This window comes from Trifolium pratense, linkage group LG5 (assembly GCF_020283565.1).
Source record: "Trifolium pratense cultivar HEN17-A07 linkage group LG5, ARS_RC_1.1, whole genome shotgun sequence".
Lineage (NCBI taxonomy): Eukaryota > Viridiplantae > Streptophyta > Magnoliopsida > Fabales > Fabaceae > Trifolium > Trifolium pratense.
This window is the reverse complement of record NC_060063.1, coordinates 17,562,445-17,634,533: the sequence shown is the minus strand read 5'-3', so window position 1 is coordinate 17,634,533 and position 72,089 is coordinate 17,562,445. Positions and strand designations below refer to the sequence as shown.

Sequence of the window (72,089 nt, the reverse complement as noted above, 5' to 3'; positions counted from 1 at the left end):
TTCCATGCGAATAGATCAGCGTTATCCTTCAAGATTTTGATGATTCGTCTCCTCTCTTCGCTGGGCAATGCTGTTCCCAAGCTGGTTGTCTGGTGTGGGTCATTGCCAATTTGAACCTGCTCCAAGTCTTCTATAGGACTTACCCTTCGATCCTGAAATTCCTCTCTCGGATCCATATCTGCGCTCTCTATGATGTTTATGCCGCCTGGAATTGCGGCTTGTTTTCTTCCGAATTTTCCGCTTGCGCTGGAAGTTCGGTGTCGTATCTTTAAGCTGGATTCGTAGCATTTCTTGGCGAGAATCTGATCGCCCCTTACTGTTCCTACTCCCCCATTCTCAAGGGGGTATTTTATTGCTAGGTATAGAGTGGACATGGCCGCCCCTAATGTGTTAAAGGCGGGCCTTCCTATAAAAATATTATAGGAGGTAAAAGGAGTTTTAACTACCAGGTATCGCACCTTGATAGTTTTGGCGTTGCTGCCTTCTCCAAACGTGGTAAGAAGAGAGGCATAGCCCATTACATCCACCTGTTCGCCAGAGAACCCAACCAGGGTTCCGGAGTATGGCTGCAGTTGCTCTTCTGCCAATTGCATGGCCTTGAAAGCTTCCCAGTACATAATGTCCGCTGAACTCCCTGAGTCTATCAATACCCTTTTCACGTCACAGTTCAAAATTTGGACTTGTATCACTAATGGATCATCGTCATGGGGTGCTACCTCCAAACCATCCTTTGCCGTGAATGCCAAATCTGGTACGTCTAATGGCTGAGGCTGACTTACGAGGTATATTTCCGAGATAGCTCGGCGTACATACCTTTTCCTTGCTGAGCTTGATTCGCCCCCGCCTGAGAATCCTCCTGCTATTGTGTTCACGGAGATTCTCCCCTTGGGAGGCTCTCTGTTTGGCCCAGGAGGGTCTCGTGGCTCCTGCCGGGGGACTTTTGGCACGACAACCCGCCCTTGGGCGGCGTCGTCAACAAATTTGCGAAGGTGTCCGCTTTTTATTAGTTCTTCGATTAAATCTCTTAAGCGGAAGCATTTTTCTGTGGAGTGACCTCTACACCTGTGATATGCGCACCAGGCGTTATCGTCCAGCCCCATGGGGATGTTACTGGTTCTCCTTGGGGGGAGGTTTGCCAAACCAGTGGCCAGAATCTCATTTAAGACGTAAACTTTTGAGGCGTTTAATGGCGTGAGGTCTTCATTGGCGGGATGATTCCTGAATTCTCTTCTGGGCGGTTGGCGGTAGGGCTTCCCATGATGCCTCTGCCATGGGTCTCCTTGGTGGCCTCCCGATTTTGGTCGTGGATGTTCGGGCGCTCTAGTGGCACGGCCCACGTATTCCTTCTCCTTAACGTCTCTTTGCCTTTTCTCGGCGTTACTTTCTTCGCCCTTTATATAACACTCCGCCCTCTTGTTCACCTCTTGCATTGATGAGGCTGGCTTTTGGGCTAAGGACTCATTGAAATGTCCCGCTCTTAGCCCATTGTGGAAGGCTGCCACGAACATCTCCTGATTTGGATTTGAGACTTTGATGGTGGCTTCGCTAAATCTGGCGAGGAAGTTACGCAATGACTCGCCATGGTTTTGGCGGATGGAGAAAAGACTGGTTGATGTGACTTTCACGTGTTTCGATCCAGCGAACTGGTGAATAAATTTTTTATGAAAGTCAGCATAACTCTCAATTGAGTTTCTTGGAAGGTTCATGTACCAACGCAGGGCGACATCCTTGAAGGTGCCGGCTAGTAATTTACACTTTAGATGTTCCGGAGCATTGATTATGGCGGTTTGTGTCCCAATTGCCATCAGGTGCTCCCTTGGATCCGTCTTTCCGTCGAAGGTAGGAAGGTGAGGAACCTTGATTGTTTCCACTACTTGGGCATCCCACAAGTGTTGTGCTAAGGGTTGTACGTCCATGACGCCCTCTCCCTCCTCCTCCTCTAAAATCAATTTCGCTTTCTCTTTCTCATTAGTTCTTTCGGCTTCGATGGCCGCAATCTGAGTTTGTAAGCGCCGTATTTCTACAACGGCGGCTTGCAAGGTGTTAACGCTAGAGCTATCGTTGTTTTCATGTTCTCCAGCCATGTGAAGATGTTTGATTTTTCGTCTAGTTGCTGTGATAGGCTGGGATCAAATGATTTTACCGCAGCCCCACGGTGGGCGCCAAAATGTTCTGGTAAAAAACAAGGGGGTTTGTATTATTGATCAAATAGTGTGATTACACTCAGTTCAATCCCAACAACCCTGGGAGTTTTATATATGTCAGAATTCGATCTCCTTACAAATGAGAGTATGGAGCTATTTATAGAGCTTCTAGTCTTCTTCTCCAAGCAAGGGTTCCTAAAAATCCGGCCCTTAGCATCTTCTCCGGTGGTATAGCGTGAAAATAGGGATGAGAACCTTGGTCTCCAAGCTATGGCAGTTGCGAGCAGTTTATTTCTTCCTTCTTAAGTCAGCGGTTGATACGAGGAAGGAGAAGATATTTACAGTTACACAGAATCCACCCTTTTTGGCGTTGCCTTAGAATGGCAGGTCACGCCCTAGCTTCTAATCGCCTATTGGGTATTTTTAGGGTTTACTTGATTTGGGCTTATCATCCTTTCTAGTCTAATTGGGCTTACTGGATATTTTCTTAAGCCCATTGCCCAGTCCAAATACCCCTGTATTTTAATATTTTGTTTGGTACATATCACTATGTATTTTTTTTTATTAGAAAAATCACGTTAAGGTAAACCATAATTAATAAAATAATAAAATGAAATAGAAAAATAATCTATGAAGTCAATTACTTCATTCCTTTTATATTTCAGACAATGACACATTTTTCTCTACGTGATAAGTATGAAGTTTAAGAATAATTTTTTTTTAAGCATATCAATTTCTCAATTCCACATTTTTCCAATTCATTCTATAGTATAGTCATTCGAGGAGTTTCTATTATTTTATCAGTATATTTTTTAAATATCACATGAAAAATTAGACAAATAAAAAAATAATGAGTAAAAAAATAGAGTACAACATTTATTTATAAATAATAGTAAAAAAACATTTATAAGCATGATTTAAATCCAATAAAAAATAATACGAACAACAATTTTTTTTTAATAAGTAAACATATGATTAAAAAAAATGACAATAAAATATAAAAAATATAAATAAATACTTAAAACTCTAACATCAATTGATAATACTTAATCCTAATTTGAATAACAAACAATGTTGTTCTTCCGTATATGGACCTGCAAATAAAGAATTATAACTCAAAATTAGTACAATTTTCTGATTATAGAATTAAACTTGAATATTTTATCCACTCATCTGTTCCTAATCCACATGTCATCTCTCTCCTTTAGACATTTGTTTTCTTCAGGAGTATTTTATCTCATATCCCTGTGTGAAAAAATTTCACATTTGAGAAGCAAAATGGGGCGATTTTAATTTTAATATTATTTATTTAAAAGTAATGAATAGTATAATTGTTTGTCATTTGCTTGACATAAAAAAAAATTTATATAATTTTTTTAAGCATATCTCATTTGTTAATGTTCAAATTTTAAAAAATGTATCTATTTGTTTTTATTATTATTTGTTTATTTTACAGTGATGTATGGAGAATAAAAATAAAGTAATACATGATATTATTGCTTTTAATTCTTTTTTTTTATATATAAAATCATTGTTACTTTCCCCGCTTTCAATTGATATCATATTTTTTATATAATAAAATCTACAAATGTATGTCTCACCCCGTGTAAGTTATTTTTTGCTTAATACCTCCATGTAGGTTTTTTTTTATCAATACCCCTGTATTTTAATATTTTGTTTGGTACATATCACTATGTATTTTTTTTTATTAGAAAAACCACGTTAAGGTAAACCATAATTAATAAAATAATAAAATGAAATAGAAAAATAATCTATGAAGTCAATTACTTCATTCCTTTTATATTTCAGACAATGACACCTTTTTCTCTACGTGATAAGTATGAAGTTTAAGAATAATTTTTTTTTAAGCATATCAATTTCTCAATTCCACATTTTTCCAATTCATTCTATAGTATAGTCATTCGAGGAGTTTCTATTATTTTATCAGTATATTTGTTAAATATCACATGAAAAATTAGACAAATAAAAAAATAATGAGTAAAAAAATAGAGTACAACATTTATTTATAAATAATAGTAAAAAAACATTTATAAGCATGATTTAAATCCAATAAAAAATAATACGAACAACAATTATTTTTTAATAAGTAAACATATGATTAAAAAAAATGACAATAAAATATAAAAAATATAAATAAATACTTAAAACTCTAACATCAATTGATAATACTTAATCCTAATTTGAATAACAAAAAATGTTGTTCTTCCGTATATGGACCTGCAAATAAAGAATTATAACTCAAAATTAGTACAATTTTCTGATTATAGAATTGAACTTGAATATTTTATCAACTCCACTGTTCCCAATCCACATGTCATCTCTCTCTCCTTTAGACATTTGTTTTCTTCAGGAGTATTTTATCTCATGTCCCTGTGTGAAAAAATTTCACATTTGAGAAGCAAAATGGGGCGATTTTAATTTTAATATTATTTATTTAAAAGTAATGAACAGTATAATTGTTTGTCATTTGCTTGACACAAAAAAAAATTTATATAATTTTGTTAAGCATATCTCATTTGTTAATGTTCAAATTTTAAAAAATGTAACTATTTGTTTTTATTATTATTTGTTTATTTTACAGTGATGTATGGAGAATAAAAATAAAGTAATACATGATATTATTGCTTTTAATTCTTTTTTTTTTTATATATAAAATCATTGTTACTTTCCCTGCTTTCAATTGATATCATATTTTTTATATAATAAAATCTACAAATGTATGTCTCACCCCGAGTAAGTTATTTTTTGCTTAATACCTCCATGTAGGTTTTTTTTTTTATCAATACCCCTGTATTTTAATATTTTGTTTGGTACATATCACTATGTATTTTTTTTTATTAGAAAAATCACGTTAAGGTAAACCATAATTAATAAAATAATAAAATGAAATAGAAAAATAATCTATGAAGTCAATTACTTCATTCCTTTTATATTTCAGACAATGACACCTTTTTCTCTACGTGATAAGTATGAAGTTCAAGAATAATTTTTTTTTAAGCATATCAATTTCTCAATTCCACATTTTTCCAATTCATTCTATAGTATAGTCATTCGAGGAGTTTCTATTATTTTATCAGTATATTTGTTAAATATCACATGAAAAATTAGACAAATAAAAAAATAATGAGTAAAAAAATAGAGTACAACATTTATTTATAAATAATAGTAAAAAAACATTTATAAGCATGATTTAAATCCAATAAAAAATAATACGAACAACAATTATTTTTTAATAAGTAAACATATGATTAAAAAAAATGACAATAAAATATAAAAAATATAAATAAATACTTAAAACTCTAACATCAATTGATAATACTTAATCCTAATTTGAATAACAAACAATGTTGTTCTTCCGTATATGGACCTGCAAATAAAGAATTATAACTCAAAATTAGTACAATTTTCTGATTATAGAATTAAATTTGAATATTTTATCCACTCCTCTCTTCCCAATCCACATGTCATCTCTCTCCTTTAGACATTTGTTTTCTTCAGGAGTATTTTATCTCATGTCCTTGTGTGAAAAAATTTCACATATGAGAAGAAAAATGGGGCGATTTTAATTTTAATATTATTTATTTAAAAGTAATGAACAGTATAATTTTTTGTCATTTGCTTGACACAAAAAAAATTTATATAATTTTTTTAAGCATATCTCATTTGTTAATGTTCAAATTTTAAAAAATGTATCTATTTGTTTTTATTATTATTTGTTTATTTTACAGTGATGTATGGAGAATAAAAATAAAGTAATACATGATATTATTGCTTTTAATTCTTTTTTTTATATATAAAATCATTGTTACTTTCCCTGCTTTCAATTGATATCATATTTTTTATATAATAAAATCTATAAATGTATGTCTCACCCCGTGTAAGTTATTTTTTGCTTAATACCTCCATGTATGTTTTTTTTTATCAATACCCCTGTATTTTAATATTTTGTTTGGTACATATCACTATGTATTTTTTTTATTAGAAAAACCACGTTAAGGTAAACCATAATTAATAAAATAATAAAATGAAATAGAAAAATAATCTATGAAGTCAATTACTTCATTCCTTTTATATTTCAGACAATGACACCTTTTTCTCTACGGGATAAGTATGAAGTTTAAGAATAATTTTTTTTTAAGCATATCAATTTCTCAATTCCACATTTTTCCAATTCATTCTATAGTATAGTCATTCGAGGAGTTTCTATTATTTTATCAGTATATTTGTTAAATATCACATGAAAAATTAGACAAATAAAAAAATAATGAGTAAAAAAATAGAGTACAACATTTATTTATAAATAATAGTAAAAAAACATTTATAAGCATGATTTAAATCCAATAAAAAATAATACGAACGACAATTATTTTTTAATAAGTAAACATATGATTAAAAAAAATGACAATAAAATATAAAAAATATAAATAAATACTTAAAACTCTAACATCAATTGATAATACTTAATCCTAATTTGAATAACAAACAATGTTGTTCTTCCGTATATGGACCTGCAAATAAAGAATTATAACTCAAAATTAGTACAATTTTCTGATTATAGAATTAAACTTGAATATTTTATCAACTCCTCTGTTCCGAATCCACATGTCATCTCTCTCTCCTTTAGACATTTGTTTTCTTCAGGAGTATTTTATCTCATGTCCCTGTGTGAAAAAATTTCACATTTGAGAAGCAAAATGGGGCGATTTTAATTTTAATATTATTTATTTAAAAGTAATGAACAGTATAATTGTTTGTCATTTGCTTGACACAAAAAAAAATTTATATAATTGATTAAATGGTGTGATTACACTTGGTTCAATCCCAACAACCCTGGGAGTTTTATAAGTCAGAAGATCTCTCCCTTTACAAATGAAAGTATGAAGCTATTTATAGACTGCTTAGTCTTCTTCTCCAAGCTAGGATTCCTAGAAATCCGGTCCTCAAGGTCTTCTTCGGTGATGCAGCGTGAAAGTAGGGATGACAAACTTGGTCTTCAAGCTATGGCGGTTATGAGAAGTTGATTTCTTCCTTCTCAAGTCAATCAGTTAACACTGGGAAGAAGAAGATATTTATACGATACGGGATTACCCTTCTGGGCGTTGCCACGCTGTTGTTAGCCACGCCTTGGCCACTTGTCGCCTAATGGATATTTAGGGTTTTGCTTGATTTGGGCCTATCCTATGTTTTTATATTAATTGGGCTTACTGGATATGTCCTTAAGCCCATTGCCCAGTCCACAGCCCCCCAAGCACGAAGTCCAAAGGAGTAAAGTGCTTGAATATGATTCAAATTTTCCCTCTCAGAGTCGTGGCGCGAAATAATTTTTTGTCACGTCTTCTCCCACTTTCTGGCGCACGTTCCTATGTTCATACGCAATATCTATCAACCGTTTCCCCACTTACTGCTACCACGATGAGATTTTTTACCTATAAATGAAGCGTCCGGTGACATGATCAATTCATCCTCTCTCGCTTGCTCAATTTTAAGACCTCTGTTCAAAAACATGTCTCCCAAAAATCCTCCTTTGAATGTGGTCAATCTCCCGCTTCTCCCGTCATCAAGCGGCTCCGGCGTATGCTGACCATAAGTACGGAGGAGCTAATGGATGATTTTGGTGAATTTTCGGAATTCGTCAAAGAGCTTAATGACTATTACTGGAGATTAACCAAGGAGGAGAAACGCTTTCTTGATAGTGTATTGCGTCTGGAGAAGGAGTTAAAGGATAGTGCCTCTTTTGTGATTGCTGTGGAGAATGTCAAGGAGTGCCATTCCGAAGTTACTGAAGCTGTTGATAGCCAGATAGAGATCACGAAGGAAACCATGGGCGTGCAGGAGGAGATCCTGGGTATATGCTTTAATGAGGAACGAAGAGTGGACGACCGTTTGGCGATGCTGAACAAAGAAATGAAGCTGCTTTTGAAGAGAAAGAGGGCTCTTCAAGGCGAAATTAGGGATGATGTTACTAAGCTGATTTCCAGGGGTCACTCTCTGATGGACCTTTTGGATAAACAGGGCGAGCTGCGAGAAGATTTGAAGCCTATTAAAGAAAATATGGTGAAGGCGAAGAGGGTGAAACGGGCATTGGAGGAAATGCACCGTATCGCCGTCGCCGATGCTGGTGAATTGGGGGGCTCTACCATGCCATGAAGTCTTTGCTTGTTCGCCTTTCCATTTATGCCTTTCTTTTTATGTTTGTAGTTTGCTTCTGTATTTCAGGACTTTTGTAGTTTTTTCTTTGTATTTTTGCTTCCATTGTATTTCCCTTTCGGTAATTTGAATTTCAAACATTTCCTTCCCATTATGTGTTGTTCTTTTATTTCTGCCAGTATCGCTTTCCTTTTTGCAGTTTCCAATAACTTAAATGGGTCAAATCTCGACTCCTTGGAAATATAAAGATGACGCTTTTCGAGACAGTCAAACCAAAGTGGTTATGAGCGTCTAAGCATTAATTATGACCGTTAATAACGATGCTAGGGTTAAATGCAATTGGCTATAAATATTAACCGCTGAACTCACATTTTCATCAACTTGTTCTGAGTCCTCACGATGGAAAGGAAAAATGCCAAAACAACCATTGTTGAGAAGTCTCAATCTCAGCGAAGGAAGAAAAAGGTGGAGGTAACCACTTCAAACTCCACTCGTTCCCGAAGAGCTAAAGAAGTCAAAAAGGTGGAGGTTATCATTCTTTCTTCTGATACCTCTGATTCTGATAGCGCTGACAGGGATTATGTTTCATTTCTGGAGACGTACGTTCCTCCCGAGCTTTCTTCTCGTGCTTCTTCGTCGGGTGAAGAAGATGGATCCCGGATTACCGTGGAATCCAAGATGACGCTTCCTGAGCCTGTGCAGAAGGATTCGGAATCTGAGTGATAGGATTTTAGGACTAGTTTTTCTTTGTAACTTTGCTTTCTATCGTTGTACCTTTATTTTTCTCAATTAATAAAGATTTCTTTTTCAGTCTAAGGTTGAATTTGTTGCTCCTGTGTTTTGCTTTCTCCTTAATCTTGAATCTCTTCCTTTCGGGCGTTTTCCCTTTTAACTTCTATTACGCCTTAAAAAAAAGGGGAAGGTTCGTATTTTTGGCGTGATCATTCTTGAGGCGCGGTGTGCTTCGAGGCCGACTTCGCCCCTAGGCGTTGTTGTCAACTATCTGACGATAAATCTTCTAAAACTTACTCTCGAGATACGCGCTTTTGACACGTATACGATCCGACGATGCGTATGATATTACCCGTTCCAACTTTAAAACTTCGATTCAGACGAAAGGGTTTAAAACTTTATAAGTAGGACTTCCATTCATTCCTTTTACTTTACTTCTTCTAACGGATTTTCATCTTCAGTCGCGCTCTCTTCTCCACATTTTCGACGATTCTTCTCAACGATTTTTGTTTAGGACGACTCCAATCCCTCGCTCGAAGTTTTCATCAGTTTCTTAAGGTATTTCATTTCATACCTTTCCTCTTTTCGCTAATTAGGCCTGTCCTGAGTAGGAACCCTAATAATTTTTCTGATTAGATTTAGAAAAAAAATGGTTATTTTGAGGGAGTTAGATGATAATGAGGGGAGAGTTCTTGTTTCTTCTCCTGGTTATCTCGAGTGGGCGCAACAAGTTCGCGCCCACTATACTAGGGCTAACGGCGTTCTTAATAGCCGAGGATTTTACTCGGAATTGTGGGGTTTTGATGTTGGGAGTAGTAGTAGTAGTGATAATGATAGCAGTAGTGATAGCGGTAATGACAGTGATTGCGTCATAATCTCCCCTTCCTCTTTCACAGGAAAGCGGAAGAACCCTTGTCGAGATCTGGTTGTTGCTGGTTGTACTCCCGTCACCATGGAAGTCTCTTCGAAGTATACCAATACGGAAATGGTGAGAAGCTTTAGGAAAGCCGTCAAGCTTTCTGACCACTCTCATGAAGATTCTATTATAACCGAGCCTGTCAGAGAGGACGAGTTCGTATTTGCTAAAAGTGACACCCCGCCAGATTATTTCTACCTTTATACCAACGTGATCCAACCCCTCAACATTTGGCTGCCTTTTACTTCCTTTGAGGCGGAGATGTTGAAAGTTCTTAATGTCGCCCCCACCCAACTCCATCCTAACAGTTGGGCCTTCATCAAAGCCTTTGAGGTAATGTGTTTAGGTTTTGACCTAAAACCCTCAATTGGCGTTTTCTTCTCCTTCTACCAAATAAAAAACTTAAAACCTCAATCTCTGGTTTCCCTTAGCAGTCAACCTAACCGTCGTCTCCTCAGTTTGTACGCCTATAACTTCAAAAACTTTAAGGATTCCTTCCTACGGGTTCGCTGTGGCGAGCAACTCCCGGACTTGATGTATGACGAGGTTGACGATCCTCTGTTTCCCTTCTACTGGACCGATAACCCTAGACTTATCAAGGGAACCATCTTTGATGCCTTGAGTGACTTTGAGAAAGACACGATCAATTTTCTTGATTCATATGCCCTCATGGATTCTGCTGAGATTCTTAGGTATGAGGGTAATAGTGGAGCCTTGGAGGAGTATTTACGTAAGTAATAAATTTGTATTTCCTCCTTTTGTTTAATATTGGTCTCGCCTTATTGCTAATTCATTTTTTCTTGCTTTTCTTGTTTTTGTAGAGAGAATGAGGACTATTTCCAATGAGGAGAGGCTAGCATTTTTGGCTAAAGCTCGCCAGCAGAAAGCCAAACCCGATGCTGCTATTGACGACCCCTTGAAACAGCTGCAAGTGGAGGAAGCTGTTTCGAAAGAGGGGCGAAGTAAGAAAAAGCATGATGGCCGAATCAGTATCGCCATCCCACGGAAAGAAGACGCTGCTGCTGGGGTAGTGGAGACTGAGGCTGTCGCCCCGCCTCCTGCCAAAAAGCAAAAAATCAAGGGTACTTCTCAGACTGCCGGTGGTGTCACCAAAGATAAGGGCGTGGCTTCTAGCTCTTCTCAGCTTCCCAGTGATGACGCCGCTACTGCTGCTTCCCTCTCCTGGAGCTCCTTTGATCCTTTGGAATTTATCGAGAGGGGAGTGACAATGGTAGGCGATATGACTCGCTTCACCAATACTTCGACAGAGGATTTGAGGAAGAAAGCTCTGGAGTACGAAGTTAAGGGTACTCTTCTCAACTATCTGCTGACAAATCGCCAGGAGCAGGAAGTTCAGGAAGCGAGGCGAAAGGTGAAGACAGTTGATGATAACCTTGCTGATATTGAGAAGAGATACTCTGAGACCAAGACGAGGCTGGAGGAGGATATTCAAAAGCTGAAGAAAGATCAGGAAGGCGAGGCGGAGAGGCTGAAGAAAGAGTATGAAGAGAAGCTGGCCAAGGTTAAGGAAAGCTATGCCGCCTCCGAGACTAAGCTTAAAGAGAACGCTGCTGCTCAAGATGAAAAAATTTCAAAGCTTTCAAAGGAGCGGGATGAGGCGATATTTTCTGCGGGAACCTTGGGCGAGGAGAAGGCCAGGTTGGAGAAGGATGTCTCAGAGCTTCAACTCTATGCCGCCAACCAGTATGATGAAGGCTTCTCTTTTGCTATTGAGCAAGTCAAGTTGCTTTTTCCAGATCTTGATGCCAAGCGCCTAGGCGAAGCGGATGCGATGAATCAGATTGTTGATGGGAAGCTCGTTCCTTATATCCCTCCTCCATGAGTGCTTTTCTCTTTTGCTGTAATGGATTTATCTTGCCCTTCTGTGGCTTTTGTAATAATTTTTGTATGCCCTTTAGTGGCTTGAACATTTTTCCCTTCACGGGGTCTTTATTAATTTCTTGACTTCTTTGATTTGCTGTCTTCATATTGCGTTGTGAGGTAACGCCTTCTATCATTTTTAATCTTGCGCCTGCGATGTCTTTGATACTTTAAATATAATTATATATGAATAAATTTATACCTGATGCCTTTTTTGGTGGTTGCAATTGTTTTGGCGTTGTGATGAATCGCCTTGCTTTGGTTATGTATAAGCTTTTTCTGGCGGTGTTGATAATCTCGCCTTTCTTCGCTGTGTCTTTTTCTGACGCCCCCTACTCGTAAGATTTACAGGTAGCGCCAAAGCATTTCAACTTGTCTTTTTCTGACGCCCCCTACTCGTAAGATTTACAGGTAGCGCCAAAGCATTTCAACTTTACACTTGGTTCAGCGCTCACATCTGAGTTGATCTTTAAAGATTCAGAGCTCAAGTTTGAGATAACCATTTTTTTTTGTTGGTTCAACGCTCACATCTGAGTTGACCTTTAATAAAGATTCAGAGCTCAAGTTTGAGATAACCATTTTTTTTGTTCTTGGTTCAGCGCTCACATCTGAGTTGATCTTTAATAAAGATTCAGAGCTCAAGTTTGAAATAACCATTTTTTTTTTGTTCTTGGTTCAGCGCTCACATCTGAGTTGATCTTTAATAAAGATTCAGAGCTCAAGTTTGAGATAACCATTTTTTTTGTTGGTTCAGCGCTCACATCTGAGTTGATCTTTAATAAAGATTCAGAGCTCAAGTTTGAGATAACCATTTTTTGTTCTTGGTTCAGCGCTCACATCTGAGTTGATCTTTAATAAAGATTCAGAGCTCAAGTTTGAGATAACCAATTTTTTTGTTGGTTCAGCGCTCACATCTGAGTTGATCTTTAATAAAGATTCAGAGCTCAAGTTTGAGATAACCATTTTTTTTTGTTGGTTCAACGCTCACATCTGAGTTGATCTTTAATAAAGATTCAGAGCTCAAGTTTGAGATAACCATTTTTTTTTGTTGGTTCAGCGCTCACATCTGAGTTGATCTCTAATAAAGATTCAGAGCTCAAGTTTGAGATAACCATTTTTTGTTGTTGGTTCAGCGCTCACATCTGAGTTGATCTTTAATAAAGATTCAGAGCTCAAGTTTGAGATAACCATTTTTTTTTTGTTGGTTCAAAGCCCGTAACTTAATCAGGTTGACCTTTATTGGCGTAGATATTTTGACTGTGAAAATAGACATGCATAAAATAAAAACTGAAATTTTGAAATTCAATGAGCCTCAATAAAAACTCCTGTTTGCACAGGAGAAAAGAGTGTCTCATTGTTTTTATTTATCGATGAAAATGGTTCTTGTACATCATTATTTTAAATAGTGCTGAAAAGAAATAGATTTTACTTATTCTTCCATCAGTGGTGTGACGCTCCATGGCTAACTGTAGTAGAACTTCAAGTTTGCTATATTCCAAGTTCTGGGCAGAGTCCTTCCTTCCATTGTTTCTAAGCGGTATGCTCCTCCTTCAAAAGCTTCTTGCACACGAAAAGGGCCTTCCCAGTTTGCAGCGAATTTTCCTCCTTTGTCTTTTCCCATGGGTCTTTTCAACACTAAATCGCCTTCTTGAAACTTTCTTTGTCTGACTATGGTATTATAACGCCTAGCGGCTCTTTGCTTTATGGCGAATTCTCTGAAATGTGATCTTTCCCTTTTCTCTTCAATCATGTCTAGATTCTCTTCCAGGGCTCTATTGTTTTCTTCTTGCGTTATGGTTTCTCTGCGCCAACTAGGAGGATCTATCTCTACAGGGATCATTGCATCTGAACCATAGACCATTGTGAATGGTGCTTCTCCTGTTGATGATTGGGGGGTAGTGTGATACGACCAAAGAATAGGCGAGATGTGGGCTACCCAGGCCTCACCTTTGCTAGCTAGCCTCCTTTTCAATGCCCTTAGTATAACCTTATTTACTGATTCCGCTTGTCCGTTAGCCTGTGGGAGCTCCACCGATATGAAGGTATTTTGGATTCCCTTGCTTCGACAGAACTCTACGACTCTTTCACTGGCGAACTGGGTGCCGTTATCTGATACAATATACTTGGGCAAACCAAACCTGCAAATGATTTTCTTCCAATAAAAGATTTTAACCTGTTCCGCCGAAATACTAGATACTGGCTCTGCTTCTATCCATTTTGTAAAATAATCCACGGCGACGATGATCCATCGCGCTTGTTTGTAACCAACCGGAAATGGACCAACGATATCCACGCCCCACATGAAAAATGGCCATGGGGATAATACTGACTTCAATGGCTCTCCTGGTACGTGATGCAAATTAGCGTGTCGTTGGCATTTATCGTAGTTTCTTACGTACATGGCGGTATCATCATGTATATCCGGCCAGTAAAAACCTGCTCTTAATATCTTTCCTGCTAAAGCTCTTGAACCAATATGGCTGCCGCACGAACCCTCATGCACTTCAGACATAATGTGTTTTGCTTCTTCATTGCTAACACACAGAAGGAGGGGGGGATGCGAATCCTCTTTTGTAGAGCTTATCTCCGACCATGGAGTACCATGCCGCCATCTTTTTTAATTTGAACGCCTTTTCCTTCTCTTTTGGGAGTTCATCCTTTTGGAGGTACCGGATTATGGGTGACCTCCAGTCTTCCTCCTCTATCACCATCATCAGATCCTCTCCGCTAATGCTGGGAGTTTTGATAGTTTCTTGGATAACGGTTCTATGACTCCCTGGTTTTTTCGTGCTCGCCAATTTTGACAATAAATCTGCTCTCATGTTTTGCTCGCGGGGAACATAAACTAATTCGAACGAGTTAAAGCATTTAGCTAGACTTTGTACCCCCTCCACGTACTTGATTAATTGTGGCTCTTTCGTTTGAAATTTTCCTGATACTTGGTTGGTGACCAGTTGGGAATCACTCATGGCTTTCAAATCCTTCACTTCCATATCTTTCGCTAGCTTCATTCCTGCTATCAAAGCTTCGTATTCGGCTTGGTTGTTGCTAGCTTTAAAGGCAAAGCGTAATGATTGTTCTATCATAACGCCATCTGGTCCGTCCAATACTATTCCAGCTCCACTTCCCCGTACGTTGGAGGCTCCGTCAACTGATAGGGTCCAAGGCGAAGCTTTTTCAGTTGTTGGTGGGGTAGACATTTCTAATACAAAGTCGGCCAGCCTTTGAGATTTGATGGCCCCTCTAGGTGAGAAGATGATGTCAAATTCTTGCAACTCAACGGACCATGCTACCATCCTTCCCGCTAAGTCTGGCTTTCTGAGGACGTTCTTAATAGGGTAATCTGTCCTAACAACTATTTTGTGGCTTTGAAAGTATTGTCTTAACTTCCTAGCCGTGACAACTACCGCGAGAGATAACCTCTCGATCCTCTGATTGAAGGTGTGAAAACACAAGAAGGGGGGGTTGAATTGTGTTTTAGCTAAGTTAAAACTTTTTCAAGTTCTTAACTCAACTAAGTTAGTAGCGGATAAATAACACAAATAATAACAAGATAGAAAGAGAAAGTACACAGGCAATTTATACTGGTTCCTCTCACAAAACGAGAGTAGTCCAGTCCCCTTGCACTTCCAAGGGATTTCACTATAATCACACAAGATTACACCTGCTCAAGCACACAAGCAAGAGACTTCACAACAATGCTCAAGCACACAAGCTTAAGACTTCACACTTAAGCACACAAGCTTAAGTTTCCTCAAGTAATAGTAAAGTATATGAAAGTATACAGATGCTCTTAGAAGAACCTAAAGAGAGCAAATACAAAGATTATAGAGTATTTGACTAAAGTGCAAAAACACTTGATAAGAGGTTCAGAGCTTGTATACACAGAATTCAGAGTTTGTTCAGCGCACGTTCAATCCTTAATAATTGTTATATTTTAATGCAACTGATCCTTCTAGTATATATACCACCAGAAAAGAGTCATTGCAAAAAGATCCGTTGGAGTTGATAATCTTTTGTCTTCAAGCAGTCTGTCTTGATGCAGTTTGTTTGTATCTAAACTGAGTAAGAATTTCAGATACTTTGACTACTGCAGAGTAGACTTTCCTTATTCAGCTAACAAGTCTGAAGACCCACGTTCTCAAGTGAGGACAGACAAAACGAGAGTAGCTGAACTGATCAGGCTTGAAAGGTCCTTTTCTTCATTGGTAGAAGAGTTGACTTGCAAAGGGAATCTTCACAGCTTTCAAAAATATCTTCAGAGGTTGATGAAGCTTTAGTCACTCAAGAAGTTCTGAAGACTTCATCATCTGAAGGTTGTAACTTCTGAAGTCCAACATCTTCTGAGCGCTTGTGATCTTCTGAATTCACATCCTCTGAGCTTCACTCAGAGCTTATCTGATGCTTATATCTGCGCACTTAAAATAAATTTTTAGTCCTTCCAATTGTTTATTAATACTTTGTTATCATCAAAACCTTTATAGATTTAGGGGCTAACATTTTTAAATCAATTTTGTTCCAACAATCTCCCCCTTTTTGATGATGACAAACATAAGTATTAATTGACAATTGTTGTTAAATTAACTTATCATGTTTCTCTTAGGTTTGTGAGGTTTGCAAGCTCCCCCTAAGATTGATACTTCTTAAAGCCAAAGCTTTAAGTTATATCCATGATATTTTAATTTAGTATAAGATTAAGATAATTTGAAATAAAACAAATTTCATATCTTTCTTCAGAGTGAGAGGTTTGCAAGATCTCCCCCTAAGTCTCATAAGGTTAAGTTAAAATTGCACTCTTAACTTATCCTTACTTATGAAATTTATTTCAGTTTCAACTAACTTAGTCTCCTCATTGAAATACGTAAAACAACTTAAAAGTAACAATTTAAAAGTAACAACTTTTAACTTAATGGATAAAGGCGTGAGCGTGGTTTCAGCTTTGAAACTTATCACATATCAATTAATGCGTAACTACTCCCCCTTTTGTCATTATCAAAAAGTAAAAAAAATTTATATAACCAAGACAGTGAAAGAAGAAGAGTGGTTGTTACAAAGGTGAATTTATTTCAAAAACAAAAAACAACGCGCTCAAAGGTTTATAAAAAGGTGAACGAGTTAACATGCATTCTTCACAGAAAAACAAGAATAAACGAGTACATCAAGAAAGATCAAGAAGAATGAGAAGGTTTAGTCCACGTATCGCAGAGTTTCGGAGAAAGAAAGAAGAAGAAAAACGCGAAAACGATGAGAAAAATAAAGAAAACGACAAGAAACCACAAGATGCTGAGATTATAATTATCTCATCAGATTCTGAAGCTGAAGAGAATGAAGATGATGCTGACTATGTTGAGTTTTTGGCTAGCTATGTTCCAGAAGAAGAACAAGAAGAAGAAGAAGAAGAGCAAAACCCAGATCCCATAGAAATTTCATCAGAGGATGCTGAGGAGAAATCTGAGATTTCTTCTGAGTATTATCCATCTGATTAGGATTAGGTTGTCTTTTTCTTTTTCTTTTTACCAATGTACTCAACATTGTTAGATCATTAATAAAAAATTTTCGATTAAAAGCATCTTGTGTTCTTATGATCTTAAAAAAATAGCACACACACAAAAAATATAACAAACCACATAACTAAGTAAAAAATCCAAAATAAGAAATTGTTCAGACAAAATAAAGAAAATATGAATATCAAGTTCAGAAAGATAAAAACAAAAAAATAATCAAGCAAAACATAAACAAAACAACTTGAAATATATAAACCAGACAAATAAAATTGTTCAGAAGATAACAAGAAAACAAAACAGCTTAAAACAAGTGCATAGAATCCTAGGGTTTCTTAAGGAAAGCTAAGAGTTGATCAAATTTGTCATTCAGCGATCCCACATTGGAAACTAAACCATCCACCTTGGTTTCCAATGTTTGTTGAGCAGCTCTTTGCCTTTCCAAACCTTCCTGCTGTTCCCTCAGGGCTTCTTGAAAGATCTGCAACTGATCAACAACCATAGGAGCTTGATCTTCAACCAAAGGTACTTGATCTTCAACAAAGGGTTCCTTGCCTTTATCAGAGGAGGGTTCACCTTCCTCTGGATAATCAATCATCAGAATATCATCATCTGGAGCATCCTCTTGGTTTATCTCAGGGATTTCTTCAGCAAGCCTTGCAGCAGCTTCAGCTAGACGTTCATTCTCAATCCTTTGATCCTCAAGACTCTGCAAAAGTGTAGAATCAACCCAGCACTCCTTGAAGGCAGACATACGCCTCACAGCAGCAGATATAGCAGCAAGCTTAGCACGCTCATGCTCTTCATGATTATAAGAAGTCAATCTCTTCAAATCAGCCCTTGCCAAACTGTCCTTCATAAAGCTTATCACATCCAGATCTCTCTTACCAAAAGCAGCCTTAATGTCTTCACCTACAGCATCCAAAGCCTTGCAGATCTTGGTCTTAAGACTTGACACCTCTAAATCCACATCAGAGGGACAAGCTAAGAACCTGTCCTTTATCTTAGATAACCTAAGTAAGTCATCATGAAGCTGAGTGGATAGATTATCAAAAGGGTTAGATGAAGAGGGTGAGAGATTTGGAATGGTAGAGAAGTTTGGTGATTCATTAGCAGGGTTGTTAATAATAACAACTTCTGCTTCTGAAGGGTTATGAGCACAAGTATGAATGCGTGGATTAGGATTGGGTTCGGGAGTTGATTCAGAGGAAGAGATGTCAGATGTTGATTCAGGATAAATGTGTTCAGGAGTTTTGTGTTCAGGGGTTGGTTCAGGAGATTTATGTGGAGAGGGTTGTTTTTGTGGTTCAGCAATTGTGGGTTCAGCAGTTGGAATATCTGGTTGAGGTTCAGAAGGTGGAATGTCAGGTGATTGTTTTTGTGGTTGAGGTTGAGGTGAATTTGGTTTAGGGGGTGATGAAGATTTATGGGTAAAGGTTTGATTATTGAGGGGGTCTGGGCTAAGATGTTTTTCTAGTTCAGAAAGAGGGTTATCAGAGGTTGGAGTAAATGTGGGTTCAGGAAGTATAGTCCTAAGGGGTTTTGTATAACCTATTCCAATTTCAGCTTCATTAAAGACAAACTTAGAAGACTTACCTTTAGGAACAGGAACTTGTCTTCTACGAAGTTTGGCAGCAAGAGTCTCTTCATCTGATTCAGTTGAATCTTCAGACTCAGTTTCTTCAGATGAACTGTCTACCTCAACAACAATAGGCTCTTTGGAAGGTCCTTTAGCAGCCTTGTTTGCAACTTCTTCATGTTTCTTCTTGGTTCTCTGTTCAGCAGCAGCTTGCTCCACCTTAATCCTCTTCTGAGCCAAGAGATCTGGCTTAGGTTGATCAGCTTGAGAAACAACCTTTCTCTTGGGTCTCCTTGTAGGATTATACATGTTTGCAGGAGCAGGAGGAATCATACTCCTATCAACAGTGAATCCTTCTTTTCTGAGCACTTCCAAATAGTCCTGAATGATGTGCTCAGCATCAGCTTCTGAAATAACTGGATATCCATCCACATACAGACGATCTTCAAGACGAGCAGATAATTCTTGTGGAGGTGCAACCAGCTTTGTGGAAATAAGACGCATCTTGGTAAGGAAACTGGCATGTAGGATTTCAGGCGAGAACTTCTTCTGCACAAGTTCTGGATGGAACTTCTTCAGATTCTCAACAACATGACCTTGATACAGAAGGTCTGATAGCAGCCTAGGATAAACAATAGTTGTTTTCCTCTGAGATTTGCTAGCGAAGATTGCTTCACATATCCTTTCAAAAAAGTAGTCTCCACGATTCACCTTCTTTCCTGTCAGAAGGAAATACAGCAGATGACGATGAGTCCAGGAGATTGTATCAGTCCCACCAACCCTTGGACTGATAGCTGCTAAGATGATCTTGAAAAGAACTCTGCATTCATCAGTCAGTCCTTTGACTTTGCCTTTCAATGAAAAATCAGTGCAGATGAGATGCAGAAGATCATCTCTGTATCTGGTATCCTTCTCAAATGCATCTAACTCTATCCCAGAGTTAGGCAAACCAAGTAAAGCATTGAAGTGAATAGGCGAGAATGCCATATTCATCCCACAGATATTTGACCTAATCTGTATACCTGTGAATTCCAACAGACCCATTTCCTTCCTAGTTTTTCCTTTCAAACTAGGATCCCTTTCAATTGCAGCAAGTTCTTCCTTCTTAGCTTCATGCTTGTCAAAAACCTTAGCTTTCATCCAGAATTTCTTCAGCAAATCTGGATATATAGGACCATTAAGCATGTCGAAGTACTTATCCCAACCCTGAGTGATAAAGTACTTTTTAATGTCAAACCCATTAGCTTGTAGACCGTCGAAATCAACCATCTTCTCTGAAAGAAAAGTGAGTTCAGATTCTGGAAACTCCATCTCGTTCCCAACGATCTGAAGATTTTTGAACATAAACGGTGGAATCTTTGTTGACGAAGAAGACGAAGTACCAGCCATTGTTGGAGATTAGGGTAAGGTTTGGAACTAACGAGAGAGAAAAAAAGTTTGTTGAAGGTTTAGAGAGAAACTGAAAGTGTAGGTTGTGAGAGTGAGAAGTGTGCAAGTGTATTGTGTATGTTTTATTTAAATGCACACAGTTAACACGAAAATAGCAAATTTGGGAAGTTACGCTAATTGACAGAAAGTTGAATACCAAAAATCATCATTAACCACCCACTACCTGACACACGTAGACCACGTGCAGAAATTTACTCGGTAACTGCTATTTTAATGGACAACTGTTCAGCAGTGAATACTAAACGTTTCCCACTTAAATAGATCAGAGCCTCTGAGATATTTAAAATTCTCTATCAGAGTTAAGTACTTCAGAGCTTGTGTTTCAGATGTTCTGAGACATAAGTTCTGATATACATAACCTCTTACACTTTAATTGCCAAATAAAATTTTCATTCAGAGATTGAAAACATGTTCAGATGTTTCTTTATAAAATCAAATCTTTCAACAGGTAAGGCTTTAGTAAATATGTCAGCCCATTGATTTTCAGTATCGACAAACTTAATATCTATAATGCCTCTCTGAACATAATCTCTGATAAAATGGTGTTTTATTTCAATATGTTTGGCTCTAGAGTGTAGGATAGGATTTTTAGATAAATGAATGGCTGCAGTATTATCACAATATAAAGGAATATTGTTACTGCTTACCTGATAATCTTCTAACTGATATTTTAACCAGAGTAGTTGTGTACAACACTTAGCTGCTGAAATGTATTCTGCTTCTGCTGTAGACAAAGCTATAGTAGTTTGTCTCTTACTAGCCCAGGAGATAAGGTTTTCACCAACAAATTGACAATTGCCACTTGTGGATTTTCTTTCAATTTTATCTTCAGCATAGTCAGCATCACAGAATCCATTTAGCACATAATCATTGGATTTCTTATAGAGAAGTCCAAGATTAGTTGTTCCTTTCAGATACCTAAAGATTCTCTTTACAGCAGTAAGATGAGATTCTCTAGGATCTGACTGGAATCTTGCACATAAGCATACACTGAATAAAATATCTGGTCTAGAGGCTGTCAGATAGAGTAAGGAACCAATCATACCTCTGTAGACCTTTTGATCTACTTTTCCTTCATCATCTGACTTGCTCATGTTGGTAGTTGAATGCATAGGAGTGTTCATTATCTTGCAGTCATCTAGGTTGAATTTCTTCAGAAGTTCCTTGGTATATTTTGATTGATGAACATAAGTTCCTTCCTTCTTCTGATTGATTTGAATTCCAAGAAAGAATTTCAATTCTCCCATCATGCTCATTTCAAATTCATCCTGCATTATCTTAGAAAAATTCTTGCACAAGGAAGCATTAGTTGAACCAAAGATAATATCATCAACATAAATTTGAATGATTAAAATGTCTTCTTTGGTTGTTTTTCTAAAGAGTGTGCAGTCAACCTTCCCTTTCTCAAAACCTTTTTCAAGAAGGAAATTACTGAGTCTATCATACCAAGCTCTTGGAGCTTGTTTCAGACCATACAGTGATTTCTTCAATTTAAAAACATGTTCTGGGTTTGAGACATCTTCAAAGCCAGGAGGTTGCTTAACATACACTTCTTCAGAAATAAAACCATTTAAGAAGGCACTCTTAACATCCATTTGATACAGAGTTATTCCATGATTAACAACATAAGATAGAAGTAACCTGATTGCTTCAAGTCTAGCAACTGGTGCAAAGGTTTCAGTATAGTCAATCCCCTCTTGTTGACTATAACCTTGTGCAACCAATCTAGCCTTGTTTCTTACCACTTCACCTTGTTCATTCAGCTTGTTTCTGAATACCCATTTTGTTCCAATAATGTTCTTGTGTGAAGGTTTGGGCACTAGAGTCCATACATCATTCCTTTGAAATTGATTCAGCTCTTCTTGCATTGCTACAATCCAAGCATCATCTTTCAGAGCTTCATCAATCTTTGAAGGTTCCATCATTGAGATAAGACCAACTAAAGATTCCTCATTTCTCAGTTGAGATCTTGTCTTCATTGGACTATCTTTGTTGCCTAAGATCAGTTCCTCTGGATGTGATGATTTGTATTTGAAAGTGTTTCTTGGGGGCTCATCATCTTCAGACTCATCAACATCAGGTTCAGTAGTTGCTTCAGCTCTTTGTTGTTCAGAGTCTGTAGGAACTGTTATGTTCAGAGGTTCTTCAGAAAATGGATGTTCTGAGTAATTTGGAATATCTGAATACTGATCCTCTGATACCTGAAATCTAGACAAACCTTCCACAAGCTCTGACACTTGGTCAGGCTCTTTGTCATCAAATTTGACATGCATAGTTTCTTCCACAGTATGTGTTTCAGAAATATACAGTCTGTATGCTTTTGAGCGTTCAGAATATCCTATAAAGATACCCTTATAACCTCTAGCATCAAATTTCTTTAGATGGACTTTGTTGTTTAAGATATAACATGTACATCCAAACTGATGAAAATAAGAAATGTCAGGCTTTCTTCCTTTGAACAATTCATAAGCAGTTTTGTTCAATTTAGATCTGATATAGATTCTATTTTGAACATAACATGCTGTGTTTACAGCTTCTGCCCATAAAAATTTTGCTACATTAGTTTCATGCATCATGGTTCTGGCCATTTCTTGCAGAGTTCTATTCTTCCTTTCTATAACCCCATTTTGTTGAGGAGTTCTAGGAGAAGAGAATTCATGCAAGATGCCATATTTTTCACAAAAGTTTTCAAACGGTTCATTTTCAAATTCTCCACCATGATCACTTCTAACTTTTAAAATAGTGTAGCCTTTTTCATTTTGAATTTGTTTGCAGAAGATGCTAAACTCATCATAAGCTTCATCTTTTGTTCTTAAGAATTTTACCCAAGTCCATCTACTGTAATCATCAACAATTACTAATCCATACTTCTTTCCATTGATAGAGGCAGTGTGAACTGGCCCAAAAAGATCAATGTGAAGAAGTTCCAATGGTCTTGAGGTAGAAACAATGTTTTTAGGTTTAAAAGATGATTTTGTAATTTTTCCTTTTTGACAAGAACCACAAAGTGTGTTTGAGTGATATTTGATTTTTGGTAAACCTCTGACAAGGTCAAGCTTGCTAAGCTTAGAGATTAACCTCCAGTTAGCATGTCCTAACCTCTTATGCCAGATCCATTTTTCTTCACTCAAGGTCAAAAGACACATCACTTTTTGTTCATTCAAATCAGAAAGATTAATTTTATAAACATTGTTCTTTCTCAGACCTTTGAATATAATGGAGTTATCAGATTGTTTAGATACAGTACATGATTCCTTATTAAAGACAACTACATAACCATTGTCGCAAAATTGACTTATGCTCAATAAGTTATGTTTGAGTCCATCTACTAACCAAACATCATTAATAGATAGGGAAGAATTACCTACTGTACCTGTACCTATTATCTTTCCTTTTTGATTACCTCCAAAGCCAACAGATCCTCCTTCTTTCATAGTCAGCTTAGAAAATAGTTGTTTGTCACCAGTCATATGCCTTGAACATCCACTATCCAGATACCATGAATGATTCATGATACTTCTTTGAGTGGCAGGCTGTATGAGAAACAACTTTAATCATTGCGATAGAACTCTTCATCATAGTTAATGATAAAGTCATCCCAGTATTCTTCCTCTTCATTTTTCAAGTTCTGATTGTTAACTTGAGAACTTGTCAGCCATTTGTCTAGGACATAAGCCCTTCTTCCTTTGCATAGGACTTGTTTCCATACTCTAGGTAGGACATATCCTTTCCTAGTTGGTAAATCTGAATGATACATTATTTCAGCTTTTGGTACCCATCTTCTGGGTCCACGCTTGTTAGTCCACAAATGCTTACTATGTTGTCTAGTGTTAGAGAAGGATCTTGGTTTGGAATAATAACCTTTTTGAAACCTTTTCTTTGTTTGAAATCTGTTATTGTTCCAAGATTTGGATTGTTTATGATTCCAGGGTTTGTATTTATCATCAATCCCATGTTCTGATTGATTATATCTACTGACTCTAGAATCATAAATAATCTGAGTCTTGTACTTCATCTGAGATTTGGAGTTTGAATTTTTTCTTTTAAAAACTTCTGATCTTTTAGATTGACTAGTTTCAGGTACTGAAGTTCCTTTGGATCCAGAATTTGAAGTCTCAGATGTTGAAGCTTTCAGAGCTTCTGAACTAATGTTCTCAGGTTCTGAACAACTTCTATCTTCTGAACTTTTCTTTCCAGATCCTGAGGAACTTGGTTCCTCTGAGCTGTCAGTTTCTAAATCACTCAGATCATCATTGTCATTTTCAACCATACCAGGATTCTTTCCCTCTTCACTTGGTGGAACAACATAATAAACCCAAGATTTTCCAACCTTTTTGGCAAAGGTCTTCAGCTTTGAATATGTTCTACCATATTCATAGCCAAGTCCTTCTCCTCTATGTCTCAAAACATTATAAATTCTATTAGCAGCTTTGCTCTTCCCAAGGTTGAGATGCACAAACTGTTGAAGAGCTATTTCCTGCTCATCAATAGGTTTGTGACAAACAGCACAACCCTTTTCAAAGTCATTTACTCTATTCAGAGTTTCTTGATACAGACCTTGAAAATGTTCTGCTTGTTCAGTCAGAGTGTTAAGCTTTTCTTGTAAAACTTTTTGTTTACTTAACACTCTGAGATGTTTCTCAATGACCTTGTTAAGTGCAGTTATAAGTTGAGATTTAGAACAGTCAGAAAATACCTCATCTGTTACTTCTGAATCTGATTCTGATTCATCCTCTGAGTCTGCATCTGAGTCAGTTGAAGCCATTAGGGCTAGATTTGCCTCTTCTTCTTCCTCAACTTCTTCCTCAGACGATAGCTCTTCAAAAGTAGCCATCAGACTCTTTTTCAATTTGCTCTTGAATTGTTGCTTCTTTGAGCTGTATCTTTTGCTTTTGTCTTTTGCAGACATTTCTGGACAATCAGCAATAAAGTGTCCTGGCTTCTTACAGTTGAAGCAGTTCTTCTGATCATCCTTTTTGCTGACAAAATTTCTGGAGCTGTTACCTCTGAAATTTCTTTTGTTAAATCTGTTCCATTGCTGAAACTTAGTAAATAAAGCAAACTCATCTTCACCCATTTCCTCCTCTTGACCATCTGCAGAAGATTCCTCTTCAATGTCAAGAAGCTGAGTCTTAAGAGCTTTAGAAGGAGTCCTAGTTGACTGTAAGGCCACAGACTTGGACTTCTTCTTAGCTTCTGAATCAGCATTCAGAACCATCTCATGGCTTCTGAGATTGCTTATCAGAGCCTCAAGACTCAGAGTCTTGAGATTTTGAGCTTCCTCTATTGCAGTGACCTTAGGTCTCCAAGCAATAGGAAGACTTCTCAGAATCTTCTGAACATGGTCATAGGTGGAATAACTTCTCTTAAGAGCTTTAAGACCAGATACAAGGATTTGAAACCTTGTAAACATAGTCTCAATGTTTTCATCTTGTTGCATAGTGAATAGTTCATATTGCCTTATCAAGAGACTAGCCTTAGCCTCTTGAACCTTTTCATTACCGTCATAGATAGCACACATAGAATCAAAGATAGATTTAGCAGTAGACTTGTTTTCTATTCTGACATAATCCTCATGTCTAATAGCACCAACAACAATGTCCTTTACTCTATGATGCTTAGTGTAGGTTTTTAGGTTAGCTGGTGTGAGTAACTTTCTATGCTCAATGGACAATCTTCCGTGTTCATTTAAGTTTTCAAAAGTTACTCCCAGCTCAACCAAATCCCACAACTCATGATCAATAGCAGTAATATTGCTATACAGTCTTTCCTTCCACCACTCAAATAATGATGCATCACCATTGAATATAGGGGCTTTTCTATTGCCACTATGTTCATGTGATTCATTACTTAAGTAGTCAAAACCAAAAGCATTTCTAGGACCACCACCAGCACCACTGGCATCACCAGCTTCACCGATTGTTCTAGTGCTACTATCGTCTCCTCCAGACATAGTGTTCTCACAAGATCTTTACTGTCTCACTGTTAAGTGAAAGTAACAGACCAGAGCTCTAGATACCAATTGAAGGTGTGAAAACACAAGAAGGGGGGGTTGAATTGTGTTTTAGCTAAGTTAAAACTTTTTCAAGTTCTTAACTCAACTAAGTTAGCAGCGGATAAATAACACAAATAATAACAAGATAGAAAGAGAAAGTACACAGGCAATTTATACTGGTTCCTCTCACAAAACGAGAGTAGTCCAGTCCCCTTGCACTTCCAAGGGATTTCACTATAATCACACAAGATTACACCTGCTCAAGCACACAAGCAAGAGACTTCACAACAATGCTCAAGCACACAAGCTTAAGACTTCACACTTAAGCACACAAGCTTAAGTTTCCTCAAGTAATAGTAAAGTATATGAAAGTATACAGATGCTCTTAGAAGAACCTAAAGAGAGCAAATACAAAGATTACAGAGTATTTGACTAAAGTGCAAAAACACTTGATAAGAGGTTCAGAGCTTGTATACACAGAATTCAGAGTTTGTTCAGCGCACGTTCAATCCTTAATAATTGTTATATTTTAATGCAACTGATCCTTCTAGTATATATACCACCAGAAAAGAGTCGTTGCAAAAAGATTCGTTGGAGTTGATAATCTTTTGTCTTCAAGCAGTCTGTCTTGATGCAGTTTGTTTGTATCTAAACTGAGTAAGAGTTTCAGATACTTTGACTACTGCAGAGTAGACTTTCCTTATTCAGCTAACAAGTCTGAAGACCCACGTTCTCAAGTGAGGACAGACAAAACGAGAGTAGCTGAACTGATCAGGCTTGAAAGGTCCTTTTCTTCATTGGTAGAAGAGTTGACTTGCAAAGGGAATCTTCACAGCTTTCAAAAATATCTTCAGAGGTTGATGAAGCTTTAGTCACTCAAGAAGTTCTGAAGACTTCATCATCTGAAGGTTGTAACTTCTGAAGTCCAACATCTTCTGAGCGCTTGTGATCTTCTGAATTCACATCCTCTGAGCTTCACTCAGAGCTTATCTGATGCTTATATCTGCGCACTTAAAATAAATTTTTAGTCCTTCCAATTGTTTATTAATACTTTGTTATCATCAAAACCTTTATAGATTTAGGGGCTAACATTTTTAAATCAATTTTGTTCCAACACTGATATCTTATCTCCGCTCCTCTAAGGGTTCTACTTACAAAGTATATAGGCTTCTCTTCGCCCTCTACTTCTTGAACTAAAGCTGAACTTAAGGCTCTATCAGAAACTGCAAGATAAAGGTAAAGGGTATTGTCTGGTAATGGGCGCGTCAAGATGGGCGGAGATGCTAAGAATTCCTTTAGTTGTTTGAAGGCTTCTTCGCATTCGGGCGTCCATGAGAACATTTCGTTTTTCTTAAGAGATGCGAAGAAGTGAAAACCTTTCTCGCCCGCGCATGATAGGAATCTGGACAACGCCGCTATTCTGCCTGTCAAAGTTTGGACCTCTTTCACGGAAGTAGGGCTTCTCATGTCTATGATGGCTTGACATTTTTCAGGGTTGGCCTCTATTCCCCTGTTGGTGAGCATGAAACCTAGGAACTTTCCTGCTTGCACTCCGAAAGAACATTTTGCTGGGTTTAACCTCATGTTGTATTTCCTTACCAAACCCAGGATGTCCAGAAGATCTTCGTCATGCTGGTTTTCTTCGGAAGTTTTCACTACCATTTCATCAATGTACACTTCCAGGTTCTTTCCTATTTGTTCGGAGAATACCCTGTCCATCAGCCTTTGATATGTTGCCCCCGCATTCTTCAGCCCAAAGGGCATAACGTTGTAAAAATAATTGCAGGTGTTAGACATAAAGGCTGTATGGCGGGCGTCGGTGGGGTTCATCTTTATTTGATTATACCCGGAGTAGGCGTCCATGAAGCTTAACATCTTGCATCCTGAAGCGCCGTCTATCAACCTATCTATGTTGGGCAAAGGATATGGGTCTTTGGGACATGCCTTATTTAGATCCGTAAAATCTACGCACATCCTCCACTTTCCGTTGGCCTTTTTCACCATGACGACATTTGCTAACCATGAAGGGTATTTTATTTCCTCAATGAATCCAGCCTCTTTTAGCTTCTCTACTTCCTCTGCTATTGCAACTCGCCTTTCTTCTCCAACCTTTCTTTTTCTTTGAGAGATTGGTTTAATGCTGGGCGATATCGATAGCTTGTGGGTGATCACCCCTTCATCTATCCCTGGCATGTCTGAAGGCTTCCACGCAAATAGATCAGCGTTATCTTTCAGGATTTTAATGATTTTTCCTCTCTCTTGGTGGGATAACGCCGTCCCTAAACTGGTTGTCTGGTGTGGGTGCTCGCCGATTTGGACTTGCTCCAGGTCTTCTATAGGGCTCACTCTCCTGTCTTGAAATTCTTCTCTGGGATCCATATCTGAATTTTCAATGATGTTTATACCACCCGGAACTGTGGCTTGTCTTCCTCCGGATACTCCACTTGAATTGGAGGTTCTATGTCTTATCTTTAGACTGGACTCGTAACACTTTTTGGCGAGTATTTGATCGCCTCTAACTGTTCCTACTTCTCCATTATCTAGAGGGTATTTAATCGCTAGGTATAGGGTGGACATGGCCGCACCCAAGGTGTTGAAAGCAGATCTTCCTATGATAATGTTGTAGGAGGTGAATGGATTTTTGACTACCAAATATCGCACTTTGATGGTTTTGGCGTTACTCCCCTCTCCAAAGGTAGTGAGTAATGAGGCGTAGCCCATTACGTCTACCTGCTCCCCGGAAAACCCAACTAAAGCTCTCGCATATGGCTGCAATTGCTCCTCCGCTAATTGCATGGCCTTGAAGGCTTCCCAGTACATAATATCTGCTGAGCTTCCTGAGTCAATCAGTACTCTCTTTACGTCGCAGTTCAGGATTTGGACTTGTATTACCAGAGGGTCATCATCATGAGGTGCCACCTCCAGTCCATCCTTTGCCGTGAATGCCAAATCCGGGACGGCGAGTGGTTGTGGTTATCGCACGAGGTATATCTCTGAGATTGCGCGGCGCACATATCGTTTCCTCGCCGAGCTTGACTCACCTCCTCATGAGAATCCCCCCGCTATTGTATTCACAGAGATCCTTTCTTTTGGAGGTTCTTTACCTAACCCAGGAATATTTCGTGGTTCTTGCCTGGGGATTTTGGGCACGACGACTCGGCCTTGTGCTGCGTCATCAATGAACTTCCGGAGGTGGCCGCTTTTGATCAGCTCCTCGATCAAATCTCTTAGGCGGAAACACTTCTCCGTAGAATGACCTCTGCATCTGTGGTAGGAGCACCAAGCGTTGTCGTCGAGCCCCATGGGGATATTGTTGGTTCTTTTGGCGGGGAGGTTTGCCAAACCACTGGCAAGAATTTCGTTTAACACGTAAGCCTTAGAAGTATTTAATGGCGTAAACTCTTCATTGGCGGGATGGTTCCTGAACTCTCTCCTTGATGGTTGAATGTAGGGCTTACCATGGCGCCTTTGCCATGAGTCTCCTTGATGGCCTCCAGTCCTTTGTCGCTGGTGTTCTGGCGCTTTAGTAGCACGGCCCACATATTCCTTCTCCTTGGCATCTCTTTGCCTTTTCTCGGCGTTGCTCTCTTCGCCCTTTATGTAACACTCCGCTCTCTTGTTTACCTCCTGCATTGATGAGGCTGGTTTTTGGGCTAAGGATTCGTTGAAATGCCCTGCTCTCAGTCCATTGTGGAAAGCCGCCATGAACATCTCTTGGTTTGGATTTGAAACCTTAATGGTGGCCTCGCTAAATCTGGCGAGAAAGCTGCGTAACGATTCGCTGTGGTTTTGGCGAATGGAAAAAAGGCTAGTTGACGTGACTTTCACATGTTTCGATCCGGCGAATTGGTGGATGAACTTTTTGTGAAAATCAGCATAACTTTCTATTGAATTCCTTGGAAGGTTCATGTACCAACGCAAGGCTACATCCTTGAAGGTACCAGCTAGTAATTTACATTTTAGATGCTCCGGAGCGTTGATTATGGCAGTTTGTGTTCCTATTGCCATTAAATGCTCCCGAGGGTCAGTTTTTCCGTCAAAAGTAGGAAGGTGAGGAACCTTTATTGCTTCCAAGACTTGGGTATCCCATAAGTGCTGTGCCAAAGGCTGTACGTCCATGACGCTCTCTCCTTCCTCTTCCTCTGAAATCATTTTCGCTTTTTCTTTCTCATGTGTTCTTTCGGCCTCAATGGCCGCAATCTGGGTCTGTAAGCGCCGTATTTCCACGACGGCGGCTTGCAAGGTGTTAACACTAGAATTATCGTTATTTCCGTGTTCTCCAGCCATGCGGAGATGTTTAATTTCTGTCTAGTTCGATGTGATAGGCTGGGATCAAATGTTTTTACCGCAGCCCCACGGTGGGCGCCAAAATGTTCTGGTAAAAACTCAAAGGGGTTGTATTATTGATTAAATGGTGTGATTACACTTGGTTCAATCCCAACAACCCTGAGAGTTTTATAAATCAGAAGATCTCTCCCTTTACAAATGAAAGTATGAAGCTATTTATAGACTGCTTAGTCTTCTTCTCCAAGCTAAGATTCCTAGAAATCCGGTCCTCAAGGTCTTCTTCGGTGATGCAGCGTGAAAGTAGGGATGACAAACTTGGTCTTCAAGCTATGGCGGTTATGAGAAGTTGATTTCTTCCTTCTCAAGTCAATCAGTTAACACTGGGAAGAAGAAGATATTTATACGACACGGGATTACCCTTCTGGGCGTTGCCACGCTGTTTTTAGCCACGCCTTGGCCACTTGTCGCCTAATGGATATTTAGGGTTTTGCTTGATTTGGGCCTATCCTATGTTTTTATATTAATTGGGCTTACTGGATATGTCCTTAAGCCCATTGCCCAGTCCAGGTACATATCACTATGTATTTTTTTTTATTAGAAAAACCACGCTAAGGTAAACCATAATTAATAAAATAATAAAATGAAATAGAAAAATAATCTATGAAGTCAATTACTTCATTCCTTTTATATTTCAGACAATGACACATTTTTCTCTACGTGATAAGTATGAAGTTTAAGAATAATTTTTTTTTAAGCATATCAATTTCTCAATTCCACATTTTTCCAATTCATTCTATAGTATAGTCATTCGAGGAGTTTCTATTATTTTATCAGTATATTTGTTAAATATCACATGAAAAATTAGACAAATAAAAAATAATGAGTAAAAAAATAGAGTACAACATTTATTTATAAATAATAGTAATAAAACATTTATAAGCATGATTTAAATCCAATAAAAAATAATACGAACAACAATTATTTTTTAATAAGTAAACATATGATTAAAAAAAATGACAATAAAATATAAAAAATATAAATAAATACTTAAAACTCTAACATCAATTGATAATACTTAATCCTAATTTGAATAACAAACAATGTTGTTCTTCCGTATATGGACCTGCAAATAAAGAATTATAACTCAAAATTAGTACAATTTTCTGATTATAGAATTAAACTTGAATATTTTATCCACTCCTCTGTTCCCAATCCACATGTCATCTCTCTCCTTTAGACATTTGTTTTCTTCAGGAGTATTTTATCTCATGTCCCTGTGTGAAAAAATTTCACATTTGAGAAGCAAAATGGGGCGATTTTAATTTTAATATTATTTAATTAAAAGTAATGAACAATATAATTGTTTGTCATTTGCTTGACACAAAAAAAAAATTATATAATTTTTTTAAGCATATCTCATTTGTTAATGTTCAAATTTTAAAAAATGTATCTATTTGTTTTTATTATTATATTTGTTTATTTTACAGTGATGTATGGAGAATAAAAATAAAGTAATACATGATATTATTGCTTTTAATTCTTTTTTTTTATATATAAAATCATTGTCACTTTCCCTGCTTTCAATTGATATCATATTTTTTATATAATAAAATCTACAAATGTATGTCTCACCCCGAGTAAGTTATTTTTTGCTTAATACCTCCATGTAGGTTTTTTTTTATCAATACCCCTGTATTTTAATATTTTGTTTGGTACATATCACTATGTATTTTTTTTATTAGAAAAACCAGGTTAAGGTAAACCATAATTAATAAAATAATAAAATGAAATAGAAAAATAATCTATGAAGTCAATTACTTCATTCCTTTTATATTTCAGACAATGACAGCTTTTTCTCTACGTGATAAGTATGAAGTTTAAGAATAATTTTTTTTAAGCATATCAATTTCTCAATTCCACATTTTTCCAATTCATTCTATAGTATAGTCATTCGAGGAATTTCTATGATTTTATCAGTATATTTGTTAAATATCACATGAAAAATTAGACAAATAAAAAAATAATGAGTAAAAAAATAGAGTACAACATTTATTTATAAATAATAGTAAAAAAACATTTATAAGCATGATTTAAATCCAATAAATAATAATACGAACAAAAATTTTTTTGAATCAAAGAAAAATTTTTATTAATTCAAAAAACAAATTTTTACAAGGTGATCACCTGATCCAACCATCTAAACAGGACAACCAAAACCAAGAGAGAAAAAAAAACTAGATAAGCAACTGAGCAATATGCTCCCTAAGCTTAGGACTTCTCCAGCCTCTATACACTATAGTATTGATAATCTCTTCCTCTATTTTTGTATTATGTACTCTATTGCCAAAGCAAACATCGTTCCTATAATTCCATAAGTAGTAAATTGTTTCGGCAGCTGCACTTTTTAGAAGTTGAGCCCTCCACCCTTTCCCTTTACTAAGTCTTGTGATCCACCTCAATTCATCATTCCATTCCTTAGGGATATGATCTATCTGCAGCCATCTAAGGACCCTTTGCCAAATAACCTTCAGCTCGTCGCAACCAAAGAACAAGTGATTAATAGTTTCCTCCCGGTGACAGAAGCAACAATGCACATCAACTGTCAAACCGAATTTATGAAGCCTATCTTTTGTCGCCAATCTGCAATGACATGCCAGCCAGAAAATAAACAAAGCTCTAGGACGAGCCATGTTCTGAAACAGAGTTTGTCTCCAATATACAATAGGATATTCCTCCTTCAATAAAAGATAAACTTTCTTTTGGACAGTCTTACCCGTCATGTTGATCCAACCTGGTATCTGTAGGAGAGACTCCCTTTGTTTAAGGATTGCCTTAAGAATCCAAGAACATGTCTGTTTCACGGGCATATTCATCAATTCGTCCTGTTTAATATAATAGCTATGGATCCAACGAATCCACAAGCTGTCAGCCTTCTTATTTATGTTCCACAGTAACCTGGTCAAATTAGCTCGGTTCCATTCATTAAGAGAGATCAGATTTAGGCCACCTTGGGTTTTTGGAGCACAAACATGCTCCCAGGCCACAGGAGATTTCCTAGTGATAGCAGCCCCACCGGACCACAGGAAAGAGCGACAAATAGCATTAATACGAACAAAAATTCTTTTTTAATAAGTAAACATATGATTAAAAAAAATGACAATAAAATATAAAAAATATAAATAAATACTTAAAACTCTAACATCAATTGATAATACTTAATCATAATTTGAATAACAAACAATGTTGTTCTTCCGTATATGGACCTGCAAATAAAGAATTATAACTCAAAATTAGTACAATTTTCTGATTATAGAATTAAACTTGAATATTTTATCCACTCCTCTGTTCCCAATCCACAAGTCATCTCTCTCCTTTAGACATTTGTTTTCTTTAGGAGTATTTTATCTCATGTCCCTGTGTGAAAAAATTTCACATTTGTGAAGCGAAATGGGGCGATTTTAATTTTAATATTATTTATTTAAAAGTAATGAACAGTATAATTGTTTGTCATTTGCTTGACACAAAAAAAAATTATATAATTTTTTTAAGCATATCTCATTTGTTAATGTGCAAATTTTAAAAAATGTATCTATTTGTTTTTATTATTATTTGTTTATTTTACAGTGATGTATGGAGAATAAAAATAAAGTAATACATGATATTATTGCTTTTAATTCTTTTTTTTTATATATAAAATCATTGTTACTTTCCCTGCTTTCAATTGATATCATATTTTTTATATAATAAAATCTACAAATGTATGTCTCACCCCGTGTAAGTTATTTTTTGCTTAATACCTCCATGTAGGTTTTTTTTTTTATCAATACCCCTGTATTTTAATATTTTGTTTGGTACATATCACTATGTATTTTTTTTTTATTAAAAAAACCACGTTAAGGTAAACCATAATTAATAAAATAATAAAATGAAATAGAAAAATAATCTATGAAGTCAATTACTTCATTCCTTTTATATTTCAGACAATGACACCTTTTTCTCTACGTGATAAGTATGAAGTTTAAGAATAATTTTTTTTTAAGCATATCAATTTCTCAATTCCACATTTTTCCAATTCATTCTATAGTTTAGTCATTCGAGGAGTTTGTATTATTTTATCAGTATATTTGTTAAATATCACATGAAAAATTAGACAAATAAAAAAATAATGAGTAAAAAAATAGAGTACAACATTTATTTATAAATAATAGTAAAAAAACATTTATAAGCATGATTTAAATCCAATAAAAAATAATACGAACAACAATTCTTTTTTAATAAGTAAACATATGATTAAAAAAAATGACAATAAAATATAAAAAATATAAATAAATACTTAAAACTCTAACATCAATTGATAATACTTAATCATAATTTGAATAACAAACAATGTTGTTCTTCCGTATATGGACCTGCAAATAAAGAATTATAACTCAAAATTAGTACAATTTTCTGATTATAGAATTAAACTTGAATATTTTATCCACTCCTCTGTTCCCAATCCACATGTCATCTCTCTCCTTTAGACATTTGTTTTCTTCAGAAGTATTTTATCTCATGTCCCTGTGTGAAAAAATTTCACATTTGAGAAGCAAAATTGGGCGATTTTAATTTTAATATTATTTATTTAAAAGTAATGAACAGTATAATTGTTTGTCATTTGCTTGACACAAAAAAAAATTATATAATTTTTTTAAGCATATCTCATTTGTTAATGTGCAAATTTTAAAAAATGTATCTATTTGTTTTTATTATTATTTGTTTATTTTACAGTGATGTATGGAGAATAAAAATAAAGTAATACATGATATTATTGCTTTTAATTCTTTTTTTTATATATAAAATCATTGTTACTTTCCCTGCTTTCAATTGATATCATATTTTTTATATAATAAAATCAACAAATGTATGTCTCACCCCGTGTAAGTTATTTTTTGCTTAATACCTCCATGTAGGTTTTTTTTTTATCAATACCCCTGTATTTTAATATTTTGTTTGGTACATATCACTATGTTTTTTTTTTATTAAAAAAACCACGTTAAGGTAAACCATAATTAATAAAATAATAAAATGAAATAAAAAAATAATCTATGAAGTCAATTACTTCATTCCTTTTATATTTCAGACAATGACACCTTTTTCTCTACGTGATAAGTATGAAGTTTAAGAATAATTTTTTTTTAAGCATATCAATTTCTCAATTCCACATTTTTCCAATTCATTCTATAGTATAGTCATTCGAGGAGTTTGTATTATTTTATCAGTATATTTGTTAAATATCACATGAAAAATTAGACAAATAAAAAAATAATGAGTAAAAAAATAGAGTGCAACATTTATTTATAAATAATAGTAAAAAAACATTTATAAGCATGATTTAAATCCAATAAAAAATAATACGAACAACAATTCTTTTTTAATAAGTAAACATATGATTAAAAAAAATGATAATAAAATATAAAAAATATAAATAAATACTTAAAACTTTAACATCAATTGATAATACTTAATCCTAATTTGAATAACAAACAATGTTGTTCTTCCGTATATGGACCTGCAAATAAAGAATTATAACTCAAAATTAGTACAATTTTCTGATTATAGAATTAAACTTGAATATTTTATCCACTCCTCTGTTCCCAATCCACATGTCATCTCTCTCCATTAGACATTTGTTTTCTTCAGGAGTATTTTATCTCATGTCCCTGTGTGAAAAAATTTCACATTTGAGAAGCAAAATGGCGCGATTTTAATTTTAATATTATTTATTTAAAAGTAATGAACAGTATAATTGTTTGTCATTTGCTTGACACAAAAAAAAATTATATAATTTTTTTAAGCATATCTCATTTGTTAATGTGCAAATTTTAAAAAATGTATCTATTTGTTTTTATTATTATTTGTTTATTTTACAGTGATGTATGGAGAATAAAAATAAAGTAATACATGATATTATTGCTTTTAATTCTTTATTTTTATATATAAAATCATTGTTACTTTCCCTGCTTTCAATTGATATCATATTTTTTATATAATAAAATCTACAAATGTATGTCTCACCCCGTGTAAGTTATTTTTTGCTTAATACCTCCATGTAGGTTTTTTTTTTATCAATACCCCTGTATTTTAATATTTTGTTTGGTACATATCACTATGTATTTTTTTTTATTAAAAAAACCACGTTAAGGTAAACCATAATTAATAAAATAATAAAATGAAATAGAAAAATAATCTATGAAGTCAATTACTTCATTCCTTTTATATTTCAGACAATGACACATTTTTCTTTACGTGATAAGTATGAAGTTTAAGAATAATTTTTTTTAAGCATATCAATTTCTCAATTCCACATTTTTCCAATTCATTCTATAGTATAGTCATTCGAGGAGTTTCTATTATTTTATCAGTATATTTGTTAAATATCACATGAAAAATTAGACAAATAAAAAAATAATGAGTAAAAAAATAGAGTACAACATTTATTTATAAATTGAAATTCTGGCACACTAGTGTTAAGATGTTGTACTCAACGCTTCACCACTATAATACACTTTTAATGCGTGAATCAATGATCCAACATCCAATCGCGCATACACAAGGAATAATAAACTAAACAAACTGAAAGTAAATCAACACAGTAATTTGTTAACCCAGTTCAGCATAAGCCTACTCTGGGGGATACCAATCCAGGAGTGAATCCACTATGATAGTATTAGTTTGAAGCCCTCAATAAACCTCCCGTTTATGACTTATCACCTAATCACCACCCGTGCTATATTCTACCTAAGACACACCTAGGTATGAGAACCTCCGCTCACCTCCTCTTGACCACAGCCACTGTGATCGTACAATTCTAGATTTAATAGGTGAAGACACACTTCATAAAACACTCACACCACTTCCGTGCTTAAAAGCTTTGGAATGGTATACACACACTATCTCCTTGCTTAGAAGCTCCAGAGATATTACAATGCACAGACACACAGTTCCTAGTCTAGTGGAAAATCAACACAAGACTTAGAACACAATAGACACAATACTAAAACCTAAACTCACGCTTTGTAAGACTCAAATCTGGTTTCAGTGACTTGAACAATGGTGTCAACATTCTTTAAATAACCTTCACTAGCTCAGGCTAGGTCTTCAATTAGGCTTCAATAGCACAGCTTGATTAAAGGTTCCTTCAAGGAATAATCTTCAATTAAAATGTTTTGTTTCCTTAACTTGAAGATCTGATTAGCAAACAAAACTTGATCACGAGATCCATTATTAATTATACGTGACAGCGCTCCTTATCACAAACGAACATTTATTATGGATTCCATATTTAGAACTTAGGCGCGAGATCTCAACATACATAGGCCCGGCCTACTGGATGTGGTATCCAATGTTGAAGCATTGTACCGAACATCTTGCTTATACTGGATGATGGAAGCATGTAGTTCCACATCAGGACGGATCACATGTTTTAGCAAAATGAGGCCAACCATACAACACCAACAATCTCCCCCTTTGGCAATTTTTGGCTAAAACATTCTAAGATTATTTCAACCGTTCTAGAGAGATACACAAGCTACCTTTTCTTCAACTCAACATAGGCACACAGTCATGAAGTAAAGTAGAACATTTTGACATGCTTGTTTTAATAACCCCTCATATAAAAATAGCATATTTAATATGTATCAAATTAGAACTTCAGAGGCATGCAACAGCGGAAGGATAAGCACAAGTAGCCTCACAGGAATTTGCCAATAGAGAGTATAAGATTCTCATAAAAGAAACACTGGGGAAAAATAAATTCCCTCAAAGCTGAGAAAAATAAATTCTCAGGAACAGATGATGCTTCAACATGCAGTAGCACATTGTGTGCTAAGCAGAAAAAATATTGCTCCCCCTCAAAAGTAGAATCGAGTACCAAGTTCATCTTACTCCCCCTTAATTCATGCATAGGATTATTCAGATGATCCAGCATCTGATGGCACATCATAGCTCAGCATCTATTATGGCATACAATAACTACTCCCCCTTTTTAGCCACAAAATAGACAAAATGGGAACTGCATAAAATAATATCCAAAAGCAGTGCAGATAGTAGCAGAACAGGAAGTGCAGACAAAATATTACAGACCATGCACACTAGGTGCTAAATTCAGGGCTCAGCCCACAGACATGCAAAACAAAAATCCAAATAAAGAAACATCAGAATTACACAGAAGCACTTGGGGAGGAATCACTTTCTTCTCCTTCAGCATCTGAGTCAGCTTCTTCTTCACCACTAGTACCATCATCACCTGCATCAGCTGCTTCAGCTGCAGCCTCTTCAACCCTGAGAGCATGTATCATCCTTTCAAACTGCAACTTCTTTTCATCTAGCTCCTTACAGTTTGCTTCCAGCACAGCAATCATCTCCTTCCTTGTCATAGGAGTATCAGCAGCAGCATTTGATGGTCCAACAATATCTGGAGCATGCTGTTTACTGTACAGCTTCTGATGAATGGCCAGAGGAGTTGCCCTTTTCTTAGCAGACTCACCCTCATGCCTTATATTAGGATGTTGGGACAAGATGATGTCACAGATCAAAGTTGGAAATGCAATGGGTTGCTTGGTGACAGAGGTCTTAGCATGCTGCACAACTTGATTGAAAATATATAGACCAGCATTAAATTTTGTACCAGTACCAATCATATAAATGAGCTTACCCAGATTTGTTGCAATGTCAGATGCATGTGTAGTAGGAACCTAGTTGACAGATGCAATACGATTCAAGATGGCATACTTTTGGGTTAGCTTGACTGCAGGTACCTTCTCCTTCTTGGGCCAGGTTTTCACCTTTTCAGCTGTGATAGTTTTGCAGACCACATTGTCAGATACCTCTATGTCAGGGTGAGGATCATCAGCATTACCCAGCACCTTGTTGATCACACTTGGAGAGAATGTCACACATTTTCCTCGAACATATACCTTCTGATATTCTTTGTCCAAGGGATTGTCACAACCTATAGGAATGTTGACAACAAACTCCCTAACCAGCTTCTCATAGCAAGAGCCTAAGCCCCACACAGTTTTGATCAATCCAGCATCATTGATCAAACTCACAATCTCTTCACATTCCAGAATATCTTTGCCTAGTTCCCTTTCCAGAGCCAATCTTCTTTTGCAAATGATTCCCCATCGTTGAGCATAAGATGGAAGATGAAATGAAACATTGTCACAAAGGAAGTCTTCAGTGTCAGGAGCAGCAGATTGAGGCATGACCTTCTTAGCAGACATAGCCTTCTTAGCACGAGGCTTGATGCTTGAGTCATCTTTTACAGCTTCAAAATCAGAGTCACTTGATGGTGCACTCTTCCTTTTCAGCACACCCTTTTTCTTTTCAGGAGGAGGTATAGGCTTGCTCCATCCTTTCTTAGGACCATACTTGACAGGCTTCAGAGTAGTGTCCTTTTTTTTCTTGATGACAACAGGGGTAGTGGTAACAGCAGGTGCAGGTGTAGTGGTCCTGCTTCTCAGTCTTCTTCCAATTCCATTCTGAGTAGGTGGAGATTGCAGATCTTCTTCAGAGGGGACTTCATCAACATCCACTATGTCCTGTTCTTCATTGGTGGTTTTCTCAGAATCCTCACCAGCTTCATTTTCTGGCTCAGAATCAGCCACATGTTCAGGAGTACTTTCTTTGTTTACTTCCTCTTCAGTGGAAGCTTCAGAATTAGATCCACTGCCAAACGACCCAGTGGCAGTGTTAGCATGTGGGCTAGAAACTCCTTTGGATGCTTCAACATCCTTCTCAGCATCAATTGGTATAAAGGGTGGCTCAACATCGGTTGGCGCATCGGTTACAACAACCTTTTCTTGAGGTTTTTCAGCAACATCAGTTATGACATTCGTGGGTACTGTCATATTCTCAGGAACACTAGGATTATTGCTCACAAAAACATTCTCAGCAATATTTTGGGTTTTTCCTAGGGTTTCAACAGAACTAGGGTTTTCCTTTGCAGAAAGGGTTTCTTGATTCACCTTTTCAGAAACAGGCTTAACACTTTCTTCATTTGCTTTATTAGACGATTCAACATTCGCATTTTTGCCGGAGGCAACATCATGCGATTCCACATTCGCAGTTTCAGAAGGATTCTTACTCAAGTATAGATCAGACATGCTCAAACCCCTTTTTACGGGAGATTGGGGTTTCTTCTTCTTAGACTTAACAGTATCAGACTTAATAGAAATTGAAGGAGACGATTCACTTACTTTCTTAGTGGATTTTGCAGATTTCTTCTTCTTAGAACTAGTTGCAGGGATACTTGATATGGGCGTCGCATCGACCACAACAGTTGTTCCTTCCTTCTTAGATTTTGATCTTGTTTTCACTGTATCAGCAATTTTGTTTTTGATCTGAGCGGAACCAGAAGATTGAGACATTTTCTCAGAAAAATTGTTGAAGTTTTTGATGTTTTTGACGATTTGAGATGATGATTTGAGATTGCAGATCGCAGCAAGTAGTTTAGAGGAAGTTGAAGGTTTTGAAAAGGAATAATGATGATATGAGAGTTGATAGCGTGTAATTGAGAAGTTATGGAAAGTATTTTTTGTCTTTCCTTGATTTACGTGCGCCAATAGTTGAAATTTGGAGAACAAAACGGTTGCGCGCACATAGTGCCTTAACTGCTATAATTCCTCATGTAGGCAAATTCCCAATTTGCCCCTAAGCCTTTCAAATTGATGAGCATCTAAAGCTTTAGTAAAGATATCAGCTACCTGTTCTTCAGTTGCAACATGTTCCAACTTCACAACATTTTCTTCCACTAAATTCCTGATGAAGTGATGACGAATGTCAATATGCTTTGTTCTACTGTGCTGTATAGGATTTTTTGAAATATTTATGGCGCTTAAATTGTCACAGTACAATGTTAGAGCATCCTGTTCAACATTGTATTCCTTAAGCATCTGCTTCATCCACAATAATTGAGAGCAACTACTCCCAGCTGCAATGTACTCAGCCTCTGCAGTGGATAGAGAAACACAGTTTTGTTTCTTGCTAAACCATGAGATAAGATTCTCTCCTAGGTAAAAACATCCACCAGAGGTGCTTTTTCTGTCATCAGCACATCCAGCCCAGTCTGCATCACAATATCCCATCAACCTAGCATTGTTGGTGTGGGAATACATTATCCCATAATCAGAAGTTCCATTGACATACTTCAAAATTCTTTTTACTTGTATAAGATGGCTCATCTTTGGCTCAGCTTGGTACCTTGCACATACACCAACAGCAAAGGTGATGTCAGGTCTGCTTGCTGTGAGGTATAGTAGGCTCCCTATCATACTTCTGTACAGGCTTTGGTCTACATCTACACCTTTCTCATCCTTGGTTAATTTTAGATGTGTGGCAGCAGGTGTTCTTTGTGAGCAGCATTTTCCATGCCAAATTTCTTTATGATATTTTTGGCATACTTGCTTTGCGACACAAATATTGTGTCTTCCATCTGTTTTACCTGTAATCCAAGAAAATAGGTTAGTTCACCTACCAAGCACATCTCAAATTCAGACTGCATCTGTCTCACAAAGTGTTGGACCATCGGTTCCGCCATCCCTCCAAAGACTATGTCATCAACATATATCTGTGCTATCAACAAGTTTCCATTCATTTCTTTGACAAATAAGGTCTTGTCATTTCCACCTTTCTTGTATCCTTGGTTGATCAGGAATTCAGTTAGCCTTTCATACCAAGCCCTTGGTGCTTGTTTCAAGCCATACAAAGCCTTTTTCAGTTTGTAGACATGATCCGGATGATTTGGATCTATGAAACCTTTGGGCTGTTCAACAAACACTTCTTCATGAAGATACCCATTTAGAAAGGCGCTCTTGACATCCATTTGGTAGAGTTTGAGTTTGAGGATGCAAGCTACACCAAGAAGCAGCCTTATGGATTCTAGTCTTGCTACGGGGGCAAAGGTCTCATCAAAGTCAATTCCCTCCACCTGAGTGTAGCCTTGAGCTACCAGTCTTGCCTTATTCCTTGTTACTGTACCCTTCTCATCAGACTTATTCTTGTATATCCATTTAGTACCTATGACATTTACTCCATGTGGTCTTGGAACAAGATCCCAGACTTCATTTCTCTTGAATTGATTCAATTCTTCTTGCATTGCTCCAATCCAGAACTCATCAGTAAAAGCCTCTTTTATGTTTTTAGGCTCAAATTTTGATACAAAACAAGTGTTTGAGATAGCATCAATCTTTCTTCTGGTAGCAATGCCCTGGTCTGGATCACCTATGATTAGATCTTTAGGGTGATTCTTCTGTGTCCTAATAGATGGTGCTTTTGCTGGGGCAGGTACAGAGTCTTGATCAGATTCCTCACCTTTTAATTCAGACTTTTCACTTTGTGTCATCTCATCAGAATTGTCAGGGGATGGTTCAACATCTGTTTCCACATCCTGTGATTGAGTGGATGGTGCATCATCAATCACAACATTGATCGTTTCCATAATGACTTTGGTTTTTGAGTTATAGACCCTGTAGGCTCTGCTATTCAAAGAGTATCCCAGAAATATACCTTCTTCACTTTTAGGATCAAGTTTTCGTCTTGGCTCTCTGTCAGCAAGAATGTAGCATTTACTCCCAAAAATGTGAAAGTGTTTCACAGTTGGCTTTCTTCCCTTCCATAATTCATATAAGGTTGCAGATGTTCCCTTTTTAAGTGTTACACGGTTGTGTATGTAGCATGCTGTACTCATAGCCTCTGCCCAGAATTGATATGGAAGACCCTTGGCATAAAGCATTACCCTAGCAGACTCTTGAATGGTTCTATTCTTTCTCTCTACTACACCATTTTGTTGTGGTGTTATGGGAGCAGAGAATTCATGTTGGATACCTTCTGCTGCACAGAAATCATAGAATTTGCTATTCTCAAATTCCTTTCCATGATCACTTCTGACCCTTATGATGACAGACTCTTTTTCTCTTTGAAGTTGTACACATAAGTTTCTAAATGTTTCAAAACTATCTGATTTTTCTCTAAGGAAGTCTATCCATGTAAATCTAGAGAAATCATCCACCATAACAAAAGCATACCTTTTTCCTCCAAGACTTTCAGTCTGCATAGGTCCCATCAAATCCATATGTAACAATTCAAGTGTTCTGGTAGTAGTTTGATGTTGCAGCCTTGGGTGTGCCACCTTGGTTTGTTTGCCTATCTGACATTCTCCACATATTGTTCCTTCGTCTATCTTTAGCTTGGGCAATCCTCTGATTGCTTCTTCAGCTATGGCCTTTTTCATTCCTCTCAGATGTAGATGACCCAACTTTTGATGCCAGAGTTTGACTTCATCATTTTTGCTTATGAGACAAGTAGACATATAATTTCCTTCTTCAGATACCCACAAGTAACAATTGTCTTTGGACCTTACTCCCTTCATTATCAGTCTTCCTTCTCCATCTGTAACAAGACATTCTGATTGTGTGAAGTTCACCTTCATGCCTTGGTCACACAATTGACTGATGCTAATCAAATTGGCTGTAAGTCCTTTTACTAACAGAACATTGTCTAAGTTTGGTAGCCCATTATCAATTAGGTTCCCAATTCCTTTTATTTCTCCTTTAGCTCCATCTCCAAATGTTACAAAACTTGTGGCATAGGATCTTAGGTTGGCTAGATACCCTTCCACTCCAGTCATGTGTCTAGAGCATCCACTGTCAAAATACCAATCTTGTCTAGATGATGCCCGCAGTGATGTATGAGCTATCAGGCTTACACCATCTTCCTTCTTCTTCCACTCTTTTTTGACATTCACGTTCTCAGCTTTGGGTTCAAGTGATCGTGAATTCTGTGGATAGCCATACAACTTGTAGCAATAAGGTCTGATGTGCCCTTTCCTACCACAATAATGACATCTCCAATTCCTTCTTTTAGTCCTAGATCTTGACCAGTTGTATCGGTGGTGAGGCTGATGTTGAGGCATCGAGTTAGTCTGGACATGTTGCTTGGGTTTCAACCATGTGTCAGTTCCCTGATGTGTGGGAGGATGAGGAGGTAGTAACCCACCACTAACAGGAAAAGTTTTATCAATGGGGGTAGTGATTGTAGCTTTGTTGTAACCCATTTCTTGATCCACTATCTCATAGTCAAATCCAATAGGTTTCTTACCTGCACTTTGTTTTAACAGCATGGCTTGAAACTTTTCTTCTCCTGAAGCAAAGACTCTAACTTGTTTTCTAGCATGCTCCAAGTCTTCATTCAGCTTTTCAATCTCTTTATTGAGAGTCTTAATTATATCCAGACATTCATTCTTCTCAGCCTGTAGTTGGCAATTCGTCTTCTTTTGTTTTTCCAAGGCTTTGCAGAATTCATTGCTCCTGATGAATAGGTCCTTGTAGGTAGCTAATAGTTCTTCATAGGATGTTTCATCACATGATTCAGCATCAGATTCACAGACACCTGTCAATGCATTGACAAGTTTAGCAGATTCACCTTCATCTTCTTCTTCTGAATCATCCTCATCTGTCCAAGTAACAGCAAGACTCTTCTTCTTCTTCAGGAAAGTAGGGCATTCAGATTTGATATGACCAAATCCTTCGCACTCATGACACTGAACTCCTCTAGAAGAAGTACTTTTGTCATCACTTCTGGTCCTCCTTTGACTAGGTACAGGTTTGTTGAAATCAGATTTGGTGCTTGGACCATTGAACTTATTGTTGAAGTCAGATTTGGTGCTTGGACCATTGAATTTATTTCTTTTGTCCATCCTCTTCATGATACGGTTGAACTGTCTCCCAAGTAATACCATGGCTTCAGATAAGCTTTCATCACTCTCCATCTCTATCTCTTCATCTTCTGCAGTATTAGAAGTAAACGCCAAACTTTTGTTTTTCTTCTCTTTTCTTTGGTTTATGCTCATCTCATATGTTTGAAGTGAGCCTATTAGTTCATCCACTTGAATGTTGGCCAGATCCTGAGATTCTTCTATTGCTGTTACTTTCATGTCAAACCTCTTAGGTAGAGATCTGAGGATTTTGCTCACCAGCTTTTCATCTGATATGGGTTCTCCCAAAGCATCAAATGAGTTTGCAAATTCTAAAATATTCATGTGAAAGTCATGAATATTCTCTTCTTCCTTCATACTCAGATTTTCAAAGTTTGTGCGAAGCATCTGCAGTTTGGACAGCTTTACCTTGTTGGTTCCTTCATGTGCTTTCCTGAGTATTTCCCACGCCTGTTTGGCCACAGTGCATCGTTTAACAAGTCTGAACATGTTGATGTCCACCCCATTGAATATGGCATTTAAGGCTTTTGAGTTTCCCAGAGCTAAGTCATCCTCGTCTTTAGAATAGTCTTTTATAGGTTTGATTTCACTGGTTACCTTCCCATCCTTATCAATGACCACTGGGGGTTCCCATCCATTTTCTACAGCTTTCCATGTTCTGCTATCAATGGATTTAAGAAAAACCATCATCTTAGCTTTCCAGTAGTCATAGTTCTCAGGCCCAGTTAGCAGTGGTGGTTTAGAAATCGTTCCTCCTTCCTTGTCCATCTCACCAGAAATTTCCGTCCCTGAAGCTCACCCTGAGTTTCGAGCAGGGTGCCTGCTCTGATGCCAATTGAAATTCTGGCACACTAGTGTTAAGATGTTGTACTCAACGCTTCACCACTATAATACACTTTTAATGCGTGAATCAATGATCCAACATCCAATCGCGCATACACAAGGAATAATAAACTAAACAAACTGAAAGTAAATCAACACAGTAATTTGTTAACCCAGTTCAGCATAAGCCTACTCTGGGGGATACCAATCCAGGAGTGAATCCACTATGATAGTATTAGTTTGAAGCCCTCAATAAACCTCTCGTTTATGACTTCTCACCTAATCACCACCCGTGCTATATTCTACCTAAGACACACCTAGGTATGAGAACCTCCGCTCACCTCCTCTTGACCACAGCCACTGTGATCGTACAATTCTAGATTTAATAGGTGAAGACACACTTCATAAAACACTCACACCACTTCCGTGCTTAAAAGCTTTGGAATGGTATACACACACTGTCTCCTTGCTTAGAAGCTCCAGAGATATTACAATGCACAGACACACAGTTCCTAGTCTAGTGGAAAATCAACACAAGACTTAGAACACAATAGACACAATACTAAAACCTAAATTCACGCTTTGTAAGACTCAAATATGGTTTCAGTGACTTGAACAATGGTGTCAACATTCTTTAAATAACCTTCACTAGCTCAGGCTAGGTCTTCAATTAGGCTTCAATAGCACAGCTTGATTAAAGGTTCCTTCAAGGAATAATCTTCAATTAAAATGTTTTGTTTCCTTAACTTGAAGATCTGATTAGCAAAAAAAACTTGATCACGAGATCCATTATTAATTATACGTGACAGCGCTCCTTATCACAAACGAACATTTATTATGGATTCCATATTTAGAACTTAGGCGCGAGATCTCAACATACACAGGCCCGGCCTACTGGATGTGGTATCCAATGTTGAAGCATTGTACCGAACATCTTGCTTATACTGGATGATGGAAGCATGTAGTTCCACATCAGGACGGATCACATGTTTTAGCAAAATGAGGCCAACCATACAACACCAACATAAATAATAGTAAAAAAACATTTATAAGCATGATTTAAATCCAATAAAAAATAATACGAACAACAATTCTTTTTTAATAAGTAAACATATGATTAAAAAAAATGACAATAAAATATAAAAAATATAAATAAATACTTAAAACTCTAACATCAATTGATAATACTTAATCCTAATTTGAATAACAAACAATGTTGTTCTTCCGTATATGGACCTGCAAATAAAGAATTATAACTCAAAATTAGTACAATTTTCTGATTATAGAATTAAACTTGAATATTTTATCCACTCCTCTGTTCCCAATCCACATGTCATCTCTCTCCTTTAGACATTTGTTTTCTTCAGGAGTATTTTATCTCATGTCCCTGTGTGAAAAAATTTCACATTTGAGAAGCAAAATGGCGCTATTTTAATTTTAATATTATTTATTTAAAAGTAATGAACAGTATAATTGTTTGTCATTTGCTTGACACAAAAAAATATTATATAATTTTTTTAAGCATATCTCATTTGTTAATGTGCAAATTTTAAAAAATGTATCTATTTGTTTTTATTATTATTTGTTTATTTTACAGTGATGTATGGAGAATAAAAATAAAGTAATACATGATATTATTGCTTTTAATTCTTTATTTTTATATATAAAACCATTGTTACTTTCCCTGCTTTCAATTGATATCATTTTTTTTATATAATAAAATCTACAAATGTATGTCTCACCCCGTGTAAGTTATTTTTTGCTTAATACCTCCATGTAGGTTTTTTTTTTTATCAATACCCCTGTATTTTAATATTTTGTTTGGTACATATCACTATATATTTTTTTTTATTAAAAAAACCACGTTAAGGTAAACCATAATTAATAAAATAATAAAATGAAATAGAAAAATAATCTATGAAGTCAATTACTTCATTCCTATTATATTTCAGACAATGACACCTTTTTATTTACGTGATAAGTATGAAGTTTAAGAATAATTTTTTTTTAAGCATATCAATTTCTCAATTCCACATTTTTCCAATTCATTCTATAGTATAGTCATTCGAGGAGTTTCTATTATTTTATCAGTATATTTGTTAAATATCACATGAAAAATTTGACAAATAAAAAAATAATGAGTAAAAAAATAGAGTACAACATTTATTTATAAATAATAGTAAAAAAACATTTATAAGCATGATTTAAATCCAATAAAAAATAATACGAACAACAATTCTTTTTTAATAAGTAAACATATGATTAAAAAAAATGACAATAAAATATAAAAAATATAAATAAATACTTAAAACTCTAACATCAATTGATAATACTTAATCCTAATTTGAATAACAAACAATGTTGTTCTTCCGTATATGGACCTGCAAATAAAGAATTATAACTCAAAATTAGTACAATTTTCTGATTATAGAATTAAACTTGAATATTTTATCCACTCCTCTGTTCTCAATCCACATGTCATCTCTCTCCTTTAGACATTTGTTTTCTTCAGGAGTATTTCATCTCATGTCCCTGTGTGAAAAAATTTCACATTTGAGAAGCAAAATGACGCTATTTTAATTTTAATATTATTTATTTAAAAGTAATGAACAGTATAATTGTTTGTCATTTGCTTGACACAAAAAAATATTATATAATTTTTTTAAGCATATCTCATTTGTTAATGTGCAAATTTTAAAAAATGTATCTATTTGTTTTTATTATTATTTGTTTATTTTACAGTGATGTATGGAGAATAAAAATAAAGTAATACATGATATTATTGCTTTTAATTCTTTATTTTTATATATAAAACCATTGTTACTTTCCCTGCTTTCAATTGATATCATTTTTTTTATATAATAAAATCTACAAATGTATGTCTCACCCCGTGTAAGTTATTTTTTGCTTAATACCTCCATGTAGGTTTTTTTTTTTATCAATACCCCTGTATTTTAATATTTTGTTTGGTACATATCACTATATATTTTTTTTTATTAAAAAAACCACGTTAAGGTAAACCATAATTAATAAAATAATAAAATGAAATAGAAAAATAATCTATGAAGTCAATTACTTCATTCCTATTATATTTCAGACAATGACACCTTTTTATTTACGTGATAAGTATGAAGTTTAAGAATAATTTTTTTTTAAGCATATCAATTTCTCAATTCCACATTTTTCCAATTCATTCTATAGTATAGTCATTCGAGGAGTTTCTATTATTTTATCAGTATATTTGTTAAATATCACATGAAAAATTTGACAAATAAAAAAATAATGAGTAAAAAAATAGAGTACAACATTTATTTATAAATAATAGTAAAAAAACATTTATAAGCATGATTTAAATCCAATAAAAAATAATACGAACAACAATTCTTTTTTAATAAGTAAACATATGATTAAAAAAAATGACAATAAAATATAAAAAATATAAATAAATACTTAAAACTCTAACATCAATTGATAATACTTAATCCTAATTTGAATAACAAACAATGTTGTTCTTCCGTATATGGACCTGCAAATAAAGAATTATAACTCAAAATTAGTACAATTTTCTGATTATAGAATTAAACTTGAATATTTTATCCACTCCTCTGTTCTCAATCCACATGTCATCTCTCTCCTTTAGACATTTGTTTTCTTCAGGAGTATTTCATCTCATGTCCCTGTGTGAAAAAATTTCACATTTGAGAAGCAAAATGACGCGATTTTCATTTTAATATTATTTATTTAAAAGTAATGAACAGTATAATTGTTTGTCATTTGCTTGACACAAAAAAAAATTATATAATTTTTTTAAGCGTATCTCATTTGTTAATGTGCAATGTAACACCCTAACCCATACTACCCTTAAAAACGTAATTTTAAAAACTTTTCAACAAGTGTAAAGGCAGAGTGCCACGCGGTAATTAAAACACAAGCATACACACAGAGCGTCATGAAGTTTAACATGAAAAGCAACAGCGGATTCAAATCAAACCAAGCATGCATATATATACATATATATATACATAAGCCATATTCATCCCTAAGGATGTCACTTATACAAGAACTAGCATATCAAAAAGGTAACACCGATATACGATGAAATCCAAGCGTAACCCCCGACTCGATGTTACATTACCAGAGCATTTACTATTTACAAACTCTAGTCAAAAGCTAGTACTAAGAGGAGTAATCTATGCTAAGTCTCCTCACCAAAAGGTACTTCAACACCACGCTAGAACAGCAGTCTAAACGTCGGCACAATCCTCAGCCTGAATATCTGAACCCCCAAAGGTCCAGCAAATAACACAAAGCAGAGAGTTAGAAAACATAATCGCATATCATACGAGCATAAGAAAGGTCTTACACTTTCGAACTACATCATACATATTCTAACTCACGCCAAAACATCGCACTAAACGATTATCAATTAATAAGGTTCAACACATTTCAACCAACTAATGTCACATACCATTTACCAAATATATGCGCATTTACCCTAAGGTATCTAATGCCAATTAATTCACTGTCATGCCATCCCTAGACATAACTAAATGCATGTGGTACCAAGATGTCTCACCAACGGTGGACCAAGAACAGTTTTATATCATGCTGGATATGTCGGAACTTACCGAACCATCTTATCTCCCTTGGATAAGCCAACACAGTTTTATATCCTGTTGGATAGCAACTCCGGACTCATGGATTCATCTAATCCGATCCTCGGCTTCATTATGGACACATAATCCATTTTCGTTATTGGAACCCAAGTTTCCAATGTTCACATACAATCATGAATGCATGTATGTATACACATATCAACCATATGATATTCTCTAGCTCGAAGCTACTCTTTTATGAATGCGGGAACACAAATCCTAACACATTCACTTAACATTGCAAATTAATGCCAAAACATAACATTGCTCACTTTAAGCTACAACTTATTGCATACGCGTTTATCAATCATATAACGATTAACAATAAGCATTAACAGTATCAACATGTATCAACAATCATGTAAGGATACCCTTAAACCATGTTACAAGTGCCTAATCACACTTACAAACATTAACAAAAGTTGCAGGTTCAGCACTGTTCGCTAAGCGAATCCATAGCGAACAGGTAGCGAACTTATTCGCTAAGCGAATCTCAGTTCGCTGTAGCGAACTACATCAGAGGATTACAGGTACATGGCGAACAGGTAGCGAACTTGTAGCGAGCTTATTCGCTGTAGCGAACTCCTGTTCGCTAAGCGAACTACACCAGAAGGAAAATATCTGTTCTTGAGCTATCTAAGGCGGTTTAACATTGATTCAGCTCAAAAATTCATCCAAACATGTTATAAATTCATATAAACAGCCATTTCAAACATATATGGTATCAAGGAACATTAATCATCCCTTCCAAACATCCAAATACCTCAAATAATCAAAATCATGCCAATTTCTTGGGTTTTAAGTAACTTTCATAAACTTTTCAAATATGATTCAAACACATACATATTTTTCATGAAATCAATCTAGTGATTAACACATACAAAGTGATGATGAAGAACATCATACTCACATACAAAAGCTTATCAAAAGTCTAAAAGAAATTGAGTGGGAGAGTTCGGGAACGGAGACATAGACAATCTCCCCCCTCCTTGTCACTCAAGAATCATGAATTCTAATCTCTTACCTTAAGCAAAGATGATGATCCAAGCCTTCTCTTGCTCAAGCTTTCTCTCTTGATCAAACCCTAGCCCTTGTTCTATGGTTTTGCTCTTGCTCTTACTCACTCAAAGTTCAAGGAAAATGAATTGTGAAACTATTCATGTGTTTGACTTGCTACTTATACTACTTCCCATTATCATGAACCAAGCCCAAATGGCTTAGGCCCATTGCCTCTCACGCCCATAAGCCCAAAACAATGGTTCTCGCGTCTAATAACTTACGTTCGGCTAAATAATTATTCGCCGCTCACTAAAATAATAAAAGCCAATTAATAAATAAAATACATTTAATAAAATATACGAATACGAAAAATGGGTCGTTACAATCCTACCCCCCTTAAAAGAATTTCGCCCTCGAAATTACCTAGAAACAGATCGGGATAAGAATCTCTCATCTTGCTTTCCAACTCCCACGTTGCATTCTCACCAGCCGGTCCTCCCCACACGACTTTCACGGATGCAATCTCTTTGTTTCTCAACCTCTTCACTTCTCTCCCTTCGATTCTCAAAGGCACAGTCTCGATGGTCAAGTCATCCCTCACTTGAACATCGTCCGATTCAATCACGTGTGTCGGATCAGACACATACTTGCGCAACTGTGATACATGGAAAACATCGTGCAAATTCGCCAATGATGGCGGTAATGCAATCCTATACGCAACTTTCCCAACTCGCTTCAAAATCTCAAATGGTCCAATAAACCTCGATGTCAACTTCCGCGACTTCAACGCACGTCCTACTCCAGTAGTCGATGTAACTCGTAGGAATACATGATCCCCTTCTTGGAATTCAATGTCCTTCCTCCTCTTATCATGATAACTCTTCTGTCGACTCTGAGACGTTTTCATCTTCTCACGAATCATCCGAATCTTCTCTGTTGTTTCTTGTACAATCTCTGGTCCAAGAATTGCACCTTCTCCAGTTTCATACCAACACAGAGGTGTCCTACACCTTCTCCCATACAAAGCCTCAAACGGTGCCATTCCGATACTAGAATGGTAACTGTTGTTGTATGTAAACTCCACCAACGGCAAACAAGAATCCCAATTCACGTTTTGCTCCAAAACACAAGCCCTCAACAAATCCTCTAAGGATTGTATCGTCCTCTCCGACTGACCATCTGTCTGAGGATGATAAGCTGAACTCAACCTCAACTTCGTTCCTAAAGCTTCTTGCAAGCTTTCCCAAAATCTGGAAGTAAATCTCGGATCTCTATCCGAAATAATACTTGTTGGAATACCATGTAGCTTCACAATCTGCTCCACATAAATCTCGGCCAACTTAGGCACCAAAGTACCTTTCCTGATAGCAATGAAGTGAGCACACTTCGTCAGACGATCTACCACTACCCAAATCACCTCGTGACCTTTCTTGGTCTTCGGTAAACCTCCCACAAAATCCATTGCAATGCTATCCCATTTCCATTCGGGTATAAACATTGGTTGCAACAAACCAAACGGCTTCTGATGTTCGATCTTTGATTTCTGACAAGTTAAGCATGAATAAACAAATTCAGAAATTTGCCTCTTCATTCCCGGCCACCAAAACAACTTCCTCAAATCCTGATACATCTTGGTTACTCCAGGATGAATACTCAAACCACTTCTGTGACCTTCTTCCATGATCATTCTCTTTAATTCGGGTACATCCGGTACACAAACTCTTCCGTGAAATCTCATGACTCCACTTTCGTCAATCTTGATATTGGTCTCCTTACCTTCATTGATGAGTTCCATCTTCTCCATCAATTTCTTATCCGATTTCTGACGTTCTTTAATATCTTCAAGAAAAGGATTCGTCAATCTCAACATCCCAAGCTTCACACTTGAAGAAGTAACCTCACACACAAGACTCAAGTCTCGGAATTCTTCAATCAACTCTAACTCTCTCACCATCAATGATGACATATGCAAAGTTTTCCTACTTAATGCATCGGCCACCACATTGGCTTTTCCGGGGTGATAACTCAAATCAAAATCGTAGTCCTTTAAGAATTCGAGCCATCTTCGTTGCCTCATATTCAACTCCTTCTGGTCGAATAAGTATCTCAGACTCTTGTGATCACTGAACACTTCAAACCTCGATCCATACAAGTAGTGTCTCCACACTTTCAAAGCAAACACCACTGCGGCTAACTCCAAATCATGCGTTGGATAGTTCCTCTCGTGAACCTTCAGTTGCCTTGAAGCATATGCTACCACATTACCCCCTTGCATAAGCACTCCACCAAGTCCTAACTTCGAAGCATCGCAATACACGACGAACGACTCTTTGGCATCAGGTAAAATCAACACGGGTGCAGTAGTCAATCTTCTCTTGAGCTCTTGGAAGCTCTTCTCACAAATACCATCCCAAACAAACGCTTGATCTTTCCTCGTCAACTTGGTTAACGGTAAAGCCAACTTCGAAAAACCTTCGATGAATCTTCTATAATAACCGGCTAAACCAAGGAAACTTCTAATCTCTGAAACAGATTCCGGCGTTCCCCACTGTGACACAGCGTCAACCTTCGCAGGATCTACCGCGATTCCTCCACTTGAAATTATATGCCCTAGGAAACTCACCTCTTTCATCCAAAATTCACACTTCGACAACTTGGCATACAACTTCTTCTCCTTCAAGACTTGCAAAACAATCCTCAAGTGCTCTTCGTGCTCTTCCTCGGATTTTGAGTAAATTAAAATGTCGTCGATGAACACCACCACGAATCTATCCAAAAATGAATGGAAAATTCGGTTCATATACTCCATGAAAACTCCAGGTGCATTGGTCACACCAAACGGCATAACTGAATACTCGTAGTGCCCATACCTCGTCCTAAATGCAGTCTTAGGTATGTCTTCCGTCTTCACTCTAATCTGATGGTATCCAGATCTCAAATCGATCTTACTAAACACACAAGCTCCAACTAGTTGATCCATCAAATCATCTATCCTCGGAAGTGGATATTTATTCTTGATCGTCACTTTGTTCAACTGACGATAGTCTATACATAATCTCATGCTTCCATCTTTCTTCTTCACAAGCAACACCGGCGCTCCCCATGGCGAAACACTCGGTCGAACAAACCTCTTCTCAAGCAGCTCTTCAAGTTGCTTCTTCAATTCATTCAACTCAGACGCTGACATTCGATACGGCGCCATCGATATCGGACTAGTTCCAGGTACTAGGTCGATAGAAAACTCTACCTCTCGCTTTGGAGGCACGTCAGATATATCATCCGGAAACACATCTGGGAATTCACAAACGATCGGTAACTCTTCTGTCTTAACTCCTCCTTCGAGTTTCAATGATGCAAACACCATGAACATCTCGGCATGTTCTTTCAATGCTTCCGATACTTCCTTCCCGCTCATCAAATGCAAGTTCTCCTCCGGCTTCGGAAAAACAACGGCCTTCTCACGACAGTTGATATGAATCCGGTTGAAGATTAACCAATTCATACCAAAAATTACATCCATACCACTAAGTGGAATACACACTAAATCCATACCAAAGTGCCTATCAAAAATGGTTACGGGGCAGTTACGACATACTTGTCGGGTAATCACTGAACCATTAGCAGGAGTTTCTATTTCCATCCTACCCATCATATCCGTTAAAGGAATACTAAGACGCTTCGCACAATCCAAAGAAATAAAAGAATGCGTCGCTCCCGTATCTATAATCGCAATTAAAGGAGTGTCATAGATGAAACACGTACCTCTAATGAGATTGTCCTCAAGGCTAGCATCCTCTCCACTCAAAGCAAACACCTTGCCCATCACCTTCTTGGGCTTCTTACAAGTCGGACTCTTGTGGCCTTCCTCACCACAGTTGAAACACACCACCTTTGTCCTACACACTTCGGTCTTGTGGCCCAGCTTTCCACAATTCTTACACCTATCTCCCTTCTTCGGGCAATCATATGACATATGACCCCTTTCTCCACAGTTGTAACAATTCCCATTCACCGGCTTCTTACCACCACTTGTATTCCCCTTACCGCGGTTGTCATAAGGTTTTCCGCGCTCTTGTCCTTTCCCTTTTCGGTCATTCACAGCTTTGTAGTAGTTCACCTTTGCCCTACCATCTTCATCACAAATCCTACTCTTGTTCACAAGGGTCGCAAAATCCCTTATCTGTGAAAATCCAATCATATGCTTAATGTCTGGACGTAGACCACTTTCAAACTTCACACACTTGTCGTTCTCCGCTTCCAAAGTGTTGTAATGCGGGCTAAACGCACACAAAGTCTCAAACTTGACGGCATAGTCAGCTACCGTCATATTTCCCTGTTTCAACTCCATGAATTCCACCACCTTCTTATTCTTCACATCCACAGGAAAATACTTAACCAAAAATTCTCTTTTAAACCTCGCCCATGGTATAGCCATACCACCGGGTCCTAGCCTCAACTTGGCGTTCTTCCACCACACATTCGCTTCCTCACGCAACACATATGTTCCAAGGGTTGTCTTCCCTTCCTCGGAACAATCCATTGCTTCAAAAATTATTTCAAGTTCCTCCAGCCACTTGTGAGCTCCATCCGGGTTGTAACCTCCGGTAAATGTTGGCGGTTTCTGCTTCATGAACCGTTCCAACCTCATCTCTACCTCTCTTCCCGGTTGATGATCTCTAACCACTATGTTGGTGAGTGCGGCCAAAGCCTCCGCAATCTGAGCATTCGTCCTCGCAGCAGCCATGATTCCTGAACGAATCACAACTAGACGTTAGAAAGTACTAACAGTGTTCCCTACACATGCTCATACGGGGAAAAGAAAAGTCCTAGTTGGTTCACACGAACCGACCTGCTCTGATACCACTATTGTAACACCCTAACCCATACTACCCTTAAAAACGTAATTTTAAAAACTTTTCAACAAGTGTAAAGGCAGAGTGCCACGCGGTAATTAAAACACAAGCATACACACAGAGCGTCATGAAGTTTAACATGAAAAGCAACAGCGGATTCAAATCAAACCAAGCATGCATATATATACATATATATATACATAAGCCATATTCATCCCTAAGGATGTCACTTATACAAGAACTAGCATATCAAAAAGGTAACACCGATATACGATGAAATCCAAGCGTAACCCCCGACTCGATGTTACATTACCAGAGCATTTACTATTTACAAACTCTAGTCAAAAGCTAGTACTAAGAGGAGTAATCTATGCTAAGTCTTCTCACCAAAAGGTACTTCAACACCACGCTAGAACAGCAGTCTAAACGTCGGCACAATCCTCAGCCTGAATATCTGAACCCCCAAAGGTCCAGCAAATAACACAAAGCAGAGAGTTAGAAAACATAATCGCATATCATACGAGCATAAGAAAGGTCTTACACTTTCGAACTACATCATACATATTCTAACTCACGCCAAAACATCGCACTAAACGATTATCAATTAATAAGGTTCAACACATTTCAACCAACTAATGTCACATACCATTTACCAAATATATGCGCATTTACCCTAAGGTATCTAATGCCAATTAATTCACTGTCATGCCATCCCTAGACATAACTAAATGCATGTGGTACCAAGATGTCTCACCAACGGTGGACCAAGAACAGTTTTATATCATGCTGGATATGTCGGAACTTACCGAACCATCTTATCTCCCTTGGATAAGCCAACACAGTTTTATATCCTGTTGGATAGCAACTCCGGACTCATGGATTCATCTAATCCGATCCTCGGCTTCATTATGGACACATAATCCATTTTCGTTATTGGAACCCAAGTTTCCAATGTTCACATACAATCATGAATGCATGTATGTATACACATATCAACCATATGATATTCTCTAGCTCGAAGCTACTCTTTTATGAATGCGGGAACACAAATCCTAACACATTCACTTAACATTGCAAATTAATGCCAAAACATAACATTGCTCACTTTAAGCTACAACTTATTGCATACGCGTTTATCAATCATATAACGATTAACAATAAGCATTAACAGTATCAACATGTATCAACAATCATGTAAGGATACCCTTAAACCATGTTACAAGTGCCTAATCACACTTACAAACATTAACAAAAGTTGCAGGTTCAGCACTGTTCGCTAAGCGAATCCATAGCGAACAGGTAGCGAACTTATTCGCTAAGCGAATCTCAGTTCGCTGTAGCGAACTACATCAGAGGATTACAGGTACATGGCGAACAGGTAGCGAACTTGTAGCGAGCTTATTCGCTGTAGCGAACTCCTGTTCGCTAAGCGAACTACACCAGAAGGAAAATATCTGTTCTTGAGCTATCTAAGGCGGTTTAACATTGATTCAGCTCAAAAATTCATCCAAACATGTTATAAATTCATATAAACAGCCATTTCAAACATATATGGTATCAAGGAACATTAATCATCCCTTCCAAACATCCAAATACCTCAAATAATCAAAATCATGCCAATTTCTTGGGTTTTAAGTAACTTTCATAAACTTTTCAAATATGATTCAAACACATACATATTTTTCATGAAATCAATCTAGTGATTAACACATACAAAGTGATGATGAAGAACATCATACTCACATACAAAAGCTTATCAAAAGTCTAAAAGAAATTGAGTGGGAGAGTTCGGGAACGGAGACATAGACAATCTCCCCCCTCCTTGTCACTCAAGAATCATGAATTCTAATCTCTTACCTTAAGCAAAGATGATGATCCAAGCCTTCTCTTGCTCAAGCTTTCTCTCTTGATCAAACCCTAGCCCTTGTTCTATGGTTTTGCTCTTGCTCTTACTCACTCAAAGTTCAAGGAAAATGAATTGTGAAACTATTCATGTGTTTGACTTGCTACTTATACTACTTCCCATTATCATGAACCAAGCCCAAATGGCTTAGGCCCATTGCCTCTCACGCCCATAAGCCCAAAACAATGGCTCTCGCGTCTAATAACTTACGTTCGGCTAAATAATTATTCGCCGCTCACTAAAATAATAAAAGCCAATTAATAAATAAAATACATTTAATAAAATATACGAATACGAAAAATGGGTCGTTACATGCAAATTTTAAAAAATGTATCTATTTGTTTTTATTATTATTTGTTTATTTTACAGTGATGTATGGAGAATAAAAATAAAGTAATACATGATATTATTGCTTTTAATTCTTTTTTTTATATATAAAATCATTGTTACTTTCCCTGCTTTCAATTGATATCATATTTTTTATATAATAAAATCTACAAATGTATGTCTCACCCCGTGTAAGTTATTTTTTGCTTAATATCTCCATGTAGGTTTTTTTTTATCAATACCCCTGTATTTTAATATTTTGTTTGGTACATATCACTATGTATTTTTTTTATTAGAAAAACCACGTTAAGGTAAACCATAATTAATAAAATAATAAAATGAAATAGAAAAATAATCTATGAAGTCAATTACTTCATTCCTTTTATATTTCAGACAATGACACCTTTTTCTCTACGTGATAAGTATGAAGTTTAAGAATAATTTTTTTTTAAGCATATCAATTTCTCAATTCCACATATTTCCAATTCATTCTATAGTATAGTCATTCGAGGAGTTTCTATTATTTTATCAGTATATTTGTTAAATATCACATGAAAAATTAGACAAATAAAAAAATAATGAGTAAAAAAATAGAGTACAACATTTATTTATAAAATAATAGTAAAAAAACATTTATAAGCATGATTTAAATCCAATAAAAAATAATACGAACAACAATTCTTTTTTAATAAGTAAACATATGATTAAAAAAAATGACAATAAAATATAAAAAATATAAATAAATACTTAAAACTCTAACATCAATTGATAATACTTAATCCTAATTTGAATAACAAACAATGTTGTTCTTCCGTATATGGACCTGCAAATAAAGAATTATAACTCAAAATTAGTACAATTTTCTGATTATAGAATTAAACTTGAATATTTTATCCACTCCTCTGTTCCCAATCCACATGTCATCTCTCTCCTTTAAACATTTGTTTTCTTCAGGAGTATTTCATCTCATGTCCCTGTGTGAAAAAATTTCACATTTGAGAAGCAAAATGGGGAGATTTTAATTTTAATATTATTTGTTTAAAAGTAATGAACAGTATAATTGTTTGTCATTTGCTTGACACAAAAAAAATTTATATAATTTTTTTACGCATATCTCATTATTTAATGTGCAAATTTTAAAAAATGTATCTATTTGTTTTTATTATTATTTGTTTATTTTACAGTGATGTATGGAGACTAAAAATAAAGTAATACATGATATTAATGCTTTTAATTCTTTCTTTTATATATAAAATCATTGTTACTTTCCCTGCTTTCAATTGATATCATATTTTTTATATAATAAAATCTACAAATGTATGTCTCACCCCGTGTAAGTTATTTTTTGCTTAATACCTCCATGTAGGTTTTTTTTTATCAATACCCCTGTATTTTAATATTTTGTTTGGTACATATCACTATGTATTTTTTTTATTAGAAAAACCACGTTAAGGTAAACCATAATTAATAAAATAATAAAATGAAATAGAAAAATAATCTATGAAGTCAATTACTTCATTCCTTTTATATTTCAAACAATGACACCTTTTTCTCTACGTGATAAGTATGAAGTTTAAGAATAATTTTTTTTTTAAGCATATCAATTTCTCAATTCCACATTTTTCCAATTCATTCTATAGTATAGTCATTCGAGGAATTTCTATTATTTTATCAGTATATTTGTTAAATATCACATGAAAATTAGACAAATAAAAAAATAATGAGTAAAAAAATAGAGTACAACATTTATTTATAAATAATAGTAAAAAAACATTTATAAGCATGATTTAAATCCAATAAAAAATAATACGAACAACAATTCTTTATTAATAAGTAAACATATGATTAAAAAAAATGACAATAAAATATAAAAAATATAAATAAATACTTAAAACTCTAACATCAATTGATAATACTTAATCCTAATTTGAATAACAAACAATGTTATTCTTCCGTATATGGACCTGCAAATAAAGAATTATAACTCAAAATTAGTACAATTTTCTGATTATAGAATTAAACTTGAATATTTTATCCACTCCTCTGTTCCCAATCCACATGTCATCTCTTTCCTTTAGACATTTGTTTTCTTCAGGAGTATTTTATCTCATGTCCCTGTGTGAAAAAATTTCACATTTGAGAAGCAAAATGGGGCGATTTTAATTTTAATATTATTTATTTAAAAGTAATGAACAGTATAATTGTTTGTCATTTGCTTGACACAAAAAAAATTTATATAATTTTTTTAAGCATATCTCATTTGTTAATGTGCAAATTTTAAAAAATGTATCTATTTGTTTTTATTATTATTTGTTTATTTTACAGTGATGTATGGAGAATAAAAATAAAGTAATACATGATATTATTGCTTTTAATTCTTTTTTTTTATATATAAAATCATTGTTACTTTCCCTGCTTTCAATTGATATCATATTTTTTATATAATAAAATCTACAAATGTATGTCTCACCCCGTGTAAGTTATTTTTTGCTTAATACCTCCATGTAGGTTTTTTTTTTTTTTTATCAAACCCCTGTATTTTAATATTTTGTTTGGTACATATCACTATGTATTTTTTTTATTAGAAAAACCACGTTAAGGTAAACCATAATTAATAAAATAATAAAATGAAATAGAAAAATAATTTATGAAGTCAATTACTTCATTCCTTTTATATTTCAGACAATGACACCTTTTTCTCTACGTGATAAGTATGAAGTTTAAGAATAATTTTTTTTTTTAAGCATATCAATTTCTCAATTCCACATTTTTCCAATTCATTCTATAGTATAGTCATTCGAGGAGTTTCTATTATTTTATCAGTATATTTGTTAAATATCACATGAAAAATTAGACAAATAAAAAAATAATGAGTAAAAAAATAGAGTACAACATTTATTTTTAAATAATAGTATAAAAACATTTATAAGCATGATTTATGTAACGCCCCAAAAATTAGGATTCATTTTATTTAATTTTTTAGTTGTTGTGGTGTTGATTTTCTTGTTGTAGTGTTGATTGACGATGTTTATTTAATTATTTTGTGGCGAATAATTAAATAATTGCTAAATAAAAATTAAAAGAAGAAAAAGAAGTAGAAAGTTAAATAAAAAGGTGTTGGAAGCATCGAGGGGGTGTAGATATGAAAATGGTAGAGAAAGGGATAAATGAGAAGAAACATAATTTTAATTCTCATTAAAACATTTCAATAATAATAATAATAATGTCATATTTTAATAATAATAATGTAGTTGTTTATTGACATTAGTTGATAGAAGAAGTATGATGATCCATAACAAAAAACAAACACACAGAAAATAGTGTTAGGGAGTGAGAGAAGAGAAAGAGGTCATGGGAGAGTGAAGAGAAGCAAGGAAGGAAAAACTTAACCTCAATTTAGGGAGTTCACTGGAATCCAAGTAAGGGAGCTTTATACTCTTGAAATTCTGAATTCAATAGGCATATTTGCTCTATTTATTATTATGTGTGTGTTTGAGTTGTTCTTATACTACCTAGTTCTATTATATGATGATGTTGATGTTATTTTGTTGTCTTTGTTTGATTTTGCTTGAATTTGAGATGCTACTATGATAATGATGATGATGATTGATGACGGATCGTCACACTCTCTAATCCATGCCTATTTTAGCAACATTAGATGCATTTTAGTAGTTTTTTAGCAATAAATATAAGAGAAATCTAATCATAAGCTTGATTACTTGTTTTGCAAGAAAACAGGAAAAATTGCAAGAAAGTGCTGATTTTCACTACGCTGGGGGCGTAGCCCATCACGCGCCGCGTGATGGGGATCACAGGGAGCCAAGTTTTTCACTCTGATCACGCGCGGCGTGATACCTGACCACGCGCGGCGTAAAGCTTTGTTCAAGAAGTGGATTGCTCTCTGCCTTGATCACGCGCCGCGTGATACCGTTATCACATGCGGCGTAGTTGATGGATCTGCAACCACGCGCGGCGTGATAGATCTGGCGCGCGGCGTGGTTGCGTTCAGTATATATGGTTTCTGCATAATTCTGTTAGGGGGTTGGAAAATTCTGCAATATTCATCTATTCTCTGATTTTGGAAGCGTCAAGATCCAGATCAAGGACTCCATAGGATAGCTCCGAGCACCTCAATAGCATGGATTCTCAAGCCATGAAGTTGAAGCGAGGACGCGAAGCAAGCAACATGAGGAGCTAAGCTTCTTTTGGAGGTAGGATCTAGGATAATCTAGGATGTAGATGAATTATTTGTAATCTGCTATATGTAAGAATGTACTCTGTTCATGGTGTTGATTCAATGCAAATCTATGTTTAATGCTTTATAATCCTTCATTAGTGTTGTAATGATTTCGAGTTAACTCACGTGCGAGAGTATTGATTTAATTTCTGAACTGAATTGCATTGAGCACTCGAGTGTTTCCGGTCGAGAGATTGAGACATAGAGTGTAGCGAACGATCGACGCGCTTTCATATCATTCGTTGTAGGTAGCTTCCGCCCGAGAGATCGGGGGAGTATCGACAACGAATAGAGTGTATTTTGACAAGAGATTGCGATTCACTAATTTGTTGATCCAGTTGTGAACACTTGAGTAGATTCCTATGATATAGTAGATTGCATGTGGTTTAGCTATAGACTAGGTGATTCCGATGATTCTACCTCGCTTTTCCATTATATCAAAGCACGTTTTCTAACAATTCATCACTCAACATACCCCCAATTTATGTGTATTTCTTGCATAATGTTTATGAACACTATTAGACTAGTTTAATCACACAATCCCTGTGGATCGATATTTTTATTACTACGTGGTAATTCGTTCACTTGCGAAAATTATCCATCAAGTTTTTGGCGCCGTTGCCGGGGATTGTGATTGATTCGACAAGGCGATAGTGTTCATATTTTCTGTGTTTTCCTTATTTTTCTGTTTTACATTTTTCTACCGGAGCGTTCTACTTGTGTGTTTCCTTGTGCATGCGGAGAACAGGTCCCACTGAGCTGCAGTTCGATCCCGAAATTGAAAAGACAGCTCGCGCAATTCGAAAGGCAACAAGGGAAGCTCAAGCTTCAAGGGGAACAGCTTTGCTAAGGGATACACCGGACTGTCAAGGACAGACTACAGCCACAATGGAAGAAGAGCAGGTTCCACCGGTCCCTCAACCGCCAAGGCGTACCCTTGGTGATTATGGGAGAAGAGACAATGACGCGTTGGCAAATCAAGGGTTTCAGCCGGCGAATCCTGTCTCATTCGACATCAAGAACACGGTCCTCTCCGCCCTAAAAGAAAATCCTTATTCAGGATCGGAAGCTCAATGCCCGAACCTACACTTGTCTCACTTCTATGAAGCTTGCGACTATACCGATCCACCGGGGGTGAGCGAATCGGACAAAAGACTGAGGTTATTCAAGCATTCTCTCACCGGCCGTGCTAAAGATTGGTTGGATACGATACCCGCCGGAACGATTGAGACTTGGAGACAGCTGGAGCGGAAGTTCTTAGATCGTTACTTTCCAATTCACAAGTTTCTAGAAAGAAGGGCTGAAATTAGCAACTTCGAACAAGCGGATGGTGAGACGTTGTATGATGCTTGGGAGAGGTTCAAGGTTTGTCTTAAAAGGTGTCCGAATCACGGTTTCGACGGCCACAATTGTAACACCCAAACCCGTTAATTAATTAACTCTGTCTTTATAAAATCTTTTTCGAAAATACGCAGCGGAAAAATTGAAAATATGATTATAAAGTGCTGGTTTGAATACTACAAGCTTCATTCAAAGATAATACTAATACAATTAATTAGTAAAAGGTTTGAATAAACAACACAAATCTTCGCATCGACACGATGCGTCATTAGTCATACAAAACGGATACATTTTCAAAATGAAACTAAACCAAACAGAGTGTTCTCAAAGGACTCTATATATATATATATAAAACCCCTTTTTCCCGTGTCTCAATCAGAGCAGAGCTTCACCATTGCACTCGGACGAGGCTAACACATAACCTGTCAACCTGGACCCCCAAAGGTCCAGCAATTACACATAGCAGAGAGTTAGAAAACATAAACATAAATATAAGTGTGAGTAGTATACTACACACTTCACACGCTATCATACATTTCTAACTCACGCACATACATCGTCAAATACGACTACCAATTAATCATTCATTTACAAACACACCAATCATATAGTTTCACGTCTTCTCGGACACTACCAAATTGTTCATTTTATAGTCATGACGGACTCTACACTTGTTCATTTTATAGTCATGACGGACTCTGCTCATATACCAAGACATGGCAACAATCACAGTATTAAACAATTAGTAAATACCAAAGCTTAACACATACGGAAAACACATTACAATCCAATCAGATAATGTCACATACAATGATCAAGTATATGCACATTTACCCTAATGCAATCTAATGCCATTTACTCATGTCATGTCCCCTAGACACAACTAATGCATGTGGTACCATTTCCACGTTGTTCAGATTTCAGTCATGACGGACTGTTCAGATTATAGTCATGTACGGACTGTTCAGATTATAGTCATGTACGGACTCTACATAAGCAGTTTTACATCATGCAGGATAAGCGTCTCACCAATGGTGGACCAAACCAGTTTTACATCATGTTGGATGCTGCTATTCACCCCATTTAAGATGAACCCAGTTTTACATCTTGTTGGATGCGTCGGAACTTACCGAACCACCTTATCTCCCTTGGATAAGCTCAATAACAGTTTTATATCATGTAGGATATGGCTATCATCAACCATCTCTCCCATAAAGAGGAGTCACACAGTTTTATATCATGTTTGGATATGGGTTCCAGATCTCGGATAACATAATCCCATCTTCGACCACTTTTCATAAACATAAACCATTTTCATCAATTATTGGAATTCACATGATTCCCATAACACAATTATTCATGAATGCATGATTACTTTTAAACACATCAAATACATGACGCTATCTAGCTCGAAGCTATTCATTCACTGATGCGGAAACACAATTCCAACATCTAACACATTAGGATAACACAATATCCTATCACTCAAATCATAATTATTCACATGATAATTATCTGCATACTCATTTTTATACACACAAGGTTTCATTTACACTTATGTCATAAAACACACATCATTTCCTTAACATTGCAATTTAATGCCAAAGCATCACATTACTCACTTTAAACTGCAACTTATTGCATACACGTTTATCAATCACAAAACGATTAACAATAAGCATTAACAACATCAACATGTATCAACAAACATGTAAGGATACCCTTAAACCATGTTACAAGTGCCTAATTACACTTACAAACATCAACAAAATTTGCTGTCACAGAGGCCTTCGCTGAGCGAAGGCTCAGCGAGACATAGCGAACCTCACCAGGAAGTCACCTGCTCATGGCGAGCATTGGCGAGCTGTGGCGAACATGTTCGCTGCAGCGAACTCCTGGTCGCTTAGCGAACTATACCAGAAAAATATCTGTTCTTGAGTTTCAGTAAGGCGGTTTAACATTGAACCAACTCAAAAATTCATTCAAACATGTTATAAATTCTTATAAACAGCAATTCCAAGCATATATGATATCAAGGAACATTAATCATCCCTTCCAAACATCCAAATACCTCAAACAATCAAAATCATGCCAATTTCTTGGGTTTTAAGCAACTTTAACAAAACATGCAAATCGTTGATCAAACATCTACATATACCCATTTTCAACTCCTCAAAGTTGTTTACCTCATCTACCATGAGTTCACTACACATGTTAGGATCAAAAGAATCCATTTTCCATTAAGAAAATCACCCACAAAACCCACAAGAAAATAGAGTGGAAAGAGTTTGGGAATGGAGGAATCGACATCCTCCCCTCTTTCGAATCACTCACGAATATGTAATCTAACTCTCGTACCTTAGCTCGACGAATCCACAAGCTTGCTCTTCTCTTTCTCTTTGGCTCTTGCCCTAGCTCTCAATCTTCCTTTCTCATGAAACATAAATTATGAGACTATTCATGGTTGACTTGCTACTTATAGCTCTCTCTATTCTCATGGATTCAAAGCCCAATTGGCTAAGCCCAATAACCACTTACACGCCCCAAGGCCCAATCAACATAACTTCTCGCTCATTAACTTACGTTCTCACTAAATGATTATTCGCCGCTTAATAATTTAATTATAAATCACGCCCTCGCGTAGTAAAATAATTAAATAACGAATACTAAATTTTGGGTCGTTACAATTCTCCCCCACTTAAAATATTTTCGCCCTCGAAAATGGCTCGACTAAGAACAACCTCGGATGAACTCTCTCATCCGACTTTCTAATTCCAACTTACATTCTAACCAATGGGTTTCCTCATACTACCTTAACCAAAACATACAAAACACTTCATGCAAATTCGCCCATGATGGCGGCAAAGCAATCCTATACGTCACTTTTCCGAATCATTTTACTTCCCTCGGTATTCCTTTATACCCTCTCCGGTCAAAATAACACTTCTTCCGGATTCACACCAACAATCATTCAAATTCCAAACAAACCAAGTCTGACAAAATCAGTTTATTCCAATCTACACAATGAAGTTTACTACCAACAATAGATCAAGGATAGTTAATCCCTCGATTTGTCGATAGATAGTCAACAATCGTGACAACGGTATAAATCATTCTTATCAAACTACTTAAAATTTCAACTTAACACCTTACGGTACTCGCAGCACCACTCCAAAACAAAACCACTTAACCCAAAATACTCCGAAAGACCCTTCCGTTGCTTACTTCACAACTTTTCAAATTCCATAAGTTCTTAACTGCGTCGAATCTCACTCCAACCATTCATTCGGTAGCACAACTTCTACACTCATTTGTTGTCCAACTTCTCAAAGTTCTTAACACATTCCAAAAATATATTATCTCCCACCGTCAAATTCTTTTCCTTCGCAACTCCCAAATCGTTGCGTCGAACCCCATCATAACTGTTTTATTTTCCAAACAATCTCTTATCCAAATTTCTAGGTTCCTTAACACGACATTTCCAATGTCACTTTTCCGTCGAGGTACTTTTATCCAAAATATTACCTTAAGTCACTCGTCGACTAACTATCATTTCATCGTCCATGATGAAAATATCCAAAATATTTTATTTCCTTACCACATAGTATTACTATACTACTCCAACATATACGATGTTCCCAACATCACTTAGTCTCCACCGATTTTTTTTCCATTCCATAAATAATTTTCCAATTGCTACAAAACATCTCTGATACTTACTTCAAGCATCACTTCCAAATTCTCAACACACATTTTCCAAACACAACAATCATTTATGTGTGAGATAGTCCTTTCCGCAAATTCTTACTTGACATAAGTCACTTTCTTACGTCTCTCTAATACTCGTGCTCGACACGTTTCCAAAGGCTAACTTTCTTATCCCCAAACATCCAAAGGTAACACTTCGCACTTAGCTTCTCATATCCTTCCAAGAAATGACTACTCGGTTCAAACATACTCAACCTTTATAAATCCTTCCTAGGCTCTTCTTGATCACCTAGTAATTCTGTATTTAAATCTCAGCTACTATCAAAAGTTGATTTCCAAACAACCATGATCCCCGTCTTGTTGATTCCAACACAACTCTCATCAGATTCCTCTGAAAACTTTTCATCAACAAAGCTTCCATCTTTATCACTCTTCCTCCTCTTTGAGGATGAACCATCAAGTGAAAGACAACCAAACAATGGAACATTCTTGCTACGAGTTCCGCTAGAAACATCACCAGTCCCACTTATTGTAATCGGGTTTTCAGTTCCCTAACAACACCTTCCATCCTTGACATCAATTTCCCACTTAACTTAACCCTCAAGGTATCCACCATTCGCATACTCGTCATATGATCATCACTAGGTTTCCTTACCCTCGACGCACGCGTCTTCTCCGTTTCCCAGCAACGGTTTTCACTTAACATTCAATCTTAAACAATCCACTTCGAGAACATCTCTATTCGTCCTTACTTCTCGCGTTTCGAAACATCTTGGAGAGACAAAATCTTCTCCCCCACTTATCTCAAACCCACCTTTACACTTCCACTAGAACATTCGGTGTAAGCACCTAACCGTCCTATCGATTCCAAATCTATTCCTCCCAAGAGAAATCTAATACCGACAGCATTCACATGCATGTCGTATGCAAAGGGTAAACATAAGGTAAGATATCTAAGCATCTACTCAAAACCCTGGTGCAGTCCTCTTGACATACACACCACTACAAAATATATAAACACACTATTCCCATCTATGCTAATGTAACAACCTACGTAACAACTAGCATACATAATTACTACCACATGTCTATACATATATTTATAACTAAACTATATGCAAGACAATGAAACATCCATGTACACAAGACATCGAGTCAAGTACATGCATTACATTTCATATCACTCCGGATATGAATTCCACAAAATCAATTCAAACATGTATATATATATATATATATATATATATATATATATATATATATATATATATATATATATAAAATATAACATGCTTTCAACAACTTCTCAATCACGAGAATACATTCACATAGTTCAATTAAAGAACCACGCTAAGTACTAGTAATCAATCTACCACATGTTATAAACAAATATATAACAACACACATTAGGATTTACTTACATCCTACTCCTTTCTCACTCTAGTGAAAAATTCATTTTCACTTACTCAAAAGATAATAATCTTATATTTTCAACAAAATCTTTATCACATGCAGTTTTACATCATGCCGGATCATCAACAATTAGCAATAAGCATTTACAACTAAAAGTTCAAACCACACAAATTTTTAAAACTTTAAGCATAAAAATACTCAACCACTACTTGACTTGATAACTTATAACAATGATAAGTATCAATCGCATTAAGTACACACAACAAGAAAAGACAGACACAACTGGCACACACGCTCACTCGATCTGACTGCACAGAACGGCTCTGATTGACACCTAACCTCACAGTCCGAAGACGACCTGCTCTGATACCACTATTGTAACACCCAAACCCGTTAATTAATTAACTCTGTCTTTATAAAATCTTTTTTGAAAATACGCAGCGGAAAAATTGAAAATATGATTATAAAGCACTGGTTTGAATACTACAAGCTTCATTCAAAGATAATACTAATACAATTAATTAGTAAAAGGTTTGAATAAACAACACAAATCTTCGCATCGACACGATGCGTCATTAGTCATACAAAACGGATACATTTTCAAAATGAAACTAAACCAAACAGAGTGTTCTCAAAGGACTCTATATATATATATATAAAACCCCTTTTTCCCGTGTCTCAATCAGAGCAGAGCTTCACCATTGCACTCGGACGAGGCTAACACATAACCTGTCAACCTGGACCCCCAAAGGTCCAGCAATTACACATAGCAGAGAGTTAGAAAACATAAACATAAATATAAGTGTGAGTAGTATACTACACACTTCACACGCTATCATACATTTCTAACTCACGCACATACATCGTCAAATACGACTACCAATTAATCATTCATTTACAAACACACCAATCATATAGTTTCACGTCTTCTCGGACACTACCAAATTGTTCATTTTATAGTCATGACGGACTCTACACTTGTTCATTTTATAGTCATGACGGACTCTGCTCATATACCAAGACATGGCAACAATCACAGTATTAAACAATTAGTAAATACCAAAGCTTAACACATACGGAAAACACATTACAATCCAATCAGATAATGTCACATACAATGATCAAGTATATGCACATTTACCCTAATGCAATCTAATGCCATTTACTCATGTCATGTCCCCTAGACACAACTAATGCATGTGGTACCATTTCCACGTTGTTCAGATTTCAGTCATGACGGACTGTTCAGATTATAGTCATGTACGGACTGTTCAGATTATAGTCATGTACGGACTCTACATCAGCAGTTTTACATCATGCAGGATAAGCGTCTCACCAATGGTGGACCAAACCAGTTTTACATCATGTTGGATGCTGCTATTCACCCCATTTAAGATGAACCCAGTTTTACATCTTGTTGGATGCGTCGGAACTTACCGAACCACCTTATCTCCCTTGGATAAGCTCAATAACAGTTTTATATCATGTAGGATATGGCTATCATCAACCATCTCTCCCATAAAGAGGAGTCACACAGTTTTATATCATGTTTGGATATGGGTTCCAGATCTCGGATAACATAATCCCATCTTCGACCACTTTTCATAAACATAAACCATTTTCATCAATTATTGGAATTCACATGATTCCCATAACACAATTATTCATGAATGCATGATTACTTTTAAACACATCAAATACATGACGCTATCTAGCTCGAAGCTATTCATTCACTGATGCGGAAACACAATTCCAACATCTAACACATTAGGATAACACAATATCCTATCACTCAAATCATAATTATTCACATGATAATTATCTGCATACTCATTTTTATACACACAAGGTTTCATTTACACTTATGTCATAAAACACACATCATTTCCTTAACATTGCAATTTAATGCCAAAGCATCACATTACTCACTTTAAACTGCAACTTATTGCATACACGTTTATCAATCACATAACGATTAACAATAAGCATTAACAACATCAACATGTATCAACAAACATGTAAGGATACCCTTAAACCATGTTACAAGTGCCTAATTACACTTACAAACATCAACAAAATTTGCTGTCACAGAGGCCTTCGCTGAGCGAAGGCTCAGCGAGACATAGCGAACCTCACCAGGAAGTCACCTGCTCATGGCGAGCATTGGCGAGCTGTGGCGAACATGTTCGCTGCAGCGAACTCCTGGTCGCTTAGCGAACTATACCAGAAAAATATCTGTTCTTGAGTTTCAGTAAGGCGGTTTAACATTGAACCAACTCAAAAATTCATTCAAACATGTTATAAATTCTTATAAACAGCAATTCCAAGCATATATGATATCAAGGAACATTAATCATCCCTTCCAAACATCCAAATACCTCAAACAATCAAAATCATGCCAATTTCTTGGGTTTTAAGCAACTT

The 72,089-nt window shown here is 36.2% G+C and overlaps 4 protein-coding genes across 4 annotated transcripts in view; all 4 read right to left on the bottom strand.

The window, feature by feature from the left end:
• LOC123886153 overlaps positions 1 to 1,100 on the bottom strand; it is a 5,652-nt gene extending 4,552 nt beyond the window's left edge. Inside the window, exon 1 of the mRNA XM_045935490.1 lies at positions 144 to 1,100. Coding sequence (XP_045791446.1) covers positions 144 to 1,100 — 957 coding nt within the window. The remainder of the gene's footprint in view (positions 1 to 143) is intronic.
• A 28,310-nt stretch (positions 1,101 to 29,410) lies between these two features.
• On the bottom strand, positions 29,411 to 30,652 carry LOC123886152. The gene has a single exon (XM_045935488.1). It carries the CDS (start codon positions 30,650 to 30,652, stop codon positions 29,411 to 29,413), a length of 1,242 nt encoding a protein of 413 aa, XP_045791444.1.
• Positions 30,653 to 32,886: 2,234 nt separating this feature from the next.
• LOC123886151 lies at positions 32,887 to 33,432 on the bottom strand. The gene has a single exon (XM_045935487.1). It carries the CDS (start codon positions 33,430 to 33,432, stop codon positions 32,887 to 32,889), a length of 546 nt encoding a protein of 181 aa, XP_045791443.1.
• A 5,421-nt stretch (positions 33,433 to 38,853) lies between these two features.
• Positions 38,854 to 41,064, bottom strand: LOC123886149. Its single transcript, XM_045935486.1, has 3 exons — positions 39,861 to 41,064; positions 39,451 to 39,773; positions 38,854 to 39,273 (listed from the first exon to the last, which is right to left on the bottom strand). The coding sequence occupies exons 1-3, from the start codon at positions 41,062 to 41,064 to the stop codon at positions 38,854 to 38,856; spliced, it is 1,947 nt and encodes a 648-aa protein (XP_045791442.1).
• Positions 41,065 to 72,089: the final 31,025 nt, after the last annotated feature.

Bases quoted from the DNA above. Each gene is read 5' to 3' on its own strand.
- LOC123886152 (XM_045935488.1), bottom strand. From the start codon at position 30,652: ATGGCTGGAGAACACGGAAATAACGATAATTCTAGTGTTAACACCTTG.
- LOC123886151 (XM_045935487.1), bottom strand. From the start codon at position 33,432: ATGACGGGTAAGACTGTCCAAAAGAAAGTTTATCTTTTATTGAAGGAG.
- LOC123886149 (XM_045935486.1), bottom strand. From the start codon at position 41,064: ATGTCTCAATCTTCTGGTTCCGCTCAGATCAAAAACAAAATTGCTGAT. The intron at 39,774-39,860 runs GTGACAATGTTT...AAAGGGAACTAG, and splicing joins TGACACTGAAGACTTCCTTT to GCAAAGATATTCTGGAATGT. The intron at 39,274-39,450 runs GTACCTGCAGTC...CAAGTTGTGCAG, and splicing joins CCTGGCCCAAGAAGGAGAAG to CATGCTAAGACCTCTGTCAC.